The following is a 72,089-nucleotide window of genomic DNA, read 5'->3' as shown; positions in this document are numbered from 1 at the left end:
TCTAGGGTGAAATGGAATTGTTTTCTGTGCATCCTCTCAGTGCCTTCCCATTCCTTTCTCTCATTCATTCATTCATTTACTCCATGAACACTTTGCTTCAGTGAGACATCATTGAGATAGACATTGTTGCATGAGATGGAGAGATGAGTCTTGGTCTTCCCTCAAACACTTCACGTCTGGTAGAAACATATAGGCAACCAGTGCCCATGCATGTCTGTGTGTGTTAAGAAGTGCCATCCATCCTGAGGCACAGATCTGCAGGAGGAGTCAGGCGTGGCAAGTGAAGAGTAGAGTTGAATGCAGCCCCTTCTTACCTCTTTACCCAGGAGACTTGATGCAAGTCTCAACTCTATGCTGTGGCTCCCGATACACAAACATCATAGAATCACAGTTGGTGAGCAAAAGGAAAGAGGGTCCCTGGGAGGACTGAAACCTGAGGAGGTTTAATGGCAGAGGCTATAGGTCGAGCAGAGACATGAAGGAGACTGTCCCCTAAGGAGAGATGAGAAAGAAGGGCACAGGGAAGATACGCGAAACCCCACACAACGGGAAAACAGTACGGTGTGTTTGGGGCTTTCCAAGTCATTGCTGAGGGCCAGGATGCCACGTGTAGAGTGGATGGAGGATGGAATGGAGGTGGGAGAGACACGGCAGGAAGTGGGTCCTTGCTGATCTGTGGCCTTCCACATGCAGTGTCATTTTTACCAAGAAACTTGTTGGAATTGCTGACTCTTGAGGAGCTCGAGACGAGACGCACTGAATCACTATTTTAAGGTACTCAGCAGTTCATGTGCACAGTAAAAATTGAGTAGCGCTGGCTTTGGAGCGAGCTAATGAGAACTCGAGGTTTGCTTCTTAGAGTGCTCTTTGGGTACTGGCATCTCTGTATTCTTCTGCAGGTGCATTTGTCTTCAGGGTGCCTCAGGCACATTAACCAAAGTGGCCAGCTGGGGAAAACAGACACATGAATAATTTAACTTGCCTTTAGCAACCAGCTAATTAAGACAGAAAGAAGGGAGAAAACACAAACTTTCTTGAAAAATAAAATAATTCATATTACATCTCATTTGCTATCCCATCCTCCTATTCCTCCCTCCGTCCCGCTTTTACCCCATTCCCTTTCCCTATGACTGTGACTGAGGGGAACCTCCTCCCCCTGAACATGATGCTAGGGTATCAAGTCTCTTCTTGGTAGTCTGCTATCCTTCCTCCGAGTGCCATCGGGCCTCCCCATCAAGGGGACATGGCCAAATATGGGGCACCAGAGTTCATGTGAAAGTCAGTCCCCAGTCTCCACTTAATTGTGGAGGATGTTCTGTCCCTTGGCTAGATCTTGGTAGGGGTTTGATGATGACTGCACGTATTATCCTTGGCTGGTGCCTTAGATTGAGCAGAACCCCTGGGCCCAGATCTGCCATCATAGGGTTCTTCTTGTAGGTTTCTAGGACCCTCTGGATCCATCTATTTCCTTATCTCCTATATTTTTCTCACCTAGAGTCCCAATATGATGTCCTCACCTCTATTCCACTTTCCTGGTAAGTGAAGACTTTCATGAGACTTGCCCCTTGGGCTAGTGTCCAGTTATAAGTGAGTATATACATTTGAGTTCGTAGAAGAATGGATAAAGAAACTGTGGTACATTTACACTATGGAATACTACTCAGCTATTAAAAAAAAGGAATTTCCAAAATTTGTGGACAAATGGATTGAGCTAGAAATGACCGTAATGAGCGTCTTTGGTTTTTGTACTTGGGTTTGTTTAGCCTGGACCCCCCACCTGGGAGGCACTACACTCTTATTCTAGCAACTGCTAAGGTTGGAAGGAGGGGGATTAATAACCATTCTGCCTGAAGGTGGTGTCTGCGCATTACCCTGGGGCAGCAGGCTGAGGTGGGGTAGAGTGATGCAAAAAAAGCAGAAACAACCCTAAAGTAAATGCTAGGAAGAAAGGTGAATGTCCATTTCCCCTAGTCCGGCTTCCCTGGCATCATCAGCTACTCAACTGCTTCTTCACACTCAGTTCCCCCTCCCTTTCCCGCCTTCTCTGTCTCTGTCTGTCTGTCTGTCTCTGTCTCTATGTCTCTCTGCCTCTGTCTCTCTCTCTCTCTCTCTCTCTCTCTCTCTCTCTCTCTCTCTCTCTCTCTCTCTCTCGTGCATGCGACATTTATTTGTTTGTTTGTTTGTTTATTTGTTTTGTTTTTTTTTCGAGACAGGGTTTCTCTGTGTAGCCTTGGCCATCCTGGACTCACTTGGTAGACCAGGCTGGCCTCGAACTCACAGCGATCCACCTGCCTCTGCCTCCCAAGTGCTGGGATTAAAGGCGTGCGCCACCACGCCTGGCTGAGACATTTTATTTGTCAGGCTCAGACTTGCTTTTTTGAGTGACTGCAGCACCCTCTAGACTTTTTCAGTGACCCTAGCCTTCTTCAAAGCCCGAGCCTCCCCACCATTGAGGCTTGGCCTCTCTTTCTGGTCCCACGTAGCTCAGAACACTAAAAACAACTGAAGCTAGAAGGCTTTGCTTTCTCATGTAGACATCTCTCGTTATTTTTCTCCATGAGAGATACTCAAAGACAAAACATCTAGGATCTAATGAGGGCTTTAACAGTCATTTAATGCCTTTATTGGAGCTGACTATGGGGTTGGGTCTGATTTGCTGTGTCACTGAAGTCAAAGCTCAGTGGATCCCTACAAGGCAACATTTTATCACAGAAGCTTATAAACAGGGCCTAGTGGTGCATGCAGCAAATCCCAGGACTAATGGGAAGAGGCAGGAGGGTCAGGAGTTCAAGGTCACTCTCAGTCCCATCGCAAGTCCCAGGCTAAAAACATAAAATAAAAAAGTTCATGTTGGAGGACAAGTTTGAGGTGCACAAGGAAGGACCTCTGGGAAGGGAGGCTCAGAAGTGAAGCAACACTGCTCCCTCAAACGGTTTCTGGGAAATCAGCAAAGAACACCCAAAAGGCTACACATGTATCATCAACTGCTGACAGTCAAAAAGAGGGACGGCAACAAGGTACAGGGATATATGGTGGTGTCTGTTTAGGTTTTTAGAAATCAAATTCTACAAGAAAACAACCCAACGGCCCGTTTGGGTGCTTACCACACGCAGAGCTATCAGCTTGTATATGCTGTCTTTCCCCAACAGCTATCTTGTTCATCTAAGAATGTGGGTGCAGGTCCAGGGAGAGGGGAAATTAGAGAAGAAATATGCAAATATCTATTTTCGGCCCTGCCTTTTCCTCAGGCGAGCTTAGCTGTCTTTATGATGATAGAGCTAGCAGTTTTAGCTATACACCAATTACCAGAAATATAATGTAGGTTTAGAAAGTCCTCGGTGAGTAAAGGCTGATTTGAATAGGGCTGTATACTGCTTGAGTTATGTTTAAAAAGCAAAAACTGAAAATAAAAGAAAGACAAGAAATCACATGTAATTAATTGGTAGACAGAGATCCCAGGGCCAAGCGGCTTAAGTGCTTCTTAGAGGAAGCTGCTGTAAGGAAGGCTGAAAGGGAAAGAGACTTGGCATGTGTGCAGGTGTGATCTGCGTGCTTTCTCGTGGGCAGCACTTACTGCTCTGCAGAGGTCTGAGGTCAGAGTGCTCAGAAACTTCGAGAGAACTGTGATAGAGTAATTCCAGGTCTGTCAAACCTACTGCCATTTGAAACCTCTTGGCTTATTTTATTTCTTTTCTAATTTTTATCATGGTTTATAAAACTCTTGGTATGTGGCTGGGCCTGATTGTCTAGGCTTTACGTCTTGTCACATGAGAGGCAAGGCAGGAGCATCATGAATTCCACAGAGCTTAAACCAGCTAGTGAGACCCTGCCTCAAAACAGAACACAAGCTCTCTTCTACAACCTGTTAGTGGCATTAGCAGTAGCCTTCCGGATTTACCAAGGCATATCCTCCTGTCTCCAGTGGCCCTGGCTCAGTATCACGTCCATCATGTCCTATATTTGGGCTACAAATGCACCATTATCAGTAAATAGGATTAGAATGAGCAGAGGGTATTTTCAAGGATAAACTCTTGGACCCCAGATACATAAAACAACTTGTGTTTGAAACCTCACATTTTTTATTAACCCTCTAAGAAAGTAGCCCCCTCTGCTCCCAGGAGCTATCGTTTCTCTATGCCTGTCATCCAAGAAGGTTCATTTGGTTTTGCCATGACCTGGCTGAAAACTGCCTTTTCCCACTTCTCTTTAACTTTTGGCAGTGGAGAGGGAACATCGTCATAGCTGACGAAAGTCAGTGTCCGTGGACAGTCCGCCTTCTACTTCTGCTTAGACATAGTGAGCATGTCCCCAGATATACTTTTCTTCTTAATTATGTTTTGCTTAGGCGAATCCTAAAATCGTTTATGTGGTTGTGTGGCGAACTCTGATGTTTGCCAGCCCTGTGTTTGGACTTGACACTCTTTACTGCCTTTTGGTTGAGTTACATAGCACCCTGAGCTCCCATTTCTCATTAGCAAAATAAGGATAATTCCACCTGTTTTGCCTCCTTGGTACAAAGGATAAAATAAATTAAAAATAAATAAATAATTCATGCATAACAGTTAATCGGTGTTTGACAGAGCAAATTTTCATACAGCGTTAACTTCCTCACTGCTTACGTGATGGATACACAGAGCATGTAGGAGAGGAGCGAATGATGAAGGGAGCAGATCAGCTGGAGAGATGGCTCAGTGGCTACAAGTGTGAACTACACTTGCAGAGGGCACAAGTTTGGTTCCTAGCACCCATGTTGGGCAGCTCACAACTGCCTGTAACTCCAGCCCCAGGGGATCTGATATGCTCTTCTGTACTCTGCAGGTACCTGCACTCATATGCACATATATGAACACACACATACACACACACACACATGCACACACACACAGACATACACACATGAGGAATGAAAGGCTACCTTGGAGTTTCAAATCCACATGCCTGGTGACCTGGGTCGTGGGAATGTGTCCTGCTGCTTTGCGGTGATTGCTTGAGTCACCCACAGCGACCTGTGTGACACCTGTCAGAGTGTTCATATTTCTGATCAATGTCCAAATAACCTCAAGCCTCATCTTCCTGTCTAACTGTGATAAGGTTATTCTGATTTTTCCCCAAGGATTTCAGGTAATTCCCAAGGAATGCTTGCTTATTGCCAGCCACCACTAACCTCTGAAATCAATGTTGTGACAGCTCCAAACACAGACCGGACGCTACTGAAGGAGATGTAGGCATACTCCTTTGGATTGCTCGCTATTCCCCATCCCTCTGCCGTGTGTTAGGATCCGTCCTCTTACAAACATCCAGTCCAGTGTATGGAGTGTGCCTCCCTATCTCAAATGCCAGAGGAAGGAGAATCAAGGGCCAAAACTGCACTTACAGTAGAGACAGCCTTTCCATGAAATCATTGCCTTTCATGGATACAAAGGTGCTCAAAAAAAAAAAAAAAAAAAAAAAAAAATGGCTGTCCACTGAATGAATGATCTCTCAGCCTTCCTGTTCCAGATTAGGATCTTTGCTATACATTCATGTAAAGTGCCTATTTAAAAATCCCCATTACTCAATCTCCCATGTAAGTTTAAATTTTTTTCTTTCTGTTGCAGTTAAAAATATTGAGATAAAAGTTGTTAAGCCGGGCAGTGGTGGCACACGCCTTTAATCCCAGCACTTGGGAGGCAGAGGCAGGCAGATTACTGTGAGTTCAAGGCCAGCTTGGTCTACAAAGCGAGGCCAGGATAGTCAAGGCTGCATAAAGAAACCCTGTCTCGAAAAGCCAAAAAAAAAAAAAAAAAAAAAAAAAAGTTGTTTCCATTTTAGATAATTTCAACTTGGAATAATCAGCTTTTCCCCACTCTCATTCTCAACTTACTGAATTTTGAAAATTAAATATTCAGGAGCTATTTGGCCTCAGATTAAACTGGTGCTCCTCATCACACAGGGCATTTACTATTTATTGAGACCCTGTTTCTGAATATTCCAGGTTTTCACTTTTGGATCAAGGTTGGCTGAACAAGGTCTGCTATCCCATTTTTATTTTTTAAAAAGTCTTACATTAGTTTCTAGGTGCTACATTAAGAGTTGCTGCACACTAATTCCAGGCTCCGGGTAGGTGGTAAAGGGCTGTATAGAGTCAATTAGCAAGGTCCGTGAAACTGAGCTCCACACCTCACTTCCATGGCCTTCTGGTACAAACCTGCGAGTCTTTGTGAAAGTCAGCTGTTGTTGCTGATGGAGGAGGCCCCCTCCACTGCCCTGGGGTGATAGGTATTTGAGGACTGCTAACGTGTACCACTTCTCTCATCTCTCTTCCTCTGTCCAAGCCTCAAAAAAAAAAAAAAAAAAAAAAAGGTTCTGAGAAAATTTAGCTCATTGCCAGTATTGCACCAATGACCTCTCCTTAGTTCTGAAAATGACCTCCAGAAATACAGAACTCCAGAAAAATGCCTGCTGCTTGACCGGAAGGTTCAAGGCAATGTCCTTCTAGAGCCTATGCTATCATTTTCATCAGTGGGGTTCTGGTGCCCTTGGATGGGCTAGCTGTTCCTGGCCCGTCTCCTTGGTGACCATATCGCTTACCCAGGGGCAGGACACAGGAAAGGGTGTAGAATGGTCCCATCTCCTTGCTGACACAGCTGGACGCTAGGTGTTGAAATGAGCCTGCATTCTCCGGCCTGAAAATCAATTCGGGGCATCCGAGAACACTCACCCGTGACCTAAGCCCCGTGCGCACCACAGAGGTGCGGGCTACCCTTTCTGGATCCGTGCTGCTTAAGACTTTGTCAATACCCAATGGATGGTGCGATAAACAAAAAAGACAACAGGCTGAGTTTCCCATGCCTGCAGCCTCCTCCCAGAATAGCACTGATGACTATCTCGGTAAAAAAAGGGGCCCCGTCCCCAAGTCCTCATATATATAATACTGTCCTGGTTGAGTTGAGGAGTAGAGATAAAAAGACCTTCTCAGAACCCAAACAGTCTTGGAAGGAAATGGTCCCCACGGCGGACGATGAGGCAGAAAGACAGAGGAACAGGGAAGTGTACACAGAAGGGAAGGTCGGAACATCTGACTACACTTCCTGACATAGTCACACGCAGCCATGGTTTTTTTTTTCTTCTTCTCTCTCTGTGTTGTCTGAATCTGGCCAGGGGTGCTTATTTAAAGCGGTTACCCTCCCCCTTCCCAGCCCCCGGCTACTGCCTCAAAGCCAAGCTCATAATTTCATTTTGTCCTTTAGTAGCCATGACACTATCAAAAGCAGGGCACCTAGTTTCCTAGAGGGGCTGGGAGACCAAATGGAAGGAGTGAATTCCCCCCCAGCCCCCCGAGCCCAGTTCTCTCTTCTGCACCTTTATCTGATTTTTGTCCCACTATAGACAAATGAATGGGTTGTTACACTCCAGATGATAAGACAGGCAGGTCAAACGAAACGCCAGGTATAAGAGCAAGTTTGAAATGCCCTTGCTTCAGCGCAGGGTTGAGTTCCTGCGAGCACCCAGGGCTGTGGCTGCATCATCGTGACAGACAGAAGTGACGGTGAAATGCCCACTTCTCCAAGTGCCCTGGGTGGCTCTTGCTGCGCTGACTGCCCCCTTGGGACTTGTCTCTCTTCTAGGTCCCTCAGAAACCCTCACAACCTACAATCACAAGAGTAACTCCTGCCTCACTCAGCAAGGCCATTTCTGAGGTGCTTCTCTAAAATTTCTGCCAGTGGCCATCTCGTGTGGCCAGGGGTGTGGTTGGGCAGCTGGGTGGATTTTTGGAGTACCAACCCTGTTCTCAGCGCTCTTCTCTCCACACATTCTCACTGGAGACCATGCGGGCTCAGCACACTCGCCCATCCCATCCCTGCCTCTGTGCCACTGCCTCCCACCAGGAGCTCCCATCTGTTCAGAACTCTCTGGAATCTACTTCCATTCATTAGACAGGCAATCTTGACTTGGATACAACTTCCCCGATGGGTAAGGGACTTCTCTAGTTTTCTTTAACGCTCCCAGTGTGATGCCTATCTAATACACTGTTTTGTATTCCTCGTGACACAGAGCTGATGGATGATTCCGATCGCAAGATAGAGTTTAATAGGCCCTGGGGAATAGGTGGACCCCATACACCCTTGAAAAGGAAGAGTGCTGCTGAGATGGTCCAGTGGCTCACCTCGTCACCCTGATGCTCAAAAAATAAAAAATTAAATTAAAAAAGAAAGAAAGAAAAAAAGAAAAGAGCTCTGGTTGACCCGGCTTTGACCTGTCCCTCAGGGCCAGCCTGCCTCCCTAGCAGCCCTCAAACATTACTTCTACCACCTAGCAGTCATCTGTGAAGTTACCCTATCCTTCTCTTCATTCTGAGAACACTTAAAAAATTTTTTTTTGTTTGTTTTGTTTCTGGAAAGGCCCCTTGCACTCCCTACACATGAATTTTCTGTCATGGGGTAGTTCTTGAAGACAACTTCCCTAAGCACTATTTGGAAGGGGTACGTGCCTCGCTTCCTGTCACATGTCTCTCACAGTCAGCCACAGCTCCGTCATGCGTGTGTGCTGTGGTCCTTGTGACATCTCCTGAGGCTGTTAATCAGGATGTTGGCAAGCCCGATGCCTGCTCAAACTTTCACTTGATCAACTTATCTTTTAGTTTCTTTTTAGATTCTCATAAAAACACAGGTGAAAAAAATCCGTGCCTGACATAAGGGAAACACAAGTTGTACATATAAAATTTTGCCAAAACCCCAGCATAGCTATGACCTTTGTAAACACCAAAATTCTAAAATGTTAACATATTTTTAAAAAATGATGGCTTAATGTTTTTTATACTGAATGTATCCAAAGTGTGTTTACATCTCAAATATAGGAAGAATGTAGCAAAATAAGTATTTCTCATAGTCTCAGGACTATTCTTGTTACACAGCTGAGAAACCAAAGGGAAGGAAACAAGAGGAATGTAAGATTTTTAGCCCCCAGAACCAATGTTAACAAAAGAATTTTATGGAAGAATTTCCCCCAAATTTTGTAAAGAAATGAGAGAAACATCTTACTAATAACAACATTGTGGTAATAGTTTTTTTTTCTTCTGTCTGTGAATGTCACAGCATTTCAGAGACCAGTCTGCTTCAGAGAACATACTCTAGAGAAAATGCAAGTTTGCACAGAGGCCAGCAGCTGTGCTACAAGGAGTTTTCTACACCAGCTTTTCTACCAGGAATATACACAACTTTGTGTTTGAACAAAGCCCTCTTGGCAGCCTAGTGTACTCCCTCCCGGCCTGGGTTTGGCATTGCACCCCAAATGGTGCTGATGTATAGTTGTAAGATCACAGCACCATTGCCCCCCACTTCTCTCATACCTACCCCACCTCCACACACGGCACATTTGACTCTCATCTGGGCTTTTGGTGTCAGTGAACTTACATTTGAGTCCTGGTTCTACTAAGTGTGTGAACTTGGCAAAGTTACTCGGCCACCCTGTCTCCATTTTTCTAAATCTATATAAGTCTTGAGCCCTCTCCTCCCATAGAATCTGGTAAGGATGGGGAAATAATATATGTAAGTTGTGTGACGACTTCATAGTAAGTAATCAACATACAGAGACTTCAAATGGCATCCAACAATTATTTTGCATTTCTACGTAGTTTTGTACCTGACACTTCCGTGGCTAGATGGTAACCCGTAATATAAACATGACTCACCTGGCTAATCTATTTCCGTTTTCCTTGGAGAAACTTGAACTGTAGGACAAATGGTCTGGCCGCCATGCTGTAAATACTATAAATACCTCATTGTGACAATTTATTCTGCCATTAACCATTCATGAAGCTACCAGTTTAATATAGCCTGGTGTATTATTTAGTATATTAACATATTTAGAGCACACGTCTAGTGTTACAATTAAGAAAGGTCTTGGCCAGTGTAACAATGGAAAAAAAGCCTCTTCAAATTTGGTCTTGATTAAAAATTTTGTATATCTTTCTATTTAAATTTTAAATTACTTGGTAAGTTAATTGTTTCAGTCTTGGGATCTTGGAACAAGGGGATCTGAATACTGGAAAGCTGTCCGATTTGACAAGCAGTGTGACTGTTTTCCTGTTCTGTCTCTACAGATGAACATTCTGGGTGTGGTTGCTTCCTCTCTGCTGCGGCTGTTGTAACATGGAAATCCATTTTAATAGAACAAGCAGAACTGAGCAGGAAGCATGAACTGTCTTCTCGTAGGAGGCCCTGGCTGTGAGAATATACAGTGGTAGACAAGTTACGTTAGAGGGGCCTGCGAGAGCTGCCACAGCATCATTACAGGCTGGATACAGGTGCTTGCCAGCATCACAAGGTCCTGGTCCAAGGGTCAACAGAAGATATTCTGTTAACATATTGATTATCTTTCTCTTCTCTGTGACAAGATACCTGACAAAACCACTCAAGGAAGGAGAAATTTATTCTGCCTCACTGTTTCAGAGTGTCAATGATCATGGCAGAAAGAGTATGGTGTGGCTTGGTGGACCCACACCTCCAACAAGGAGGGAGGGAGACAGCACAGGGGCAGGATACATTTGAGAGTAAGCCCACTCCCCAGGGTTCTCCTCATCCCATTCCTCCTTTATCTGGGCCCCTCAGTCTACAGGACAGTGTGGTGCCATCCAGGTCCAGCTCAGGTCTTCCCCTCTTCTGGGGTTCTCCCTGGCTGTGACCTCACAGATACACCCACGGGTAAGCTTCTCTAGTCTCCTAGTCATGAGCTTTGCAGTATAATCAGGTTAACAGATGGAACCATCGGAGCCTGCTGGGATGGCTCAGTGGGTAAAGTGCTTGCGCCCACAAGCAAGTGCCAGAACTGAGATCCAGAACTAGTGTCAAAGGCAGGTGGGTGTGGTAGTCAACCCGTAATCCTAGCAAGCTGCGAGGGGGGGGGGCAGGCTGGGGCACGGGAGAGGTGGGGTAGGGTGTCCCTGGAGCATGCTGGCTAGCTAGACTAACCAATGTGAAGAGCTCAGGGGTCAGCAGGAGAGAGCCTGCCTCCATACACAAGTGAACAGTCAAGGAAGATACCCAACACCAACAACAGGCCTCCATCCACACACCCATACACACACACACACACACACACACACACACACACACACACACACATACTTAACAAAGATAAGAAGTTTAGTCCCTGTAAACTCAAAGTTAAGTTAACAATCTGGGTTATGGTAACAAGACTCCTCCATTGCTTTTCTGCAACCACAGAGAAGAAGGTTCAACGTTACCTCAGAATATGCTATTCCTATAGAAACGTATATATGAAGAACCAAATCATGCTTGCTTCTCTTCTCAGGCACCGGGGATGCGGGAGAGGGTGAGGTGCAGTGGAGGAGGGGGGTGGGGGGAGGGAGGGGGAGGGAGGGGCACGGGGCACTGTTATGATGGCAAAGGCTGTGTGAATCTGATACATTCCTAGGCCACTGGAGGGACAGCCCTGACAGCTGGTACAACTGTGTGGATCTAGTGGTCAGGCAGGAAAGTCACTAACCCATTCGTTCTTGCCTTCCTTCCTCTAGACTCCATGAGCAATGTGTTTTAAAGTATTTTATAAATGTCAATCTTTGTTTTCGGATCTGTGAGTATGAAAATTAAGTTTAAAAAATAATAGATTTTTGCTTCTAAACCTGGCAGGCTGTTATAGACAATCAGCCATAGATGTAATTACAAAATGACATGTTATGTGAGCCTGATTTTGTAACAGATCTAGGATGTCTTCTTGACATGACTGGCTGAAGAATCTTAAGATATAAATAGCTATGCTACTGACTAGCTGGGTGTCAGAAATAATTTGATTTCACTTCAGTGGATTCTAGTTTAGTGTGACTATGTAAAAAAAAAAAAGAAAGAAAGAAAGAAAGAAAGCTTAATTAATAGTCTCTGCTTTATTGAATTATGAGGTCAGATTCATCAAGCACCTGTGAGGATATTAGAACAATGGCTAGGTGTAGTGATACATACCAACCTTCCTGGCACATGGGAAGTAGAAGAGGAGGCATCAGGAGTTCAAGGGAGGGTCAGGAGTTCAAGGCCAGTCTGAGCTATGAGAACTACTTTCATAAAACCAACCAGCCCTCCCCACGCCCCACCCCCACGGCATACTGGAATGGCATGACAGCTATAATGAAAATTTTTTATCTCCCTTTGTGCTAGATATTGGGTGTGTTTCAAGGGCAATCTAATGTTTCAAGCCCAGCCAAGAAGGAGCGTAAAACCCATGTTAACACGTATGTATCCTGTGAACTTGAGACTGGGCATTATCAGGAACGACACAACCACTTCTGAGTCTATGTTAATTTGTCTGAAGCAGAAATATTTTCCCCCAGGGGTTTAGGATGATAGTGATTTTTTTTTTTCCTATGATGATTATTGACTGACATCTTGGTAGGATCTGGTCTCAGCAGAGCCAAGCCTCTGTACACAGCAGTGAGAGATTATCTAGATTAAGTTAACTACAGTGGGATAACCCTTCCTAAATGTGGACAGCAGTATTCCATAGGCTGGGTTTTCAGACTGCACACATAAAAAGGAGAAAGCTAATCCCTCCCTCCCTCCTTTCAGAGCTATCCTAAAGAAAAGGCATAAAGACTGTGCAAGCCAAGAGGGTTGGAAAACACCAAGGAAACAGTGTCTTCCAGATACCAGAGGACTGATGGACAGGTGACCCCACAGACACTGTGGCAGCATACACAAGTCCTGCACAGGTCCAAACCAGATGGAGTCCAGTGCTGAGAGGAAGTGGATATGATCTCCCATCCTAGTACAGACGCTATCTCTGATTCTCAGCCACTGGCAAAGGAAAAATTACTTTTCTCCAATGGAGGCTCACTGGATATGAGCCCACATTTCAGGGAGGCCCCATGTCCAGCTTTAGCTGGCCAACACAAAACAAACTCCATGGTGGTTTTTGAGAGTTTTGTCTTATAATGCTCTGTTTTTAAATCTTACTTGTCTTTTGTTTTTCTATTATGTTTTCAGATTTTGTGTTTTTATGGGTGTGTGTGTGTGTGTGTGTGTGTCTTTCTCATGCGTTTTTTCTTTTTTTCCACCTGTTTTTTTTTTTTTTTTAACTGTTCCGTTTTCTAAAGAGAGAGAAAAGAAGGCATGGAGTTGGGTGGGTGGGGAGGTGGGGAGGATCAGAGAGGAGATGAGGGAGGAGAAACCATGAGCAGAATACTGTATGAAAAAATTATTTTCAACAAAAAAGAGAAAGCTAGCTGAGCACAGCATTAATCTCTTTCTTCCATGACTGCAGACACAGTGTAGCCAGTTACTGCCGGCTCCTGTCACTATAACTCCCAGTCATAGCAGACGGTCCCCTTGAACTGAGATCTAGAATAGGTGATTCCTTCTTTAAGTGGCCTTTGCCACAGCAGTGAGGGAACTAACAGACTCCCAATATCTTTGCTTACATGTTTTGGTAAAAGTCCATAGATGCTCTTTGAACGTCTCTGTCTTCACATCCAGTGAACCTCTGGGCTGTATTTACCTGTGACTAACAGATGCATTGGTTACTTTTCTTTTGCCGTGATGAAAATAAACTGACAAAAAGCAACTTAGGGAAGATGGGGGTTATTCTGGCTTCTAGTTCCAAGGACTAGAGAGTCCAGTGGGTTTAAACCCGGCAGGTCTATTAACTACTGGCAACCATCTTGTGAGCATAAGAGGACACATGAGCCTGGAGTCAACAGGAAGGAAGCAGACTGATAGATAGCAGAGTGCCTGCTGAGCATAGTCATCAGGACCAATGGCATCTCGAGGGGATTCGGTTACACAAACGGATACATTCTTCTTCTGTCTATACGCCAGTCTGGGGATGGTTTCTGTTTGTTCATTTTTGTTTTGAGACTGGCTCTCAGTTTATAGCCCAGGGTGGCTTCCAGCTCAAGAGGTTCTTGTGCCTTGCCTTCCTTAGTACTGGGATTGCAGACACATGCCACCGTGCCAGATCGGGTCTAACCTTTTTTAAAAAAATTATTGAAAATGACTTTTTTTCATACAGTATATTTGACCAATTTCCCCTCTCCCTCAGCTTCTCCCAGATCCTCCCCACCTCTACCCATCCAATGCCACACCTTTCCCCCTCCCTCTTTAAAAGCCAAATAAGCCATCAAACAGTTGAACAATCTAGAAATAAAACAAAGCAAAGAAGCAAACAAAAAAGGGAAGAAACATGAGAAGCACATATACATGCTTGTATGTGTATGCACGAACACACACACACACACACACACACACACACACACACACACACACACACACCACAAACCCCAGAAAAACACAAAATCAGAAAACATAATTGAAAAGCAAAAGACAAGTAAAGCTAAAAAAGGAAAAGCCTAAACAGAGCATTATGAGACAAAACATCTCCCAAAACACCATGGCATTCATTTCATGTTGGCCATCTACAGCTGGGCATGGGGCTTTCCTGAAGTGTGGTGCATATACCCAGTGAGACAACATTGGAGAAAACTAATTTTTCTTTTGTGAGCAGTTGTCAGTTGGGGCCCCCTTTCAGCACTAGGACCTCATCTGGCCTGGACCTGTGTGTGTCAGTCCTGCTATGTCTAGAAGGTCTTGTTTCCTTGATGTCCTCTGTCCCCGCTGACTTATAATCCTTCTGCCTCCTCTTTAAGACCTGCAGGAGGGGTTTGGTGGGAGGGCAGCGTTTTGGAGACCGAGTAGCTGTTATATTTGAGCATTGTTCTCATGAAGATGGTGGTAAGGGATGTGAGGTGACGCGGCTGCTTCCGACTATGTAGGGTGTGTCTGCAGGAAGGCAGCAACAAGCTCGGATATTTTCCCTAAAACCATAGGTAGAGCACCAGTTGGGGATCCAAGTTGACTCTAAAAATACCTCCCACTCTTTCTTGTTACAGGAATAGCTAAAATGCCTGAAGACCCAGAAGCAGATCAAGCACTCAGGAGCTGACAAGTTTACGGAGAGCAGTAACTTGCAAGGAGTAGGACGCAAGCTTGAGCAGGCTTGTACTGAACCTGCCCCTGATGTCCCCCACCACTACCGTGATGAAGGAAGTCCTCTTTCCTGTCTGGTGACACTAACTATCTTTTGCTTGAAGCCCTCATATGAACAATGGCCTTGACAGAGGTGTCACCATTCCTTAGTGTTCCTCACCTCAGAGCAACAGGGTAGGAAAAGGCTCATATTCCAAGAGAATCACAAGATTTTCTTCAATCTAGATTGGAAACCTGACTAACAAGTAACAGGCCCTAACATTGGATGGAGTGGAAACCCAATTCACCCTGACTGTCACTTTCTCGATACTTTGGACTCGATGTTTTAGACTGTTCAGTATTTCTGTTCCTCAGGCTTCATGCCCCCTCTTTACACTTTCTTTGACCCATAAGACATTAGAAAATGCGGTGTGACTAGGGCTGGAGCGATGGCTCAGTGGTTAAAAGCACTGGCTGTTCACCCAGAGGACCTGGGTTCTACCCTCAGTACTACAGGATGCCTTACAACCACCTGTAACTGCACTTCCAGGGGAACCCAACATCCTCTTCAGGGGAAATGATGAGACGCCAGACGAGCACTCTGAGATTTTTAACCCACACGGCTCTTTGGTGGCTTTAAGAATCAGTGGCTGTGTCATTTGTAAAGTCCACCTTGGATTACAGACTAGAAACCAGACATGGCTTACCACAGTGAGACTCCACCTTCTTCCTCTATTACAACATTGGTATGAGTCAGAGAATATTTTGCTGAGACATATAATAACTAATAAAAAATAATTTTAAAATATAATTATTCAGAGATTTTACTCTAAGATAGTTAAGAATCTAAAGTCACATAATATAAGAACAAATCAGATAGTACTCAACTGTCTAGATCACCAAACTACTATTTTTAAAGAAGATTTATTTATTTGTTACATATACAGTGTTCTGCCTGCATGTACACCTGCAAGCCAGAAGAGGGCACCAGATCTCATTATAGGTGGTTGTGAACCACTGTGTGGTTGCCAGGAATTGAACTCAGGACCTTTGGAAGAGCAGCCAATGCTCTTAACCTCTGAGCCATCTCTCCAGCCCCTAAACTTCTATTTTATGAGGCAAGTCTTAACATGAACTTCAAAGAAAATTGATACAAATGTTTGTTCAAATTTACGTAGTTTATTTATTCTCAATTTATATTTGTTAAGGAAAGGAATACATGTTTCTTGGACAGTTTTTAAATCATGTATACATAATATTCATATGAAAGTCCATCATAGGTGAAGACATTGTAGCTTAAAAACTAAATAACATATCAAAATGATGAGATTATTGAGTACATAAAACACTTAACTAGAGGCTGAAGAGAAGAACAGATTCCAACGTAAGAAGGTCACAGGAACAGTGGTGGTTTAGGAGCAAAGCCGGGGTGATCAAAGCAGGAAAACTTAAAAAACAAAAAATGAAAACAAAACAAAAACACCATTGCTTTAGGCTGTCACACTGGCAAAGTTAAGCTTAAGCATCCCCAGAGCTGGAAGAACATTCAAGTAGCAATATGAATTTAAAGCACCTCTGAAAGGAAGTGGTCCTCCTGAAATCTGAGAAGTTCACCTTCCCCACAAATCCATGTTCCAGTCAGTAGCCACCTCACAGAAATAGAGCAAAACCTTACCACATCACATCACAAAACAAAAATATCCAAACCAATCAACCAGAAATTCAGTGTATAAGAATTGAACTTAGGGAACGTTCTAGAACTTCCAAGGAAATACTTGGCTAACATTCACTCTAAAAGTAATAAAAAACATTCAATGGGGTAGTGACTTTTATATGTAGTTTTCTTTTCTTTCTTTCTTTTTTGTTTGTTTGGTGTTCTGTTTTGTTTTTTGTTTTGGCTTGTTTTTTGAGACAGGGTTTCTCTGTGTAGCCTTGGCTGTCCTGGACTCATTTTGTAGACCAGGCTGGTTTCAAACTCACAGAGAGCTGCCTGCATCTGCCTCCCCGAGTACTCCCAGCTTCATATATAGTTTTCTTTGTGCTCTGTCATGCAGAAGTTTGTAAATGTTTTTGCATCAGCCTCATTCACGTCTGGTGTGCATGCATGTATGTGTATGTGTGCATATGTGCACACCATGGCACAGATGTGGAGATCAGAGAACAGTTTACAGGGGTGGGTTCTTTCTTCTCCTTCCACTGTGGGCTCTAAGGTCTGAACTCAGCCCATTAGGCTTGTGTGACAAGTACTTCTACCTGCTGAGCCATCTTACCAGGCCCAGACTCATTCTTTCAACACTCTCAAATGTCTTAAGAGGATGATGACATTCGATAGGTAGCAGTGAGGTAGTCATGTGAGTCTACAGAATGAAAAGAATTAGCTATCTGTTTGCACCTCACCTCTTGGATTGCTCTGTTTTAAGAAGAGGCCATTTAAAAAAAGCAGCTCATTCTCACCATATGCCGTGAGACAGTAAGCACATTTCAAAGAACTTAAAATCTTGTTGCACTCTGATGACTATGCACTATCTACACCCATGATAACAATATCCATCACAACAACATAAGCTACATATTTACAAATTCTTAGTAAGGTATAGTTTCCAGAACAACCTGAGCAGTGCACAACTAGAGTACCCAGCATTCAGCTAAGGGAAAGAGTTGTATTCTCTGAAATAGCCAAGGTCCTAAGCTAGATAATGTGAACATTTAACTAAAAGGAGTCTTTGCAAAAGTGTGGACTGGATATAGTACAGTACCACAGGGATAGCAGTGTGTATTTCTGTCTGTCTGTCTGTCTCTCTGTGTGTGTGTGTGTGTGTATGTGTATGTGTGTGTGTCTGTGTGTGTGTGTATGTGTGTGTCTGTGTGTCTGTGTGTATGGGGAGGGCAGGCAGGCAGGCAAACCTAGGCACTTGGTCTTGAAAAGGGGAAGGGAGAGAGCCGTTACTGGAACCCAGCAGCGCAGCAAGACATATGGAGAAGGTCATTTGACAGAGCTCTGGTGAGACAGCCAGTGTCCAGATCCGCTGGACAGTCCACTGAGACCTGTGGACCCCTAGGGAGAGAATGGGGGGACAAGAGACGCAAGGAACGGACAGCAAGTCAAAGAGTCTGAGCAAGCTGACAAAATTTTATTTTTCTCAGGCTGCTTATAAGCACAAGGCAGGATGTGGGGTGGGGGCAGAGGGGGAACTAGGGTGAGAGCGAGGCCAGCCCCCTGCTGCTGCATATCACACAATGTTCCCTCATGGTCAGGTAGCCCTGCGCTGGCAGTTTTTCCAAGAAGCGTGGGACAGTAGGACTGGAGCTAACCTAGGTGAAACAGATCTATATCTGGTTATTGAGGAAGCTAAAGACAGGAGGTCTCCTGGAGAGTTCTCCAAGAAGTCACTGAAAGGGAGGGAGCAGGAGAGGTTTTTGTCAAGTAAGGGAGCAAGAGAGGTTTTTGTCAAGTAGAACACAAGGGGTCCAAATGGCCATATTTGCTGAAAGCGCCCCCATCAAGCCAGCAGGGTCCCTGGGGAGTAAATACTCCGGCTCACCCTTCTCTAGTCCTCTGATCTGCCCCATGGGCTGACCCCCATGACCTGAACAGGGAACACACTGTCACAGTTCCATGCACACCAGCCCTGTGGGCTGCAAAGCAAGCTGGAGAAGAAGGCTCAGCGGCGACTGGGAGAGGCCAGGGTGAGATGTGACCCTCCAGTGCTTCAACTGAGGTGGCAGAAAGTCACTGGCCATTGTCTTCCAGAGGTCGAGGGACGTTTAAGTAAACGGCTGACACGGGCGCCCAGAAGAGAATCATGTAGCTACCAGAACTGATCATTAGGAGAATTAGCCAGCAGCATCTGTGCTAGCTTAAGGTTCATAAGAGAATTTTTAAAGGACAGAAAACCACGTGCAGCATAATAATATATTGCTCTTTCACAAATCTTTATACTCTATTTTACTTCATTTGTAAGTAATACCAAAAGGAAAGAATCAATTAATATACTTTTTTTTTAATTGCCATTTTAGGGGCTAGAGAGATTGTCTAGTGGTTGAGTTCTTCCTGCCCTTCCAGAGGGCAGGAAGTTCAGTTCCCAGCACCCACTTCTCACAGCGGCCCCAGGGGATCAAATACCCCTTTCTGCTTCTGTGGGCTCACACATACACAAACCTACCAACATGCGTATAAAAATTCAAACCTTAAAGAAAATTTAAACTTGCCTTTTATAATTTCTTTAAGGTGGTGGCACACTCTTTAATCCCAGCACTCGGGAGGGAGAGGCAGGCAGATCTCTGAGTTTGAGGCCAGCCTGGTCTACAGAGTGAGTTCCAGGACAGCCAGGGCTACACAGAGAAACCCTGCCTCGAACCCCATCTCCCCAACTGCCTTTTCTATTTTCAGAGATATACCAATCATGGGGTGCCCAGACCCAATGAATCCATATACAACAGAACTCCTGAGCCTAAAGCTGTAGGAACGTCACGGAAGAGGCAGTAAAGGACGTTAAGACCCAGAGGACCAAAAAGTCTGCTGTGAGTTCCTGTCTCCTAGACGCGACTGGGAAGCTACAGCTGTGACACCTCACCAACACAGCTGCCTAAATAAGGCCTCAACAAGGGCTAACACGGAAGGGGGAAATCTCATTGGTCACCAGTCCTAGACAAAGAACTGCAGGTAACCAATGAGAGGAAAGTTAGCTCCTCCCAGGGATGAGCCCTCTAATTAATTAGTCAATACAAAGTGGTCAACTTTGAAATCATATAAACACAAGCAACACTTCATAGATTCAGCAAGTTGTATTTATATATTTATGTATATACATAAGTAACAGTAATATTCAAAGAAAAAGAAAGCTATTGATTTGAGAGGGAGTGGGGACCATAGGAAGGGTTGGAGGGAGAAGACATGGAAAGGGGTAAAGGGAAAAAAGGGAAGAACAGATGTACTACTATATTTGAATTAAAAATTTAAGTGTCATTATTTAATTTTTCACCAATCACATTAAGGTCATAAAAAGCAAGATGAACAGTTGTCCATTTTATCCTTAATATATGAAGTTTCAGAGCCATTCACACACAAAACACCTATCTCATACATGGTACTGGGGAAGTGGGAACATCCTACTTTCTCTCTGCCTTCCAGGAGTCCAAGTGGGTGGGATGGAATGTGTGCTGTAGTCCTCATCCATCAAAAATGAAAACAGGAAAGCAATTTGTGAGTGGGGCAGAGAGAGAGGGGGATTGGGAGGGAGGGAGAGAGGGAGGGAGAGGGAAAGGGAGGGAGGATGAGGGGAGGGAGGGAGATGGAGAGAGAGAGAGAGAGAGAGAGAGAGAGAGAGAGCGCATTTCTGTGCTCAAAGGAAAGACAACACACATTCAGTTGGAGGAAAATGAAAAAGACTGGATCTCCTAGTACAGGTAATGGTTAAATCATGGACAAGTGTTTTTCCAGGAAGATTTGAGGTTCCAGGGTGGAGGGGCCCTATAAGAGACATGAGGCCCAGTGAGCACTTTGGCCATGCTGAAGTTAAGGCCTGAGTAGGAGGTCCTGGGACAGGAAGCACATGCAACATATTTAGGCTGGAAGTTTCTCTAGTGGGACTTGGAGAAATCTGCTGCCAGTAAACCAGCTGGTAATGCTTGAATGCTGTGCAGTCTTTCCAGTGGGGACAGTGGCTTGTGTGTTGGGGGATTCACGCTGACACATTTATCAAGTGTTCATTGCACACCACACATGATAGTGCCCGATAAAGGAAGGTGATAAGCACCATTCTTTGACTACTCATTCTTTAGATAGGTAAATTAATGCTCTGGGAAGTCAGCTGGTGGATCTAAAGACTTACACAGTTAAGCTAGAGTTTGAATCCTGCCGCCCTGCCCTGCCCCACAACCTGGACTTGTCTCTGAAACAGGAAGCATAAATTAATCTTTGAGCAGCCAAAATATGCAGCTGAAGAAACTCCACCTTGAAGTCCCATCCAGCAGGAAACCAGAGCACACTGAGGGCTGTAATAATATGGGTTTGGTGTCCTTGTTCACTTCCTTCTAAACGAAGCCTCACCCAGGCTGCCTAACCTCTCTGGGCTCCTTGCCTATGGGGTGAAGGCATTAATAGTGCCCTTTTCTGAGGATTTTGAGAGGATTCACTCCAATGCTTATAGTAAGTATTTGGTAATTGTTAGATATTAACGTGATAGATCAGAGTGTAGAACAATTTCACAGGGGGACACGCACTACCTCACAGTCCGCTCTCAGGATTTTAGCAGACTGGCTCTAAATGGCCCTTTCTCTGTTTGATATTCCAGAAAACAGCCCCAGCAAGGACCAAGGATGGCTACATTTTGTCAGAATCCATTATGCCACGGGATTCCTAATAAGGCAAACAAAGCACTGAGCAGTGATTGGTAGTCAGTGTCCAGCCTGCCAATCACACCTCTGAGAGGTGGGGTCCAGCATAGGTAGGTTTGTATACCAGGAAAGACTTTTCTCTCTGGTACTGGGAGGGTCTGATTCCCCAACAAGAATCTTAGGCTAAGGCATGGAGTCAGTGAGAGACTCACTTTGCTTCCAAAGGCATCTGGTTGCACCTCAGAGGTTTCCAAGAAATGGTTACATTTTGTGCCTCAAAGACATACTCAGTTTAGTGCAGGCAGAGGAAGATAAAGTACAATGCATAATTCAAATCTTAATTTTACATCCTTTCATTACACTAACTCCAAATTCTGCTCAGTTTACACCGAGCTTGCTTCATGCTAACCTGCAGCGGCCACAGTAGCTAAAGTGCACATTTGGATAGTTGGCAGGTCAGTTAATTTGCTGAGCTTTCTGGTGCCAGCTTACAGACCAAAGTTAGCACTTTTATGTAGTCTGAGCATTTTCCCTCCAAACACTAATGAGACCAGAGAGGACTTCCAGAATGCCCATCATCAAATTCCCCAAGTAAGGACACCACCACATTACAGTTGCAGCAACTAGAAGGTTCAGGGCAGAATCACGCAGATGGCTAAGGAAGAAGGCTTAGCTTGGGGGACTGGCCATTACAGTTACTCGTCTGAAATCTCTGAAGGCACAACACATTGGCATGATGACTTTTTTTCTTGTGGTGACACCACTGAAAAACATCACCATCACCACCACCATCCAAAAGAACAAATGACAAACCCTCTCAACTTTTGGTTTTAAGAAAAGATGTAGTTGAAAGAGAGAGCAACCAAGAAACATAGTGACATTACAGCTTGAAACAAATACTTAAACAAACAAACAAAAAAAAAGTTGAAAGAAACATAGTGACATTACAGCTTGAAACAAATACTTAAACAAAAAAAAAAAAAAAGTTGAAACAAATGCCACAGTTGTGTACTTAATGTGTGCTTAAATGCTTCCTGCTAATTAGAACTTGGAAGGCTGCCAGGATTCGAGGACGCTATGGAGCATCAATTATGTCTGGAGCTGCCAGCCCCCGGAGGAAATGATGGATATAAATAACTCTATTGACAGCCTATTTTACTAACTGGAAAGTTCCACATCTCCCCGTGGAAAGCCAGGGAGAAACAATCCCTTTTGCTTTCATGCTGGCATCCAGGAGGGGCCTCCTGCCCTCACTGGGGTCCAGGATCCCAGAGGCTACTTGAAAGTGCTGTTGTGCTTGCTCAGAGAGAGTCCTGGGACTGAGAAGTGCAGGCTCCTGATCAAAGTGCTGGGTCATCATCATCCAATGCAATCGAAAGTGCAAATGGCAGGTTGTGAAGGCCAAACGATTCTCATTCAGTGTCCAGAGGCTTCTTGAGGATGCGCCATCAGTTCACCCCCAACTCCCAAGACCACAGGTCCAGATCTGGGAAGAGGAGACCACAGAAAGGAAAAATAAATAAATTGTTGTCCTGATTAGAACACATATAAACTCAAAGTAGACTGGAGAGAGAAAAACGACCTTAAGAAAATACTACGTGTATCTGAACCAGCATGGTTCAAAGCCTTTCATGGCACACTCCACCATCGCCCCAGTCTAAGTTTCTTCCTAGCACTATCACAGGAGCCTGCCCCTTCATTCTGTGGACCCCAGACAGTTACACTATGATGAAATATTTCACAGGGTGTCACATGCTGTGGAGCTGGAGTTACAGGCAGTAGTGAGTAGCTCAACACCAATGATAGGAACTGAACATAGGTCCTCTGCAATAGCTGCAATCCCCCTTAACCACTGAGCCCTCTCCAGGCCCTTTTCTTCTGTTTTTAAAGGCTCTGGCAGTTCCTACAGGCTGGCATAATCCAAGTGTTGGCCAAGACTGCTTCCTCATTTCTTGGTTTCTATGTCATATACTTAGATAGGTTACGAGGCCCATTGTCTTATCAAGTGATTGTCTAGATGTTTCCATGAGCTTTTCAGAGGTAATTAATATGTAGTACCAGGCAAAATTTAAGCAAATTATATTCCAAAGTATAAGTTCCTTCTAATCAGATGAGGCCTTGAAAACAAACCCCGTTCCCAGAGACAAAGGAACTACCTGGAGACTGTAATGTGAAAACGCTGCCTCGGTTTCCAGCCTGCAGGCCCACTCCACCAAGTTCAGTCTCACTGTCCCCACAATCATGGAGGCTAGTCCTTTAAAATGAATCTATTGCCTCTTTCCCTCTGTTGCTCTCCCCTCCTCTGCCACTCCAGGCTCTGTTTCTCTGGAGAGATCCTGGTCCCCAACAACAGGAACCAGATTTCCTGGTCATCTCACGTCACTATTTGCTTTGTTATGAACGTCAGGTAAGGACTCAAAGTTCTCTGATTATATGGATGACTATTTATTACAAGATACTATTGATACTGTTGACTCAACAAAGATGTTCTAATGCTGCAGTACATGTGGCCATGCAAGAGGATAAGACATTCGGGAGATTGAACACATCTTTACGTGACCTTTGAGTCCTCAAATACATGTTTCTACCCTTGTAGAGGACTGTTCATTCAGAACATAGCCATTTTGGCAAGAGATCATATCCAAAGACCTTCTAGGTCTGTGCGATTCAGCTGGAATACAAACACGCCTTTGATCCAGGAGACAGAGGCAAACAGATCTGAGTTCAAGGCCAGCCTGGTATAGAGCAAGTATCAGGTAAAGAAAAGCTTAGGTCCAGGCATGATGGTACATGCCTTTAATCCCAAAGGAAGGTAAAGTTAGTTTGTACAAGGAAGCACCCATCTTTGAAAGTGATGTCTAATTGAGTGGCAGGAAAGGTAACAAATCAGAGAAGATTTGACAGAATAGGATTCACCCAGCCCAATTCTCATGAGAAGAGAGTGAAAAGGGAAGTTACTTAAGAGGCAGTTTTACAGAGGAGGCAGTTTTACCAGGACAGTAGTAGAGAGACAGGTTGCAGAGAGAGAACTCAGGTGAAAACAGAATGAGCCAGAAAATGAGAAGAATCCAGAAGATTAGAGCAGATTGCTGAGTTAGTTTGAGGCCAAGCAGAGCAATTCAAGGACGAGGGAGAAGCCAGATTAAGTAAGTCAGCTGGGGAAAGAGTTTGAGCCAGAACAGCTGAGTTGAACCAGCCAGCACAGAGCTCAGAAAGCACAAGGGTGAGCTTATTAAGCAGTGAGTCTCAGAGGCTGACAACATTCTAGGCCTAGGTTAGATTGTATAGAGGCTAGAAGCTTCTAGTACTAGGCCTAGATTAGCAGAAGGAGGCAGTAAGCCTCCCAGACAACAATTGAGCCAGGAGAATAAAGTTACTTTTACAGACCCTAAATGGTCTATGCCTTGATCATAGCGGTTAGTAATTTACTTCTAGCTCTGAAGCTACAGATGTGTCCCCTGTGTGCAATTTGGCTAACGTGGTAATCTTTTAATCTAGCATTTAATAACTAGCAGACATTGCATGAATATCTACATTTCTATCTTCTTGGCCTCGACAGAAGAGCTGAGCTGGCAGGTTCCTCATTCCTTCTCTGGTTACCTCAGACCTCCTTCGCTCATTTCATCACACGCTTGCTAGAGATCGGAGTTACTCACCTCTGCTCTCAGGCCCATCCCCTTTCTTTCCTGTCTGGAGCAGCTGAAGGAATTATGAAGCCTCTAAGGACTTACACAAGCAAGTGCCTCTGGGTCAGGGATATCATTTTATAGGAATTGGGATTTTCATTTCTGAAGAAATGGACATATTAATCAGGCTTGCCAGGGCTGATGGGAAACTTTGCTGAGTCAAGAAATTCTAATTACTGACTCAGAGCTCAGTGTGTTCAGATCTCCATGTGGCACTGCCCTATGCCGCCTTTGTTCCTTGACTCTGAACCCAGGGTGTGGGCCTACAGTAATTGCTCTCAGACCAGTTGTTGGTAGGCATGGGGAAAGGGCTGGGAGCCCATGTTAACTCTTTCATCACATTTTGCACTGATGGTTACCGTCACGTATGCATGGGGTGAGGGCTTCCTAGGGTTGTTTTCCCAACTGGTGATGCGATACACTGCAGAGTTCTAAAATGAGTAGCTTGAATATTACAAGTTTCGGACACAAAGGCATTTCAAAGTCTTCTGATTCTCCCACATCATTTCCGTCAAATCTGTGCCATACGATTGCTAGACCACAAAAGAAGTGGCTTTTCACAAAGTTAAACATCCCTATTGTCCCACAGAACCCAAGTGTGGCAGTTCTCCTCTAGGCATTACAGTAGGCAAGGAAAACCAATCAGGATGAGGTAAGAGTAAAAAACTGGGCTCAGCCTGGGCTCTGGACCAGGGATTCTGGAGTCTGGCCCAGACCATTTCACTTTAGCCACACTTAAGCACAGCACAATTTTGGAAAAAAGTATTCAGATAACAATGAACTCAGTCCTAAGTGTTCAACAATTTAAGACATGTTTACATTGAGATTCTTTACACATGGCTGCTTTCACAAGAATGGGTACTGTTGAGTCAGTGATGGTACCCAAGATTTAGGGTCTGGGGAGCGTGACTGAGGTAAACATAATGCCTGTGGTGTCGGGACTATCCTGGTCCTAAGATAAAATAGAAGTCACTTAGGCTGTTGTAAAGCAGTAGTGACATCACTCATAAGGACGGGCTTTATGGCCTAAAAGTAATGCTCAAGGTTTCAAGGGGGGAGAGGGGTTGTTTGGGATAAGTGAATTCTGCCAGATATGGGCAGAGGCTGCTGCATCAGACAGCAAAGGATCACCAGGTTGTAAAACTGCATCATTCCTCGCATTCAAGGGAGCAGAGGCACACCTATTTTCCATTGAAGAGGTGAGCTGTGTGTTTAGCTTTCCTAGCTTCTCCAGTGCTTATCTGTGTGCACAAGGCCTTCTTGCCCTCAACACCCAAACCTATTTGATGCCAGAAGCACTGATCTCAAGACCTCTACCCACAAAAACCAAGCTACACAACTACAATATATATACGGAGGACCTAAGTCAGAACCATTCAGGCTCCCTGACTGTCGCTTCGGTCTCTGTGAGCCTCTATGAGCCCAGGTTAGGTGATTCTGTGCTTTTCTTGTGGTGCCCTTGACCCCTCTGGCTCCTTCAATCCTTCCTCCCCATCTTCCACAGGATTCCCTAAGCTCCGCCTAATGATTGGCTGTGGGTCTCTGCATCTGTTTCCATCTGTTGTTTGATGAAGCCCCTCTGATGATGATGATTGGAATGGTATAATTTAAAGCATCCAACTTAACAAATGGGACATTTAGAAAGAGTATTTTGAGATCAGGAAAAAAAATTTTTTTTCTTCATAATGAATAGTTTTATTTTCAAACTTTTTATTGATTCTTTGTGAATTATGCACCCTGTTCCCATTCATCTCTCTGTCCCTAAATATCTGTCACCTGCCCTTGCAACCTCCCCCCAAAAATAATAAAATAAGATACAAAAAAGAAATCTCACCATGGAAGCTGTACACGCTTTTGACCGTACATCTTTACTTGCAAATGATCATTGCACTGAATCATTGGTCTGGTTTGAGGCCTCTGGCTTCTGCTATCAATACTCAGTCCTCACTGGGATTTCTCTCAGATATCCTGTTGTTGTCCTGTGTTATGGAGATCTTGTAGCTTTGGGTATATAGGCTGGCCCCTTCTCACACTCTATAAACTGTTGAGTTTATAGATTGGGTAGATGTTGGCATGGACCAACTCAAAGTCCTGGATCAGGGCCTGGGTGTTAGCTGAGTTGATCAGCCTGCCAGCTCTCCTACACCCACACTACCAGCACAAGCTCTCCAGCACTGCCCCAGCTAGCTCACCCAATGGTGCAGCTGAGAAGGGGCAGGGCCAGCTCACCTGCACTTTCACCACCAGGACCAGCTGGTGCCCAGGTGAGGTTCAGGGCATGCTCTCCAGGTGCTACAGCCAGTGAGGGGCAGGGACAGTACTCCTGCTCTCATGACTTCAGGGCCAGCCCTCTCATCTGAGACAGGTGTTGAGGGGTAGGTGGGCAGAGGGCATTTCCCCCTCATTCATATCACCCCATTGCAGACAAGAGGCAGAGCCAGCTCACCTGTTCCCCCACCACCAAGGTCAGCTCTACTGTGTTGCCCAGGTGAAGTCTTTCTCTTACAGGGCCTGCTCTCCTGAGTGCTACAGCTGGTGAGAGGCAGGGGCAAATCTCCTGCACTTATGCTACCCCCCTCAGGGATTGGGTGGTGTTGCTGGCAAGGAGTGGGGCCAGCTCAGCCCAGTGCTCAAACATCAATACAGCTTCAGGCACCAGGCCAGACCCAGGACATCTGCATGGTTTGGTAGTAACACAGGCCTCAGATATCAACACAGACCCTGGCTGCAATAGGACCACAGACCCAGACATGGGCCCCATGGCAGCATTAGCCTGGATGTCATCATGGCCTCAGATAGCAGCTCAGGCCACGTAGATCAGCGCATCCTCCCATGGCAACACAGCCCTCGGACATCCACATGGTCTCTGGTGACACAATGTATTTCTTAATCACCATTGGCTGCAGAACCATAAGTCAGTTGTACCAAGGTTGAGTTATCTGCTCATTAGTAAATTTTGACAGTATTTCTAACTTTGTGAGTACAGACTTCACGTGCAGTATCAGCTAGGAGAACTTAGGGACACAGATAGAGCAAAGAATGGTATGATTGCCCTTGGCCTTAAATAGATGCCATCTTTGCTCTCCAACAAAGACGCGGAGCAAAGCGCAATTTCAAGAACAAGCTTAGCATGAAGGTACCAAATAAGACGCTTCTCTGTACACGAAACCTATTATCTCTCATGAATTAATTAGCGTAACCATGGATACAGTTGCCTCTCTGTATCTACACATTCCTCACCCACTGGGTTCACCAGCTAAGGGTTGAAAATATTTGAGAAAAACAACACAAAACACATTGTGACCACACTAAATGTTTATCGATACTTTTCCTTTCTCTGTTTTTTTTTTTTTTTTTTTTAGTATTATAATACATTTTAATGTTTTACCAGTAAAGCATATGGCTTTATAATAATTATTATTTGAGCAAAAGCTATTCTTAAGATACAGGTGTGTGCTGGTTGAGCTTTTGTCAACTTCACACACACAGGACAATACTCTGGAAGGAGGGCGTGGTGGTGCACGCCATTAATCCCAGCACTTGGGAGGCAGAGGCAGGTGGATCGCTGTGAGATCGAGGCCAGCCTGGTCTACAAAGTGTGTCTAGGACAGCCAAGACTACACAGAGAAACCTTGACTCGGAAAAAAAAAAAAAAAAAAAAAAAAAAAAAAAAAAAAGAGAAGGAGGGAATCTTAGACAAAAAATGTGCTGAATAGTTTAGGTCAACTTGACACAAACTAAAGTTAGCTGAGAGGAGGGAACCATAATTAAGAAAATGTTTCCATAACATTGGGTTGTGTAAACAAGTCTATAAGGCATTCTCTTAATTAGTGATTGATGGGGGAGGGTCCAGCCCACTGTGGATGGTGCTGGGCTGGTGCTCCTAGGCTGAGGAAGCCATGGGGAGCAGGCCAGTGAACAGCACCCCTCCATAGTCTCTGCATTAGCTCCTAACTCCAGGTTCCTGCCTTGTTTGGGCTCTTGTCCTGACTTCCTTTGATGGTAAATAGTGATGTGAAAGTGTAAGACAAATAAACTCTTTCCTTCCCAACCTACTTTTTGGTCATGGTGTTTCATAGCAGTAGTAATCCTAACTAAGACAAAGTGTGAATTCAACAGTTGTTCCATCTCCAGCTACCCACAGAGGTGACAGGGAATGGCACAGCCTTTCATCTGGAAATAAGGCTCCTGGGGATGGCTGGGAGAACAGATGGTAGGTACCACTGAGTACCCCAGTGGTTAGTTTCACATGACAACCTACCCAAAGATCCAAACAGAACCAGAGATAGGGCTGCTGAGCAGTGCAAAGAGGGAGCATGCTTATACATCCATATATATAGTATGTATGTATGTATGTATGTATGTATGTATCTATGTATCTATGTATCTATGTATCTCCACGTAGTATGCTTCTCAAAATGGAAAACATCCACAGAGTATGGAGCTGGGACCTTTGCTGGGCTAGCCTATCTTGGTGATATGACATTGATAAAATGATGTTGGACAGAACACTTAACCTGAAAGCTTTAAAATATAAAATAACAAAAATACATATTTTATAATATGGGAAATAAGAATTGTCAGAAAAGTAAGACTGGGTTTCCCAAGCCTTCCATGTTTGACGGCTCATAAATAGATGCTTTACGCTCCCATAACATTTACAGGTCAGGGATGAAAATGATTGTATCTATCCAGGCCAGGTTGAGGGGTCCTGAGGAAATCCTTGAAGTCCCTAGGACCTGCTCCACTTCCTACCTAAAACCTGAGTCTCCTCCACTCATGGCTCATCCCAGAGCTAGGTGGAAAGACAGAGTACAAAAGAGGCTTTCAGAGGGCAGGAAAAGAAAACAAAACAGGGCCAACGTTCAGTGCAGCGCCAGGCCTGGAAGGTATGAAGTTGGAGCACTCAACTTCAGTCATAGTAATGAAATAACGAGGAAGGTAGCGCTAGAGCAGTGGCTCTCAACATGTGGGTCCCAACCCCTCTGGGATCAAATGACCTTTTCATAGAGGTCACATGTCAGATACCCTGCATATCAGATAGTTACATTACAACTCATAATGGTAGCGAAATTACAGTTATGAAGTAACAATGAAAATAATTCTGTGGTTGGGGGGCATTACCACAGTGCGAGGAACTGTATTAAAGGGTAGCGTTAGGAAGGTTGAGAACCAGTGAGCTAGAGTCACCTTCCTCGTGATTCTGTTACCATTACTTTCTCCATGAGTAGAAAAATAGGCTCAAGGCAGACTTAGCTGGCAATAAATAACCTAGGGAAGACATTTAAAAGGCACCGCAAAGACATTTTGTTACCATTTGAAGGAGAAAAGTCCCTCACAGGCTTCCATATTTGAACACCCAGTCCCAGCTGCTGCTGCTTGGAAGGTTCGGGTCTTGTGCAGGCAGCCATAGCTGCTGTGAACTCATGAGCGCGGAAGTCCCACTAATGTCCAGACACAGTTCTGTTCCTGTCCTTTCCAACCTTTGGCTCTTACAATCTGTTTCTTCCTCCTTGGTGGTTCCTGTACTGGCTGGTTTTATGTCAACTTGACTCAAACTAGAGTCATTAGAGAGGAAGGAGCCACACTTGAGAAAATGCCTCCTTAAGATCCAGCTGTAGGGCATTTTCTTAATTAGTGATTGATGGGGGAGGGCCCAGCCCACTGTGGGTGGTGCCACCCCTGGACAGGTGGTCGGCGTTCTATAAGAAAACATGCTGAGCAAGCCATGTGGAGCAAGCCAGTAAGTAGTACCCCTCTATGGCCTCTGCACCAGCTCCTGCCTCCAGGTTCCTGCCCTGCTTGAGTTCCTGTCCTGACTTCCTCTAATGATGAACAGAGATTTGGAAATGCAAACAGAATAAACCCTTTCCTCCCCAGCGTTGCATGTTGGTCATGGTGTATTATTGCAGCAATGAAACCCTAGCTAAGACAGTTTGTAAACCTAAAGGGGTAGGAAGGTGATACTGATGTCCTATTTGTGGCTGAGCTCTCCACAGACAATTACTGTTTGAGCTTTGAGCAACTGTGAGTTTCTGTGCTAACCGTAGTGCACTGCAAAAAGGAACTTCATGATGAGGTCTGGGAGTGACACTAATCTATGAATCTGGAGAGACAGATTTAGAGAGCAGATTGATACTATTGTCCTTTAAGCAAAACCACTGTAGAAGGCTCACCACTGAGGTCTGTGAGCTCTCCAACCATGGGTTCTTAGCCTCGGAGACAGTACCAGCCATGCAGTTCCTCCTATGGAGTGGGCCTTAAATTCAGTCAGAATAGGATTTATTACACCCATGATATTATTGCGACTAGTGCACCCATGGCTATATCTTGCCATGTCGGTCATTACTGTAGCACATAGAATGCTCAGCTGGGTAAGGTGTTGATGGCTCGCTCACCCCACGCCCTAGCAACTCAACATTGTGCCTGTGGTACTAGGAAAGCTGGCCAGCAGGGAAGAAGCTTCCTGGTTGATACTGACTCTATATTTCCTGTCTCTTCCATAATAAAGACTTTACCATCAAGTTCTGGCAGGCAACCAAGAGCAATGGCAACAGAGTGTATTGTTTTGGCGGTTTCCAGGATGCTTTTGACAAACAACTGGAGGGGAGCCACCCCACACCTTACACTGGGGCTTTTTGTTAGGCAAAATCATAATCCCTTATGTAGAGTAACTCTAATTAAATGCTTTAATATGAATATAGATTATATGAATACATAGATTATATCAAACAGACACACACACACACACACACACACACACACTTGTAAAATAATTGGTTCCCATAAGGCCTTTTTGAACATCCTTTTGACTGGCACTTTATATCTGCCTGACGTGGAGTAGAACAAAAGGCTTGGTTGCAAAAGACTGATGCTGCTCAGAGCACAAAAGCACATGTTTGCATGCTGAGTTGCAGCTACCATCAGGTTTTCCTGGTTTCATTTCTTCCTCCCCCTCTAGTTGCACTTGTCCCTTTCCATCAGATTTTCTTCCCGGACTTGACACTGAGCTGGCTGAGCTGTCCTGCGCTGTTCCTGCTGCTGCTTTGCCGATCAGGCTTTTTAAAGTAACTCCATCATGACCATCCTGACACTGGCCTGGGAATCAAGGATCAGGCCAACACCACAGCAGCTGTGGTCTTCTTCAGGAAGACTTGCATTTAAAAGGGCCCCAGTGCTCAAGTCAGAGAAACTGTTCTGGATGTTGCCGTTTTCAGGGAGTGGCAGCCTTTCTGAGGTCCCCGCTACTATTCTCCACAGGCCTTAGGCAACCAGAAACCAACATCTTTGGCTTTCGGTTTAGAGTCTTTAGTTCTGACTCAGTCATCTAGGACAGCACCAACCACAATCTGGTCCCCGGGCTGGTGTTAACTGGAAAACTGCTAGTAACCAGTTCAGGATCAGGTGAGGATTAATATCGGAGTCTGAAAACATAAGAAACTTTTATAAAAATTACTCTGTTATTTTGGGCCCCCCCCCCCCCCGTTATTGAAATTGTTGTATCTAATAACAATGGGGGTGAAGGCTGGGAAGTAACTTAATAAAAGAGCTGCTGTGTATGTAAGAGGACCTGAGTCTGAACCGTGCCCCCCCCCCCCAGCATCCATGTAAAAATCTGGGTGTGGTCTGCTTGGGAGATGAATGCATCCCCAGGGCTTGGAGGCCAGCCTCAGGTCCCAGCAGGAGATTTTGTGTGGAGAAAACAAGGCATATGGCTCCTGAGTAGTAGCACCTGAGGTTGATATCTGTATTCTACACATAGGCATACACATGTATCCAGTCATGTATGAACATGTATGTACACACACACACACCTGCACATACACGTAGAATAAGATAAAATACAAATAAAAGTTAGGATTACTATGTTTTTGTGGTTTTCTGTTACATATGGACTTCTAACTTACTATGTAGCCCCAACTAATCTCAAAGTAGAAATTCTCCTGCCTCAGCCTCCCGAGCCTGGGATCACAGGCACGAATCACTATGTTTGGCTTCCCACTGCAGTTTGTAAGAATTCATTTACAGTGTTTACTATGAAAGTATCAACACTGCTTTGAAAATTAAACACACAGCCAGGCATGCCTTTAATCCCAGCACTCCAGAGTCAGAGGCAGATGGCTCTCTATTGGCTCTGTTTCTTAACAATTAAACTCTATTATACAACCCAACTATCTTACACAAGAGAGAAAAAGGTTAAAGGGAAACATGAGTAAACCTTCCGGTATCCGTTCCACAGGATGGGTCCCTAGGGGTCTCTGGCCTGCGAGCTGGTCCGGCCTGTTCGCTGATCCTTTTCCCAACCAACGTGCGCTTGAGCTCGGTCTGAACCTGCTATCCCTCTCCTGCTGTCCCTCTCGTACTCTCTGTCTGTCTGTCTCTCACTTGCAAGGGTCAGTCTCCTCCTCCCATCGAGGGTGATTAGAAACACAATAATCCAGATGGAGTCCCACTTCCGCTTCCTGAATTCCAAACCCAGGATGGCTCCACCCAGTCTATCTCAAGGTTAATCTCAGGGAGTATCCATGGTGTGTCCAAGGGCAAAGCCCGCCAAGACCTGTGACAAAGCTTACAATCCTTCCCACAGACCTCTGTGAGTCCAGCTTTGTCTACAAAGCGAGTCCAGGTCAGCCAGGGCTACACAGAGAAACCTCGTATTGAAAAACAACAAAACCAACCAACCAACCAAACAAACAAAAACCCTTGTTCTAACTTGGTCTAACTTTTTCCGCTTTCAATTTCCCTTTTCTCCAAGAAATTTTTACATAGTTTTGGATACGTGTGTGTATGAGTGTGTGTGTGTGTGTGTGTGTGTGTGTGTGTGTGTGTGTGTGTGCATGTAACAGTGTGTGTGTGTGGATCTGTATGTGTGTGAGACTGTATGTTGGGAAGGGGGTGTGTGAAGGTGTGTGTGTGTGTGTGTGTGTGTGTGTGTGTGTGTGTGTGTATGTGTCTGTATGCGAGGGAGGGTGTGTGTGAGTGTAGTGTGTGACTGTATGTGTGTGAATGTATGTGTGTGAGTGTGTGATAGCTATAGAAATTAAGCATTTACTGGCAATAAATAATAAACTTATTTTATTCTTTGGGTGTATATACTTTTACTATTTCTTAAATATAAAATAGAATTTGTATACTAGTGAGTTAGTTGTATTTCTAATTATCAATGTGGAGAATACTAGTTCACATAAAATATACAGTGCAAATTAGAAGTATATTTAGGGTCATTTAAGAAATTGTTGGAAATTCTGTCCAAATAGCAAACCAAAATTCATTTGGTAACTTTTCAATGCAACTCAAGCTGGCAATTCAAACAATTTTATAAAATAACATTTCTAATGCAACTAAATATAAAGTTATATGAATTTGATACATTCTGGGGAATGATGGTAGAAAAATATTAAAAGCGTTTTTGTGCAGGGGTGTAGTGGCACACAGCTTTAATCCCAGCACTTTCGAGGCAGAGGCAGGCAGATCACTGTGAGATCCAGGGTGACTGAGTCTACATAATGATTTCCAGGACCCTAGAGCTACATAATGAGACTCCATCTTGATAAAAAAGAAAACAAAATAAAATTGCTTTTTGTAATTAAAGCATTATATTTCAGTGAGATAATGAAACTGTATGTACAGTAAAAGACTGTAAATCATAACACACAATCATCACGAATTAGACCCCAGGTGTTTCTGCAGCATCCCTTGCTGTTGAATTGTATGAGAGCACGCACAGCGCAAAGTGGTGGTGCTGTGAGTTCAGAACCATGCTTTAATGACGTCATGTGATATGACATGGGTAAGTTCTGACATAAACACCTAGGACGTGTTACGCATTTCTCTACCCGAGTCATGGCGGCTTTTCACGCTCACGGACCCTTCAAGCATATCCATTCCCAGGTGAAAGCCTGCCCTGCGCCTCTTCCCCTTGTGTGGGTGCCCTGGCCGTGTATTTATTTTTTAAATCTAGGATCTATACATGAAAGGAAATACAATATCTGTTTGCTCTGTCTGAGTTGGGCTTAAAATGATGGCCTCCAGCTTCATTCGTTGCCCTGAAAATCACATTTCCCCCCATTTTTTCTCTAAGGCTAAACAGTGCTCTGTTAGGAACACACATCATATCTTCTTCAACCATCCAGCCAGGCTGATTCCATAACTTGGCTATTGGAAGGGATTAAGGCGTCCTTGGGGCCCCAGGCCAGACACTCTGTTTGTAAGATCTGTGTGGAGGGAGGGCCAGGTATCAGACTTTAGTGAGCTTCATTTGCCACAGCAATCTGAGGTCACAGGTTTGCAGAACGGGCTTTATGTAGGAGCCAAAGTTTTGTTAACAAACTCAGTATTTCCTCTTTCTTTGCTCTTCTGCTCCTCTTCCTGTCTACTTAAAAAAAAAAAAAAAGAATCCCTGCCCGCCTCTGTCTCTTCCTCTCATTTCTCCTATCTCCTTCATTCTCGATCCTTTCTCCCTTCTTCCCTCACTTTCCTTCCACCTCACCCCTCCCACCCGCACCTATTTTCACTGAGTAGTCCAGGCAGCCTTTGACAGGACAATCCCCCTGTGTCCAGCTCCTCCTGAAAGCTGAGATCTCTCTTTCTTTTGACATCGCTTCCTTACATTCTGCAGTTAGAGGTTCAGTGGCCATCCCAGATAATGTTCACAAAAGGCAAGGTATAAATAACCCATGTTACTCCACCTGGTAAGGACACAGATGGCGTCACCATCAGTGTAGGATGACAACCACCAACCCCCCCCCCCCCCCGGGGCTGTCCACTCCGAATGACTTAGTCAAAGACACTCTTTTCTTTTTTGACAGATAAACCAATATAGGCCTGGAAAGAAGTTCACTGACTGCTCACCCAGTGGTCACTGAGGAAAGCACCAGTGGGGCCTACATATATTCTGGTGTTTTTGTTTTTGTTTTTAATTGTCTTGCTCCTTCCAGGAAGTAAGGAACAGACTACAGACAGACACAAGAGCATCTCTATTTAGGACTTGAAGCTGCAGGCATAGCCCAACAGAGTAGAAGCAGGCCTTCCCATCAGAAGCCCAGGCTTAGTAGATGACCACAAACATGCCCTGTAGACTGAGATGCCTCCCAACCTCTCTCTCTCTATTCCTCACCCAGACAGAAGGGGTGGATTTCTAGAAGACTAGGAAGGTTTAACTCAACTTATGCCCAGAAGGAGAAAAAGAACGAGAGAAATTAAGAGAATCCTCAGAGAAGCTCTTGTTAATGTCTCACCAGTAAACGCTGCCTGTATTACCCAAAGAGAGCACTCTAGTAGCTTGGAGGACAAGGCAAACTCTTTCAGGCCAGGAGCGAACATCTCCTTAAAACAAAAGCAAAAGCAAAAGCAAAAACAAAAACAAAACCAAAAAACCCTAAAATTTCAGTGTGGGTTCAGCTCGCTGAAGACTGAACTATTTTCTTAAGGAAAGAAGTCCTGAGGGTAGTCTCAAAGCCCTTCTAGCCTTGAGGCGCTTCACCGAAATCCAGCAGTCCACTGGCTCATACGGCTTACAAGTCACTCACCTTTTTCTAGAATACAGCTTTCCACAGAGCCTCTTCCGCAGGGCTATCACTGCAGCTATGAAGATTAAAGCAATGATGCAAGATGGGATGAAAATGTGAAGGGATGATGTTCTGGGGACGGTGGGTTCCATCCAACCTGGGTGAATGAGAGGAACAGAGTCTCACCACAGGGCAGCTCAGAGCCACACTGAGGTGGCTTCCAGAGCGGTTCCCACCACACTGCCATGGTTTAGGCCTTTACTCCACGCTCTCCCATGCAGAAGCGCATTTCCTCTCACAACCACCCAGCGAAGCAGTCTCTACTTTGATCCACATTTTGACTGGGAAAAAGAGTGAGGCCAAGAAAGTTCCCCAAAGTGAGATAGCAAGAGATTCATCTGAGGTAGAGTCCAGACTGTGTGGGCCCAGATCTTGTGCCTTTCACCACTTTGTCATCCGATCCATCCACCCACTCATCATTACTCTTATTTTTTTTCTTTTTTTTTCTCCCCCTGGCCCCATTTCTGTCTCTTATCTCTACCTCCATTTCTCCTTTCTCTTCATCACCCTGTCTTTCTCATGCAATTAGGAAAGTCCCTCAGTTCCAAAATTTATTTTTTTCCTCACTGATAAGAAATCAAAGTTTAAAACTTAAAACCAGAAAGATCCTTTGGAACAAGCAGAACATCCCAGGCAGGAGTGACATGTTAAGCCTAGCCATTCAGGTCTTGTAGCAATGTATGGGCATGCAAGTTAGCCTGAGCCTATTTCTGAGACTGGATCTTTGCCTTATGGAGCAATGGACACAGACTAAACCTAATGGTTATATCAGGAAAATTGTACACAACTATTCAAGATGGGGTCGGGGGGGGGGGGCGCTTGATGCTGACTGCTCTGCTCCTGCCCCTCCCTCTGCGATGTTGAAAACCATGGAATAGTCTATTTGAGAAAAGATTAGATTCTTCTTAGTCCCAAGTCACTTTGGAGCCTGGGAAGCCTCAGGGATGCTATGTAGTCTGTCTATTGTCATGGCTTCCAGGAAGTTACACAGGCAGCACTGCAGACCCTGATCTTCTTGACCCAAAGGTCAAGCTCCATAGAAATCATCTTCATCTAAGAGTGTGTGAACACTGAGCACAAAAAATATAAGGGCTTGCTTGTTTGCTTGAGCTGTCTTGCAAAACTTTAATTGATAACACTGTTTCTTTACTACTAAATGCATGCTGTATGCAACGCCTGTGAGTCAGGCCCCTGACAGGTACCTCTGGAAACCCTTGTTCTGTCCAGTTTTGCCCATGGATCCTTCCACTGTGGAACTTCTGCTCATCCCTGAACATGTCAGCTTCCTTAGACTGTATTTGGAGGACAGATGGTACCTAAGCCACCTCCTCACCCCCATCCCCGCCTGTATGAAGCCCAGCACCCCTGTGTGAGAGGCATAAGACAAAGTTCCTGGGCTGAACCGACTGGTCAGTAGTTACCTTGTGGCAACCTGCTGGCTATTAACCTTACCACTCACTCCCTCTCGCCCTCCCAGTGCTCCATTATTAGCTAGACACACGGTTCTCGGGGATTGCTTTTCTAGACCCCCGGGTCAGCACTTAGATGTAGCCTGTAATATAAACTGAGTTCAGAGCAAGAATGGGCCTTCCAGAACTTGGCTTTAAAACATCAAGGGTCTCTTCCACCACTCTTACTTCTCTGAAGGCAGCCATGGATTTGGCAATGACCCTGCCTTGACAATTCAACAGGGACAGTATCCTGGAGAATGTCAGAGCAACAAGATGGAAATAACCTGGGTCACTGACTGACTTATAAGATGCAGTCATTTAGCTGCTTAGAGTGCTTACACTGTTGCCTTGGGTCAGTGTGTGTTTGAGTGTCTTCATTATGGTAGCATAGCCTACATATGTGTCACTTTAGGATAACTGTGTTCTCCTTAACAATGGGGAAAATACCTGTCCTCTTCTTACCTCAGTCCTGTGTACTCAGAAAGAAGCCAGGGATCCTACTGGAGGCGACAGTTTTCCTTCATTTCATGCTTTAGTATCCCATTTCATTGAAGTACCACAGTAACTTTTTAACATGTGCACCACCCTTTACTCTCACTGTCCACCTGAGAGACTGAGTTCTAGGATAGCCCTGTAGGATGTTCAAGTTCTAAAGCCAAGAGATGGCAGAGATAGCATTTGTTTGTTTGTTTGTTTGTTTGTTTTTGAGACAGGGTTTCTCTGTGTAGCTTTGGCTGTCCTGGACTCGCATTGTAGACCAGGCCGACCTCGAACTCACAGCCATCCACCTGCCTCTGCCTCCTGAGTGCTGGGATTAAAGGCATGTGCCACCACTGCCCAGCTAGAGATAGCATTTGAAACTGAAGTCTGGTTTGAGCCCACATTCTCATCTGCTTCCTGGACTCACCTCCAGATGCCCCGGGAGAGCTTCACTTCTCTGCCTGCTCCACCACTTTGCAGTTATTCCCATGATCTAGCCCAGTTACATTTCCCAGTGAAAACACAGCTACTGTCTGAGGATAGCCCTGCCTCTGAAGGAAGATGACCTGATAACTAACTCCCTAACGTCTGACCAAAATTTAGTTCAGCCTTCTGTTCTAGAGTGGTCGGCGTCCTCCTGCCCCTGGACTCTCATTCCTGCATCTGTTTTGTTCACTGAATTGTGGAGAAAGCTTGAGGGGGTTCCCAGCAGTCAGCAGCTCAGTTTACGAGAATGAGCAGAAACAAGATAGTTATAAATCAGCCAGAAAAATGCCTTTAAGAAGCAGAAGCAAGGACCCCTTGGGAGGATGTGACTGTGTTTTTCCTACTGCTATTGTTGTGTGTTACAAATCAGGGTGTGTCATATCTGATCTGACCTTCTACACAGACTAGGAGCTGAGATGCAGGAGCTGGGTCCTTTAGGACTATGTCTCCAAAGCCATCAAGGCAGCGTTTACAAGCACTTGCCAAGGTCAAAACACTCGGCTTTCTGGACACAAAGAAGACTCGTGTGAGCTGTGAAAACACATGGATAATATAGATATATTATCCAAAAAATGAGAAAAGGCACATACAGTCATAAGAAAACAAGCAAATCATGTGAGTAATAGGCATCAGTGAGCAAGATGAAAGCCTGACTCCCTTGTATTCTGAAGTGGTGTAAGGCGCTTTGGGGAGAGGGTGGGATGGGGCTGCCAAGTGATATTGTTTTATGGGAAAGGAACTTATGGCACAAAGAAAGGGTAGAAGTGGGAAAGGTATTGTATCAAAGCCTTAGCACAACTGACTCCATAATGGAAGTGTCATTCAGGCTATAGAACTCAGCGTGTACACAGCACCACCTGCCAAAATAAAAACAAAGACTTGGTCCCTCGTTCTGGGAAAGTCTCTAAATGTATCAACCTTGCTTTTCTATTTCTATAGTTCTGCTTCTGGCTAACTGTTCTTGTTATCTGACATGTTTCAACCCAGAATATGATTTTTATCCTTAAAAACTCACCCTGAGAAAGGCTTGGGGACTACACTGGGATCCAGAACACCCAGGGTAGTTGCTGGCCAGTGAATAGAGACTGTCTATTGGCTAAACCCATGCCCAAGCAGTCTTCTTTGGTGAGTACTCCATAACATTTCTGGGGGTCCCATTGAGATCTCTCCGAGATTAGACCTCAAGACACTGAGACTCTCTGTGCCCCTTGGTGCAAGGAAGAGTGAAGTACTCAAGGGATTCTTTGGGGGTGCGAAACCTGAATTCTGGGTCCCCAGGACTCCATTTGGACAGTTACAGCCTAATGCTTTGGACAAGTCTGACACCTCCACCCCAAAAGGAACCAAATTAGAAAGTCGCCTAGTTTGTCACCTCAGAAGGCAAGTCTGGTTAAAGCCCTGTCTCGTTAAACATACAGGAGAGGTAGGACACAGCTGCTGATCCATATGATGGTCATATGTTTGGGAGCCATATGAGATGCCACTGGATTCCTCCTGTCTGCTCATGTGTATGAACATGGCCACCTTGGTTGTCTTTGCTGTGTGTGGATCTCTGTGTGTCTTTCTATGTGTTTCTGTCCATTTTGTTTCCCTGCGTTGACCAGTTGATTGCTCTGCTGTGAGGACCCCCTGGCTTAAGACTGGTGTCCCCTCCTGTTGGGATCCAAATCCTTTTTGCTCTGCCAGGTTGCTGAGAGAGCCGCCCCCTTCCAAAACCAAACCAAACCAACCAAACAACAACAAAGATACTAAAACAAAAACCCCTCCACCTGCCCCACTCCAGGAGCAGGAGCGCTTGCTGGTTTCCTTGTCTTACCCCTGTTTGTGGTCAGGGTTGGTCCCTGTGTACAGGTGGTGCAAGGATGGGCAGGCTTCTCCTCTAGGGCCCCCTGCTGCTCTTCCTCTGCCTGCTCTGAGGAAGCCTCAGAAGAGGAACTTTTTCTCCTTCTTTCATGGTTTATGTCTCCTTTCAACGAATGATCTGTATAATTGAAAAACTGAAAACCTAGCATTCTCTATTTAAAAAAAAAAAAAAAGAAAAACCATCCTAGGCCCAGGCAAAGGGATCACTGCTGGACAGTGCAGCCTACACAGAACAGATTTTTTCCTTCTGTCCAACATTGACCAAGGAGGCATTTTTCACTGGGTCCTTTTCAGGAGGATTAAAGACAGATCCTAAAGAGACTTCCTTTCTTACCAGGTCAGGGCCGGATATTAGGAAAAAGTTAAAAAGGTCAGAAAAATGTAAAGGTGTTAGACCCTAGTTGCTGGAGGTTGCTCAAAAAGGTGGTTAACACCAGAAAACCGATGGAAAGACAAGGCCTTTTGCATAACCTGAAAGCCACGGCCACGTTCTCTAATGCTGAGATGCAGTTAGACTTACAGATACCCAACAAAATGCTGGTGTTTTGCCCTCTATCAGAAAAATATCTCCTAGCTGCAAATCCTGTCTCCAATCAGAGCATAGCTACCCTACCTCTCAGACTGACAACAAAGGTTCCTGGAAGTATGGGCAGAAACCAAGCCCTCCTGGCACTTACAACACCAAGTAATATAATTGTTCAACTAATCAGTGCAGATACCATCATCCAGATTAAACAATACCCAATGACCTCAAAATAACAAGGGACCTTTTGCCCTCCCATCCGAGGTTTCCTGGGAAAACAGATTTAAAGGAGGTCAGTGGGGGACACTGCAAGAGTTACAGTCTGTGGGCTATAGAATGTCACTAAGAAAGCTGAGCTTTGTGAATCGGTAGTGTTGGCTGCCAGCTGAAGGGAGGCAAAAGGAGCCTGTCTCAGAGTAGATTGCAGCCGTCCCTCAGATCCCAACTTCGAAGACTAAGAGGCAGGTATGAGCGTCTGAGATCCGACAGACAGGAGTAGCAGGATACTGCTGCCTCTGGATGCCAGAGTCAAAGTCTGTGGCAAAGAGCAAGACCTCTATGCACCAGCATGGAGGGCACTAAGCCCCTAACCTGGATTCAGGCGAAACAAAAGGCCTTTGAGGCTTTAGAAACGGCTCTGACTTCCACTCCAGCCCTAGGTTTTCCAGGGCTTCTCTTCTGTTTGTCCATGAAACAGAAGACAAAAGGAGTTTTAGCCCAAACTTTGGGGCCATGGAAACACCCTGTGACATACCTGTCAAAATGGTTGGACCCAGTAGGCACAGGATGGCCCATCCATCTAAGAGCTGTGGCAGTTACTGCTAGTCTAATAAAAACCAGCAACAATAACAACAACAACAATAATAAAATTAACTCTGGGTCAGGATCTTATACTCCCAACACCCACACCTTTGAGACCCTCCTCTGAGGAGCACCCAAACTCTGGCTGTCTAATGCCTATGTGACCCAGTACCAGGCCAACCACTGGACTACTCCTGAGTTCAGTTTGAGAACTCCATTGCTGTCAATCCTGCTACCCTCTTGCCTGGTGACAACCCACAGGTGCTCATCCATGACTGTCAGGAGATGAAAAGTGAAAACAGGTATGTGAGAGCTGCAGTAGTTACTTTAACTAAAATGATTTGGGCCCAAACCAAGTACCTCAGCCCAGAGAGCAAAACTAAGCAATCTGACCTAAGCTTTCAAATGGGGAAAAAGGAAAGTCTGCCACCATGTACAAAGACAGTTCTATGCTTTTACTACTGCACATGTCCACATGTTATCTATAGAGAAAGAGGGCTTCTCACTCCTGTGAAAAAGGACACTAGAACATCTTGGCCCTCCTAACAGCTATTTGACTTTGCCTATGAACTGCCATCTTCCAGCCAGCTGCTGATCTGCCTGCCCAACAAATGGCCCTAAGACCAGTGGGATTTACTAATATTTTGATGACCTGACCTGGTGTTGCTTGAGATTCCATGGGTAAAGAAGAAATGGACATTTTAAGCTCACAGGTTGATGGGTTGATGGAGGAGAGTAGAGGGAAAGATCATTCTCTCAGTGGCAGGACTGTGGTAACTGACCTTCGCCAGGCTACTCATGTAGGGCCCACAAGACTTCTGAGTTGCTCAGACCAAGGTATGTTACACCTAGACTGGACAGCCTAGAGTGGGATGTCTCAGCCAAATGCCAGGTTTGTGCTCAAGTAAATCCAAATCAGAGAGCCCTTTCCCGGGAACGGTCCAGATGAGATGGTAACGCCCTCACAAACTGACAAAACTGACTTCACCGAGATCTAGCCTGCCAGGGATTTAAAAAAAACCAGCATTTGCTAGTTTTTCTAGGAGGCTAGATGCTATTCAAAAAGCAGCTTTAAAAACTCCTCCAGGAAGTGGTCCCTTAATCTGGCCTCCTACTAGCAATGGGATCTGACAATGGCTTGACTTTCATAACCAAAACATCTCAAGAAATAGCTAAAACTTCAGACATAGATTAAAAACATCAACGTGCATATAGACCTCAGCATTCTGGGCAGGTAAAATGGATGCAGGCAGAGTGGATGGCTGAACTCTGACAAGACAGATTAAGTCCTCAATAGTTCCTGCCTTGTGAATGAGTCTGGTAGAGACATTGAGCTAGAAGTCTGAAGATGATGCTCCTACCTTCTAGTGAGTGTTGGGTGACTGTTCCAGGCAGTAAACTGCCTCGGTCATTTTTTTTCATATTGGAAGCTGCTAACCTACACTGCCAGTTCACTCAGGCATTTAAGTTTTAGTCTTTCTCAAGTCTCTGAGAGGGATTGAAGACCAGATAGTTTAGTTTTACAATCAAGCTTAGTTGGTTAGGGGATAAGATCTTTTTAGATCAAGATAAAGGATTAAAGTCAATAGAGATGAGATATTATAGATATTGAATTTCATTCAGAAATTTAGACCCGACAAGATAGGAAAGATGTTTACTTCGATTCTGACAAATACAAATAGCGTAATCACTGGGAATGAAACTCATAACTCATGATTTTCACATGGTTCTCCCTGCTGTAGCTTGATATATATATATATATATATATATATATATATATATATATATATATATATATATATATATATATATGAAACTCTAACAAAACTCTGATGAAAGTCGAGTGAAGGGTGCATAGTCCTACTTCCTTTGCTTTGCTGTACCCCATAGAGGGAGGGATTTACCACCTATGAGATTATGTTTGGAAGACCTCCCCCACGGCTTCTCAGGCTTAGAGACCAGCAGTTGGCAGAACTCTATTCCTTTCTCAGGTCACTATGGGCCCTCCAGTCCTGGACTATCCAAGGGACTCAGGAGACCTCTGGTTTCTACTTGTTCAAGTCTGGGAATACTGTCTGGGCCAAGCCGTTAGCCAAAGGGACACTGCAAACAATTTGGAAAGGGGTCTACACTGGTGATTCTTTCTGCTCCTTTGGCTGTGAAGGTAGCTGGCATTACACCATGGATCCACCGCACCCAGGTCAAGAAAGCGGGAGCCACAGACACTGCTGCCAAATAGACTGTCTCCTGGACTATGATCCATTAAAATTTAGGTTTCTTTGGGCCCCAGAAAACAAGGAATTTTTTCATTGCAAAAAATAGGGTTGTGAAACTGAAGCTTCTTGAAAATTTTCTTTGAAAAGATTCTGGGAATCTTTGGGAAACGGGAAATGTGAGGGAATCAGGCTCTCTGTCACAGGAAGGGACCTTGAGGAAAGAGTGAATCATTTCCAGCCACAAATCAGCAGGATTGCTGGTTCTGCTTAGACACCTGGCTCCTACTACATAGCTTTACGAACCAACTAGACTGCCCACTGACTGACAGAACTCATTGTGAGTGCAAACAACACAAATTAAAGGACTTACAGGGGCCCTTATTCTGGTGCCTGCTGTTCTGCTTTATGGTTTAATTCATCTGTATAATGGCAATATTATCAAAGCCCTGAGCCTATTTGGTGGGCATATAGTAATGGTTTGACTAAATATGTCTTTTCTGATGTTTTCCAAACTAAGTAGACACGTTGATCAGGACCTGGAAGTACTCAAAGGTTTCATTTCTGAGTTGAAACAACAGTTTGATTCCCTTGCAGAAATGGGTTCTACAAAATCAGGAAGGCTTAAATTACTTCTCATGAGATAAAGGAAACTATGTCCAGCTTTGGAAAGAACTTGTTTCTACACTAATTGATCAGGAGTAATTAGAGAAAATCTTGCCACAGTTTGGAAAGCATTAAAAAGATAGAGAGAGAGACAAAGACATAAATAAGATAATTAATACCTGTTTCTGTTCTCTTGGTCCGCCTGGCCAACCACTCTTCTGTCAGCATGCACTGGACATCTAATTGTCATTCTGATTGGATTAACTATGGGGTCTTGTATCTTAAACTAAATCAAGATGAGTCCACGATTTGACTCATTCTCTAAGATAGTGGGGAATGTAACAGGCCTCCAGACCTTAGCATGACTGATGCCATGATGGGAGTACCTTTCAGGCCATACAACCCAGCACATAGCACTTTGAAAACCAAGATCCAATCCATCAAACTCCATAGTTCATGGAAAGTCTCTACATATACCAACTTTGCTTCTTGGCTTCTGTAGTTCTTCTTCTGGCTAACTGTTCTTGTTAACTGAAGTACGTCAGCCCAGAATATGGTTTTTGTGCTTGAAGGCTCACCCTGAAAAGGCTCAGAGCTACACCGGGATCCCAAACAGCCAGTGTAGTCACTGACCCTAAATAACAAAGACAGATGTTTTTTTTTTTTTTTGGCTTAAACCCATGTCCCAGTAGTCTTCTCTGGTGGATCCCCACAACATTTTGAGCAAGTTTGGGGAACACATGGTGAGGAAGAGGAATGGGGACACACACACACAAACACACATGCGAACAGCACGCGCGCGCGCGTGCGCGCGCGCGCACACACACACACACACACACACATACACACACATTCCCAAAAGATCCCCTCTTGGGAATAGTAGGATGAGAACAAAAAGCTGGGAAGGATGGGTAACATCTCCAACTAACTAACAAACATTATCTCCCTGCTGCTGGCTGCACCCATCAACGGTACTTTAGGAGATCCTGAGCTCTGCTGAGGACCTCGTGGACTCCTGAATAGACCTTGCAAACTATTCAAGTCAACAATGTTGACCATTTCCCTCCATTCTTAACTTTCCAAGCATAAAAGCTTCCAAGGATTCTTACTTTGTCTTTACCATGCAGGGTAAAAGAGATACTGGTGTAATCAGGCATAAAGGTTGGATTCTAGTTATTTCTGGATTCGTGCACAGGGCCATAAGTAAGCAGGACATGCACTGTTTTGTTGTTGTGGCATCAGCTAGCTGGTTCCAGCAACATTTCCATAAAAACTGGAAATAAATAAATTAGTCAGAGCTTGACTGGCCATGCTAGCTAGTTCTGAGAGTGGACCTCAGCCTTTGAAATTCTGCACCACAGCCTGTGTAGACATGTTCTTCTACAAGTGGAAGCATCTAATGAAGTCCAAGGTTCAAGAGAAAGACACTGATAAAAGGGGTGAAGGGCTGGGTGATGTGACTATTGGCTCTGAAGATGCAGGGAGAAGTCACAAGCTAAGAGGTATAGATGCCCGGATGAGGCTGGAAAAAGCAAGGAAATGGAAAATTTCCTAGAACTTCTGTAACCCTCAGTGAAACCTATTTTAGAGTTCAAACCTTCAGAAGTATAAGATAATAACGTTGTGTTGCTTTGATCCATTGCATCTGAGGCAATTAAATACAGGAGAAATATGAAATGCATACATGGTGGGAAAAAACCTCTTCCCGTCTCTTATGAAATGATTGTTTTTCTAACTAATGGTTTTTAGTTATCAAACAAATGTTGTTACCTGGCACAAAAAGTGGCTAGTTTGTCCGAATAGTTTAAAAATTTGCTGGTGCAGAAATTCAAAAGGATGAGGCCAGTCAAACTGAATGACTTTTATGAGAGATCAGCTTCTTAGGAATGCCATATAACCAATTAATCAGCAGCTCTGCCAGCCAAACATTTGTCCTCATTGATTCCTCCAGACATGAGTCACTCGGGGCATTCCTACTGCTTCTCCAGACCCATTTTGTACCCTGTAATACTGGATGTGTTTCTGGAAGAAGCCAGTACATAGACATCTTTACTCTCCGACTTCCTGCTGGGTTCAGCCAATGAGAGACACCAGCAGGAGACTACAGTTCCTGAGGTGCGGTTGGGCTATCTGTCCCTCACTTCCCTTCCAGAAGCTGCACTCCAAAAGGCACTGTTCCACAGCTGCCTTCTCCTGGTAGCCTAGAGTGGCGACTCTTCCTCAAAGGTAGAGATCATGGCCTGTTCTTAGTTCTTCTAGATTGCATGTCTACTTCAGGACGAGTCCGTTTGTAACCTTCCTGAATGGCTCATGTGAGCACACCATCTGTTTCCTGCCTGAACTCTAATTGACAGCACTAGGAAGTGAGGGCCACACTTACTCATAAGGTCAATGATGGCTGAAGTAAGCTCCTTCGTGTGAGCATTCCAGAACACGCAACTTAAGTTTCTACCAGGCTGAGGCTTTAGGCGCACAACACTGGTGACCTGGTAGAGGCCTTCAGGGGTCCTGATGTAGCTGGTGTTGGCAGGAACACTGATGTTTTGCCAGGATACTTCTGCCAGAGGGTAACCGCTAGCCTGGCAGGTGAGCTGTACCTCCTCTGTTCCTGGGACCGATACGATCTTAGTGTCTACCTTCATGTAAGAAGCTGGGCAACAGAAGAGAAAGAAATGTTATTCTGACTGCTGTAGAATTCTCCTCAATGCAAGAGGAGATCACTATTGATCTTAGGTAATACATTTTTTTTTTTTTAACTTTAAAAATATTTCTATGTACCAGGCACACTAGTTTGCAAATCTTAAATAGTTTTTATGTATACAATATAACAAAGATGCTTTGTTGATATTCCCAATTTTTGTTCGGGTGAATTGAAGACAGGTAGGTTGAGAGTTGTTTCCAAAGTCAGAAAAATAAAGAGTGGAAGAGTCAATGTTTAGAAATAGGAAGGCTGCAAACTCAACATTTTATCACTATGCTAGGATACCATATTCTGTGGCCTCTTTTATTCTAAATTGTCTCATAATTTCGGGGGTGGAGAGAGGTGAGAGAATGGATGGCACTAGGTAACACCTCTAGATCACTATGCAGCATCAGTAGACAGCTTACTCAAACATTTTCCCTTTCCTTCTATTATCTTTGGCATTTGCAGGAGGAAAATAAGGAGCTATGTATGAGTTTAAATATATGAGTTGGGTGTGTTTATTATTACTTCTCAGTACAGACATGTCCTGTGCAGTATGTGCTGAATGAACTATTTTCATGCGGTTCCCTACTTTCTAGAACATGGAGATCTAAAATTAAAAGGAGATATCTGGAGGGTCAGTAAGGCTCAAGACTGTCCAGTGATCTTAGGCCACACCTAAAAAATAACAAATACCAACACCACATGTATAGAGCCAGAAGTGTTGACAGTAAACTGTGGGTTTTTTGTTGATAGAAGGGGAAGCAAGTACTGGCTTTTATTAAGTAGGAAATATTTTCTTTCTTTCTTTCTTTCTTTCTTTCTTTCTTTTTCTTTTCTTTTCTTTTTTCATTTTTTGAGACAGGCTTTCTCTGTGTAGCCTTGGTTGGTCTGGACTCTCTTTGTAGACCAGGCTGGCCTCAAGCTCACAGAGATCTGCCCACCTCTGCCTCTCAACTGCTGGGATTAAAAGCGTGTGTATTACCATGCCCTGGGAAATATTTTCTTAAATAAATACTTAGCACAATCACTGAAGTAAAGGCAATCAAAGTAAAAACAGGTTTTGAGATGGTCAGTCTTTGTCACTTTGGTTGGATGAGAAGCTCCTAGAATATTAGCAAAATGTACCTATGGGTACATCTGTGAGGGCTTTCCCACAAAGAATTAACTAGTGTGGGAAGTCTACCTTGAACATTGACGGCACCATGGCACAGGCTGGAGACCCAAGCAAATTAGAGGAAAGAAGGCATGATGGGAGTTGTATTTTGCTGTACCCTCCTGGCCACAAGGAGTGAAGCCTCGGAATGCATGAGCTGAAATAAATCCCTCTCCAAGTTTGAGCTGTTCATATCAGGTGTTGTGTACTGAGATAAAACATGACTGCTAACAGGGTGTGGTAAAACTGTTTCTTGAACCACTAGAATATATGTGAGTATAAAATTCCTTTGGGAGACAACTTCATATTAAAGTAATAACAGCCAGATTTTTTTAGATTTTGATTTTGAGACAGGCTCTTTCAATGTAGCCTAGGTTGGCCTTGATCTCACTATGTATCCCAGGATGAGCATGAATTTGCTGCCCTCTGATCTCTGCATGTTAAATGCTTGGCATATATGTTGAAGGATTAATGATATTTAAAATTGAGTTATTGTTTTAGTGAAATTAGTGGTTAGCCCTTTACCAGCTTTATACCCAAATGCCCACACAGAGAGACCAGGATCTACTTAATTAGCCTATAGCATGATACTGTACAATCATTACTCCAATCTAAATCTCCATGATAATATAGTTTCCTCCCATTCTGTTTTCTCACTTTATGCTTACTTTTAAATAATCTCTTAGGCCCAGTTTATTTCTCTTGAGGTTTCCTGGTCTCTTCTCGTGGCTCCATCCTTCTCTTCCTCCTTTTCCTCCTCTCCTCACTGGATCAGGATGTCTCACCCTATTCTCTGTTATTGCTCAGCATTGGCTAGTTTGTTTTTTATTGACATTACAGAGAACAAATGGTGACATGCTTACACAAACTTGACACTGGAGATACTTAGAATAAACATCACAATGCAATGTCCAGATTGATCCAAAGTCAGGTGGAGAAGTCAGCATTTGAATGAACAAGGGTAAACTGTACACACAAGAACATTATGCCAACAATTATAGGCCTGCATCACCATGCCCAGGTTGCTAACAGTGATATGAAAACCCTTAAATATGAATGATGTAATTAAACTGTAAGCTCTGTGGCACATGCTTTTTACCTAATGTAGAACAGGAAGGAGGAGAGAATGCTCAGGCCCTTTCCCATGTGTTTCACCTCTCTGTCTTCCTCTACGCTGTCTCCTTGTGACAACTTACTAATTTGACTAGTCAGAATCTGGGTGTTCCCAGGGATTATTTCCACTGCCAGAGATTAATTCGATGGTTCTGTACATTAGGCAGGTACTCCACCACTGTGCTCTATCCCCAGATAGGAGGAAGATGTTCATATCTTTTCTGAGTAGGCTTAGGGCTTGTGGTGGTTGTCTTTATTTGTCAACTTGATACAATCTAGAATCATCTAGGGGAAGCATCTTAATGAGGGGTTGTCCACATTAGGCACCTCTATGGAATATTGTCTTACTTAAGTTGGTGTGGGAAGACCCAGCCCACTATGGGTGGCACAGTCTCCTAGGCAGGTGGCCCTGAACTACATAAAAGTAGAGAAATCAAGCTGAACACAAGCAAGCAAGTGTGCACGCATTCATTTCTCTCCCTTCTTGCCTTTGGATGGGATTTGATTAGCTACCTTGAGCTCCTGGCTTGACTTCCCCTCAGAAGGAACATAACGTGGAACTGTAAGCCAAATCACACTTCCGACTCTGAGTTGTGTTTCCTCAAGGCATTTTTATCACAGACACAGAAATAAAACTAGACCAGGGTCTGAACTGAAAATCCGTGTTTCTAGACTAAGATGAGGGAGGGAGACAAGAGGCTCTTTGTTCTTGTTCATGCTCTGCAATGTAACTTACCCAGAGACACCCAAACAGGGAAAGGAGGGGAGAGCATGTGGTTATACAGTTCTTCACTTAACATATGATGCTCACTTCCCATATGGATGGGCAGTCTTGTGTGTTGCCCACTTTTTCAAAGACTTAGGGAGCAGCAGGGGTTAAATGGCCCTAGCCCAGTAACCTGTAACCAGACATTATCTTATTTAAAGTATACAAGGACTGTATGAGGTTGGTAAAATTAGGGCTCTTAGCTTGAAAACAGGAAAACAGTAGAGATGATGGGGAGATGTGAACTCCTGTATTTTATCATGGAACTTTGTATTGGAAACTCCACAATGAGCCAAGAAGCAACATAAGCAGGGAGAATGTGTTCATGTTGTGGCTCTGGTGAAGCCCAGAACTCCTAGAAAATGAAGAGACCTGGGCTGTGGCACAGTCTACTGAATGATTTGGTCTAGTCTTCCCAAAACCAAGTTTTAGGCTGTCTCTGGCAATCAGACACTATCTGAAGCAAGCTTCTCAAGTCCCCAGTTTGCCTCTAAGTTAGTCACACTTATTTTCTCTTGGTTCAGCATCCTCTTAGAAATATTTCATTATATCACGTTGCATCTTATTTCTATCTTTTGTGGTTTGGTGGTGGTGGTGGGTAAATCTGAAAAACAAGAAAACAACCCATAGACTTATTGGAGTAGCATGTTGTAGGTGAGGTCCAGTTAACTCCTGCGGGGGCTCGAAACAAGAAATTGATCTTGGCTGAGCAAAGAGGTGACTCAGGAGGGGAGTGACCAGGAATCAGGAGCGTTCTGAGACGTTGCGAGGTGTAGATGAAAAAAACGCATGGGAAAGGGACAGACACTGAGCTAAAAGAACCACCACCATGTTTGGGGAAGAGGTGGGAACGCACACTCTACATAGTTAAAGTGTCAAAAATGCTTTCATGGCCTCCTTTTCATTTGGGAAGTGGCTGGAGAAGCATTGTCCCCAGCGATGCATAATGAGGAAGCTGGATGGGGTGATATTCTTAAGAAAAGATGAGCAAATTTTAGAGTTTCGGAGGTGGAAGTAGTTTTAAAAGTCCAAGATTTCCAACTTCCTGCTCAGTGAGAAATGTCTCCTCTTGCAACTTCGCTAGATAACTGCATTGGTGAGTGTGATTAGACACCAACCTAGAAACAACAGGTCTTCCTCAGTTGGTGTTCTGTCTACACATATCACCTAGGTCAGGATGGCTCTGTGTATTGTTTGGGTCTTTCACTGTTTATTTTGTCCCATCTATTATAGCAGAAATGAACCAAAAGCTCACATATACACAGATTCTTTTTCTTCTTCTTCTTCTTCTTCTTCTTCTTCTTCTTCTTCTTCTTCTTCTTTTTCTTCTTCTTCTTCTTCTTCTTCTTCTTCTTCTTCTTCTTCTTCTTCTTCTTTTTATTCTTCTTTTCTTCAATTATTTTTGAACAAAGAGAACTGAGATTTATTAGGAAAAAGTAAGAAAATCCCAGGAGGCCTCAACCCTAAACAAAAGACTACAGGCAACTAAGGAATGCTGAGAGTAGAGAAGCAGTCTTCCCAGGGAAGAGCACACCAATTGCTTATCCAATACCAAGTAGTTAACCCTGAAAACATGTGGTGTGTGTGTGTGTGTGTGTGTGTGTGTGTGTGTGTGTGTGTGAAAGAGAGAGAGAGAGAGAGACTGTACAGACTGTATTTATGTGCATAAAAATATATACATGTATCTATGTGTGTATATACATGTACATGTGTAGATAGCAATAGTTAATGAAAAAAGGTGATAGCTTTGAAAAAAGATGGATATGGGAAGGTTTGGAGTGATAAAAATGAAGTTTGAAATGGTATAATTGTAATCTTAAAATATAAAAATAATTTAGAAGAAAAAGTAAAAAAAAAAAACAAACAAACAAACAAAAACAAAACAAACAAACAAAAAAAACTCCTGAGAGAGGGTAGTGCTCCCAGGGAGGAATATCTAACCTTCCAATTTATGTTTAATATATTAGAGCTATGTTATCAGATGCATAAACGTTTAGAATTGTCATTTCTTCCTATAGAACTGATTCTTATTACTCTGAAATGTAGCTTTTTAAAAATCCTGCCATTCTTTCTATGGCATATAATACTTGTAAAAATATAGATCATACTGATATTTTCATAGTGCACTGACCCCTCCATTGCCCCAGTTATAGTCCCTCCCGCTCATCCCTTCCTCTCCCTTGCTAGTTCCTTTTTACTTTGATGGCATCTATCTGTCCTTAGAGTCCACAGATGAGACCAAACATATTATACATTTCTTCATTATGTCTCTTACACAAGGATTTCCAGCTCTCTCCACTTCCCAGTAAATGGCCTGATTTTGTTCTTCATTATGGCTGAATACTCCATTAAACACTTACACTGCATTCTCTTTATGCATTTGTCTGTTGGGGGCAACTAGGCTGTGACTCAGCTGTTCAGGATAGAGCTACAATAAGCACAGTGTGTGTTTTTATGGTGTGCTGACTTAGAGGCCTTTGAATATACACTCAGGAGTACTCTAGCTGGATTAAACGATAGTACTACTTTTAGCTCTTGGGGGACCTCTACTTTGATTCCCATTGTGGCTAGACCAAAGGAAAACAGTGCCTTTTATCTTCAGCAACATCTGTTTTTCCCATACTAGCAATCAGCTAGTTTCCTAACTTGTAGTTAAATATATCTATAAATGGAAGCCTGTACTTTCCCTAGAAGCCATCTTTGCCATAAGCATAATAAGTAATTAAACCTCCATTGGGAAGCTCATTCTTGTTTTTGATTGTTTGGTTGGGTTGTTTTGTTTTTTTGAGACAAGGTTTCTCTGTGTAGTCATGGCTGTCCTGGACTCCCTTTGTAGACCAGGCTGACCTTGAACTCACAGCGATCCGCCTGCCTCTGCCTCCCGAGTGCTGGGATTTAAAGGCCTGCACCACCATGCCCGGCTTGGGAAGCTCATTCTTATGACATCAGCGTCACCTCCAAAACACTTGTTTGGCTTAGTAAAATAACATGTAATAAGTGCAGTGGCTAAGAACCCAGTCTTGAGAATCCGAAAGGTGGTGACACAATCTTTCAAACGCTCGGCCTTCTAATGAATTAAGGGACATTTACCTCCCTCCCTGCTCTGATGGTATCTTTATCAGAGAATTGTTTTGTTCCTGGCACCAGCTCTCACTAACAGTCTGCCAAGTGACAGTTCCAGGGCTTCCACAGGCGTCACTGGCCCGTCGACCTCGCCCCTAGGACTGTTACTAATGTGACTTATTCCTTTGTCTTACAAGATCCAGGTGAATTTCAAATAGTCACTGAAAGAAATCTTCGAGGATTGCTTTCAAACTGTCATTAAATAGCTCGTGGAATAATATAGGGTTAAACTATAATTCCAGAGGCTTGTTCCCCCTTGGAAAGCCAGGACAGTGTGTCTGGATAGCCTTCTTCCCTTGTTCCCTGCGGAGGAAGGAGCTGAAGGCAGAGGCGTGCCTCCATTAGTAAGTTACTTCAGCCAATGCTCTCCCTGCCCCCCCCACCCTGCCCACCCCCACCCCTCCAACCCCCTGCACCCCCATCTTTCAGGCTGGCCACCTCTTCACCTGTGTCTTCTCTTCCAGCTTCCTTTTCAAGGCCCTTTGTCCTCCTCATCTGGGGTGGAGTCCCTGCAATGGGAGCCATGCTACCTCTACCCTCAGGCCACTAATGTGGCTCTCTTAATTTCTTGGGCTTTTGCGTTGGGTTAAAGTACTTCTGTAAGCATCAGTTTCCCCACGCTGGCTCGTCTGTTCCTACCCTTGGCTCCAGCTCGTCTGTGGTCCAGTGCTCTGTTGCTCTGTGCCTGCCTAGAGTCCTCTTTGCATGCTCTTCTTCAACCTCAGCAGCTCTGTGAGGCCCTGGTCTCTCTCCATGCCTCTGTACTCTGTTCAGCCATTCTCCTGCCATCTGATGGCTTAGTCACGTGCCTACAGCCTAGTTTTCCAGAAGCTATGGTCTCTTCTGGATCCTTTTCTCATTATGCCTCATTATTTTCCTGTTTTGTTTTGTTTTTTTTTTTTTTTAATCGACTCTTTTCCCTATATTTACTATGAATTGCTGTGCAGAAAGAGGCCTTACATACCTATTTATGTATCCATATTTATTTCCCGGATTTAAGGGCAACACTGGTCCTCTACTCACTCTTAATTTGTCGGATCCCTCACAGGGCCCCAGGTCTGAGGTTCTGCATCACAGTAAGTTCTCTTACGTGTTTGTCTTCAACACTGCTCTTTGCTAATGCCCTCCTGATAATAATTAGGACATAGTGTCCCCTTTTGTGTATCAATTTGATTCTTTGAACTTTTCATGAGCTTCTATATTAGAAAATACATATTTAGTATTTTATAAATATTTGTACTTTGAATAAATATTTTATCTTACAAACATACACACACACAAATACATATATGTCTGGCAGTTCTCTGGTTTATCATCTTCAACTTACATGTAACAACAAAATTTGTGCAGCTACTGAAATTAAATTTTTCATTATTACTATGGGACTTCATGTTTTCTTTTATAATATGATTTCATTACCATTATTAATACATGTTAATATCATGGATATTGGTAATTATTAATCATGAAAAATAAAAAGTGTACTGGAAACATATATCATCCGAGTCATTTACAAATCTGAAAAAGCACATGGATTATGTTTAGAAATTTTATTTGTACTTTAATTTTTTTGTAGCTAAAAAGGCTAAAGAGTCTTAGTCATTCCCCTGTCCAAAAATAAAATAAAATAAAATAAAAATAAAAACCTTATTCACATGGATCAGCTAATAGGAATTGGAAGTGATTTCAAAGACATAATTTATCAGGCAAAAAAGTGCTAATTTTAAATTATTGCCTGCCATCTCTAGGGGAAGTTCCTCATCATCTTACAATTGTGTTGGAAACAAAGCATCTTATAGCTGCTTTGTAAATCTATCAGTCATGCTGGCCTGTGGGGCATCGGGGTTTCTTTTCACTCTTCTCTCTGACACTATGGAGGTTTTAAACCTTGGGGCAATGGATTATATCTGTAAAGGAGAGGTTAGCCTTTCACGAAGAGAGAAAAACCAACAGTAAAAAAGAGAGTGTTCCAGGGGAACCCCAAAAGCTTTGCCTGGAAGGTTCGTTCTCAGACTCATCAATTTGGGAACTAGATTGAGGACAGCAGAGGTCTAGAAACCCATTCTATTCGGCCCTTAGAGTACTGGTTCTCAACCTGTGGGCCATGACCCCTTTGGGGATGGTCAGACATCAGATATCCTGCATATCAGATAGTTACGTTATAATTTATAACCGTAGCAAAATTACAGTTATGAAGTAGCAATGCAAATAATTTTACAATTGGGGGGTCGCCACAACATGAGGAGCTGTATTAAAGGGTCGCAGCATTGGGAAGGCTGAGTGAGGACCACTGGTCTATAGACTCTGTGGGAACCTAACGTTTGGGTCCACAAAGGAAGAGGCCTGCTGTTTCCTCATTTTCCTGTCTTCCTCTAGCCCCACTGTATCTACTGTTTTGTTTTTTTTTTAACCCCCTTTTCCCTTTACTTACTCTAGATGTCAAAAAAACATTTCATGCAGGTGCCTTTTTTAAAAATTTAAACCCGGTTTCAAGCCTCTGCTTGAGCTACTGGGAGTGGCGCGCTGTTGTGTGCAGCTGTCACAGCCCTCCAGCAGACGTGACTTGCAAACACTCACCTTTGACTTTCACCGTCAGGTACTTGTAATCCCAGGCGGCCCTGCAGATGACCAGGCAGCGGTATTGGCCCGCGTCTCTCACTTGGACACTGGGGATGTGAAATAAGGCCTTCCCCAGGGGCAGCTGCTCCTCCAGCAGGGTGGCTCGCTCACTTTGCGAAGAAGAGGTATGATTTTCCACTTTCTGCAAACTGGCTCTTAGGTCTTCAAGTGCGCTGCATTCCCTGAGGTCAAAATCACACTCCAGGCTCACATTGCTGCCGACGTCTACTGTGTACACTTCCTTAGGGGCTGTCACCGTGAACAAAGCTGAAAGGGACACACAGCTTGCTGTTGTCTGCTTTTATGCCACATTTCAGTTCTAGAATGAGCGCTCCACCCCTCCCCCATCTTCCAGGAGACCCCTGTGATGCCCTGGACATTCCACTGGTCTCCTCTCTTCCCTCCCCACCCCCATGTCATATAGAAAGAGTGGAGTTCTTGCCTCTGCACGAGGCAAAATTCCCACTCGCACAGCAGATCTCCACTCCTGTTTCTCCTGAACACCCAGCAGGACCTTTTGCAGGACAGGCCTGCTTGCCCCCCGCAAACAACATCACCCACTAGCTCCCCAGGGCCCTGCAGTTCATCCAGAGCATCCCTCTTATGAAACCATGGCCTTCCCTAGGCTGTCCTACCACTGAGGTCTGCTTCCAGTTTTATTTATTGTCACTATGTCCTATCATCTGGACATGTCCTGCTTTCCTTTAGTCTGTGTAAAGTAAGTTTTTACCTCTCTTTGCCAAGTGTCACCACCTCCAATCCGTGATAGTGGCGACACCTCCTACCTCTTGCAGAGTTCTTAAATACACCAGCATCTAATTAAGTCCCCCCTGGAAGCCAGTGAGACAGTCAGCATTGCTACTTCCCTTTAGAAAATGAAACGAGGCACAGTCTAGTTAAGCTACTTGCCTAAGAGCACGCAGCTAAGACCATCTAATATTTCTCTAACTTTCACTTGCTGCTCACCATCAAGTCATACAAACCTACTGTAGATGTTCACTATTTTGGGTCAACAAAGTCAAAGGAAAAAATAAAACTACAAGCCAAGTTTCACACAGGGTACTTTGTATTTACATTATGTTATTGAATACTGTATACATGTCCTGAAACATGAATTGCTGTTAGGATTTTATAACTTGTTCAAAGACTCTGGCTCTAAGAGCGCAGTTAACATGGTTACACTTTGGGGCCCATTGGTGTTTGACTTGAAAAGCTGTAGTTTCTTTCCAAAGCATGTTTCAAAATGTGAGACACATCTCACCAGAGATATGCAAGATGATTTATTTCATGTGAGGCAAAACTGGAGGAGGCTAAAAGGAGCTGAATTATTTGGAGAGAAATTTATCCCTCCCGCAATTTGATTTCAATCCTTCAAGTACCCATTTTCTAACTGGACTCTTAGTCTTTTTGGAGTGGATTTGTCGTCTTTCTCCAAGGCAGGGAGCTCCCAGGAAGACAAAGCACCAGCAGGGAACTGAGTAAGGCTACTCTGCTTTCACGCTTTGTTTTGGTTCCTGGCTTCTGTTTTAGTAGTGCCATGCTGAGTTTCTGCCTATCCGTAGTAACTTGCTTGAGAGTCCTTTAAAAGCTGAGTTGGTATAAATAACTCTAACAGGGCAGCAGCAGTGAACGTGGTATTTGCATGTACAGAGTGTGAGAAACTATAGGCTGTGTCCATCGGTTATAAATTGGTACCCCTGTGATGGAAGCAGGCAAGACCTTGGAATTGTTTCTGAATCATCACAGAAGAATGGATCCAATTATACTCAATAGATCTCTTTCATTCATACAAGATAATAATCTGATCATGAAATATTTGTGGGATTTTTCTAAATATTTTCATTTAGTGACAGGTAAGCCTGGGTTCAAATCCCAACAATACCAGGATTGGTTAGGAACCTTTGGGAGGGGGCCTGTCCTTTAACTTCTATGACTCTCTGTTTTGTTTTAACGGAGTCAGTATCTATCTTTTGGTTCTGTGGGAAAATCTGGGCAAGGTGAAACACGCGTATCGCCCACATCTGGCAGCTAGTAGGCACTGAGAAAGTGTTCTTTCAGGTCATGGTTTAATCTGCACGTGGAGGGTGCAACCATTTTGTATCAGCCAGGATAGTCTGTGTCTCTCCCTCTTGCTTCTCTCCTCCCATCCCCTCCCTTCTGTCTCTCTTCCTCCCTCCTTGCCCTCTTTCCTCTCTTTCACTGACATGATCCACTATGTAGCCCAGGCTGGCTGTTCGTTCACACTCCTCCTGCCTCAACCTTCTGAGTCCTCAGATCCTAGGTGGTCACCACCACTGTGGCAAGCTAGGATATTTCAGTTTACCAGGATGCGTGCCCATTCCCTGACCCGACTCCATAGTATGAATAACTTTTGGTTTTCCTGATGGTTGATGATTCACATGGCAATTCTCTTTGAGATTGTCTTTGTTTGTGAGACAGGGCCTTTCTGCATAGCCCAGTAAAACCTTGGACTCAAGCCCTTTTCTGCCTTAGCCTCCTGGGTGCTGGGGTGACCAGGGTGTGGTTCCACACTTAGCTTGCACGTCTCTCCTGATCCAAGTTTCCCCTTCGGCCAGCCTTCAGACCTTTGAAGTTAGTAATAAGATGAAATTTGGGTTGGTATTGCACTAGTATTGTTATTGGTCTAGTATCTAGCATCTTAATCTTAGCTATGGAGAATCAGGGGAGGGGAAGGGGAGGGTAGTGAAGAGAAGGAATATGAGCCCGGCTGTAGTTACTTGTCACCGAGGTGTATTTCACAAGAGATCATATGAATCAGCCGCTCTTGGTTACCACCCAGCATACTGAATAGTGCTATGCACAAATAAGCTTTGCCAAAAAAAAAAAAAAAATGGCTGGTCAGTTTATGGCCTCTATTCTCTGTCTTGACTACAACTAGAACATCAGTGTGCATTTCTACAGAGATCTGTGGTACGGAGAAGATGAACATATGTCCAGGAGAAAGGCTCCAAGATGTGTGCTTCTATGCAAAACATTGCTGATCGTTCCTGCCCTTGCTGGGCCAGGCTAAGAAGACCTTAGTACAAAGGGATGCTGTAGCTCAGGAGCGCATGTATGATTCCATTCTGTAGACTCCACTGCACGCCGAAACAACAAGTTCTTATGTACCTTACCCATAGTTTCCATAAGAGGACCCTCTCAGTGTTAAGCTCCATTGTTAAGGGAACTGTGACAATTAGTCTTCTCAATTTGATGGGACTTAGAAACAAATCCTGGACATGTCTGTGAGAGGATTCATCTGTGAGGGGGTTTACAGAAAGGCCTAATTGAGCAGGGAGCATCCACCTGGATTGTGAGTGGCACCATCCCATGGACTGGTGTTCCCAGCTAAATAAAAATGAGAAAGTAAGCTAGGTACCAGCATTCATTTCTCTGCTTCCTGTGAATGTGGTGTGACAGCCACCACACATGCCTTCCCCACCATGATGGGCTGCACCTTCAGACTGTGAGCCAATGCCATGTGACCCACTGCTTCCCAATTCTGCCACCATGCCTTCCCCACCAAGACAGGTTGTATCCTCTCATTTGTTGTGAAACAAATTAAATCCTTTCTCCCTAAAGTTGCTTTGTTGGATACTTTGTCACAGCCAGGGAGAAGAGGAAAGTGACTAAAACAGAGACCATCTCAAACCCTTCACACGCCCTTATAATTAAAAGATACTTTGTATCAAATCCACTCTGCCCTGGGGAAAATCATAATTATTGGTCATCCATCAAAAATATACTAGCCATCTCCTGAGCACTTAGCTTAGGAATTTACTACTAGTAAAACAAGTTTCCACTTTTAAATTGCAGCTGTCCAAACAGAAAACAGTGAGAGAGGTGGGGAGTGAAGGACAGGGTTATCAAGAAAAGTTGGAGCTGGGCATAGTGGCCCACGCCTTTAATTCCAGCACTTGGGAGGCAGAGGCAGGCAGATCACTGTGAGTTCGAGGCCAGCCTGGTCTACAAAGTGAGTCCAGGACAGCCAAGGCTACACAGAGAGACCCTGTCTCAAAAAAAAAAAAAAAAGTTGGTTGTGTCCCTGTGTAACAAGGGCTGCATAGACTTGTTGACTGCTAATCTGTTTACCGCTCTACACTTTCTTCTCATGAGATCAAGCCTGAAACTTCCTTTGGAACTCCCCATGTCATTACAGCAGAACTTCCCCCATCACTGCCCTGACTTTTTATAAACATATGGCTTCTCTTTTCTTTTCAGTCTCCTCAGAACACACTCTTCCCCCACCTGCTGCCTTGCAAAGTACATGCCTCAACCTTTAGAAATAAAATGTTTTACCTTTCAGACTTCTTTTTTTTGGGGGGGGGCGGAGGGAGCGCTAACATTCACAAGAGGAAAGACCAATCAACTAACATAAGTCATGCATCAGAATGCCTCAAAACGAGGATTGTTATTTAGGCTGATTTTGCCTCAATTATAGCTTCCAACACACGCAAAGCTTTGGGCTTGATTGCTCATTATCAAATGGCTAGTTTAGGAGATGCATCCCAGCCTTGCAACACTGTAACTTTCGACTCTTTGTGAGCCACAGAGGAAATGAAAACACTTGTAATCAATTCTGTAAAGAGTTCTTCCTCAAAGCTGTCTGCGTGTTAGAGTAACCAAGCAGAAGGCCTCAGCCGGCCTGACAGGGGAGCCTCCTGTCAGGGGACATTGCCTCAAGCCCTTTCAGTGTTGTTTTAACAAAATACCTAAGGCTGTGTGCTTTATAATGTGGGTCAAGATGCTGGGGGCAGGAGGGGGGTTGGTTCGAGAAGCTTGGTGCCACTGTACAGCTCTGCCTCTGTCACAAGCTGGTGGTGAAGCAGAAAGGGATGGCCCTACTCTGGAGGTAGCTTCCCATGATCACTTCTCACTCTTCAAAGACAGATGTCACTCATATATTCATGTGAACACTTGGGATTTAATTACCTTCTGCTAGACCCCACCACTTACAGCTTCCACCAAGTTAACTGCACTGGAGGTCCCCAGTACAGGGACCTTTGAGGAACACATATCTAAACCATAGCAAAGACTTTTTAAAAAAATTACTAACTCTCAAACCATAATTTTTCTTCTTTAGATGAAGTTCTTATAGGGGTAGAGCAGACATCCATTTTGCTACTTTCCTGGAAGCTTCTAACATGCAGGCAGTATTGAACAACTCCAGTTAGGCAAACCAATCATCTGCAATTGCAAACATCTTGCCATGCAAATATTGCTTTCAGCTTTACCTGAGCATGAAGAGACACGGACTCTCAGGCTGGCCTCAAAGATAGAGACTCTGTGAAGCCGACTTAGGACATTGATGGGATTGGGAAAAAGAGGGATAATTAACCTTTCTTAGACACAATGATCCTGACACTAGAGGGACTCTATATCCCCATCTTATTAGCTTCTTCCATCAACCCTCCAAAGTGGGAGATTTAACAGGTGAGGAAACTGGGGCTTTAAGGATACAGTTTGCTTAAGGCCAGTGAGTGGTGGCTGAGAAACTGGAATTCAAATTCATCTCTATCTACAATTTGCATCCATCTCTCTGCTCAGTTGACTCAGTTGTGATTCTACCAGCTGCCACCAGCTACTGAAAGTTACCATCAGCTACTACCGGCTACTGCCAACTACAACCAGCAAAAGGAGACAACGCCTATGATTGAGGTAGGTAGACTTTTGGTTTTGTGGTAAGGCAAACGCATTTTGCTTTATATTTCATTTGCCATGCAGTAACTAAACTAAGCTTCAATCTAGAATTGAAATTTTGAAATGATTAGACAAAGAACACCCAACTCAGATAATGCTGGAGTCCTTTTTGAATATTCTGTGGTCAACTTAGCATTTTTTTTTTTTTTTGCAAACAGGCCTTGATGACAGCTGGCACCTGACACATCTCCAGGAAACAAAAAAACAAATCATTTGCATTCTTGCCCAAGATAGTTTCCTCCTTAGGCTAAGTTTGAACTCATTTCCATTAAACAACAGAAGTTTACTTTATCCCCCTCCTATGTAGTCTACTTAAAATGTGAGAAGGGGCTACAAAGCTTTTCAAATAACCTCTATTCTTCAGAAAACTGTTCTGTGCACTAGGCTCATCCCCTGTTCTATGTGTGAGCATTGCATGGGACACCCTTCATTTCAGAAATCCTACCCTAGCCAGACTCCATTCCTTTGTTGTATTCTTTACAGATTGCTGTGACGGAATAGCTGACAAGAAGCAATGTGAGGAAGAAAAGGCTTGCCTTGGCTCATAGTTTGAGGGCAGACAGTCCATCATGCCAGGAAAGGCATGGTAGCAAGTCACCTTGTATGTACAGTCAACAAGCAGAGAGAAATGAATGCTGGGACTCAACTCACTTTCTCCTTTTTATTCAGCCCAAGACTTCAGGCCATGGTACCCACATTCAGGAAGCATCCTCACAGACATGCTTACAGATGTGTTTCCTTGGTAGTTCTAAATCTCAGGTTGATAATCAATATCAGCCATCATCCTTGTATATATCAACAGTCATTGGGAATTGAAAATAAAAATGACTGGGGTGTGCACTTCACCAGAGCACCTCAAACAACATCGCAGTGAAATCACCCCTCACCACCCCTACCTCCTTCCATCCACATCTGGAAGGTAGAGGCTGATGAAAGCAGGAAACATCAATGACAGAAAAAGTATTGTTTTGTTTCTGTCTAAGACATAAGTATAAAAATAAGTGCTATCTCTTAAGTGCATCTGGATTACAAGATAGTTTTAGATTCTGCAATAGAAGAAAAAATAAATTAACTGTAAAGTCACAACAATCAAGAGTAGATGATACTAACAAAAGGCTAGGCAAGTGCCATGAGCTTTTTTAAAAAGTACATTTCTACTGTTCAATGGAAAAAAGTTCAAAATTAGCCTAAGAAGGAATCAGTGGACCCACACAAATGTGAACTACTGGTTTGTGATAGAGTCAAATGTGCTTCCTTCCATATGAAGAAAGCAAAGACCTAAAACAATGGGACTGGAGTCAGTGAGCACTGATATACAAAAGTTTAAGGAGCATCAACTTGTACCCCCACACTCTGTATAAACACTAGCTCAAAACTGATTACAAAGCTAAATGTAAAATGAACAGATATGAAATGTTCAGGAAAAAAAGTCACTTTGATTTGAGCAGCTGGGAGATACTAGATAAAGAGTCAAAAGTGTGATACATGAAATGTAACACTCTTAAGTTAGACCACAGTAAGTATCTTTGTGAAGACCTGCTAAAAGTATGAAAAACAAGCTGAGCGATAATATTTACAAACCATATGCCCGATAATGGACTTACAGCACTCAACACTTTGCCAGGAAACAAAGAACCCAACTGAAAATTGGCACATGATTTGCACACACAGTTTATCAAAGAAGATAAATGGCTAGCCAGTAAGCACATTGAAATGTGCTCAACATCATTGGTCCCTGGAAAACTGTAAACTAAAACCACAACAAGGCATTTATTTCTACGTGTCTGCTGGGGTAACATAGAATAACAAAACAATGCCAAGACTAGGCATAACTGAAACCCTCAGACATTGCTTTTGGCAATGTAAAGTTGGTACGACTGTCAAGGGAAGGTCTTACAAACCCTATACATTTATTTACAATGGTCTAGAAATTCAATGTAGCTAGCAAGTAAAATTAAGATGTATGCCCACACAGAAACCTAGTTGCAAACACTTATAGCAACTTTATTTAAAACCATCAGAAACGAGAAACAGCCCCAATGCCCTTCGACTGGGTAATGAATCAACAAAACGCAGCATATATTTATATTAGGACACCACTCAAAAAGAAACAAACTACCAATATGGACAGCAACATGGATGAACTTCAAATGCATTACACTAAGAAAAAGAAGCCAGATAAGAAAGAATATCTACAGTGTATGTTATACATGTGTGTAGACCTAAGCAATATAATAATATATATTAATAATGAAAAGAAGAATTAATTACATAAAGACTATCTAATCCCATTTTTATTGTGGAGGTCATTATATGACCATGTGTTTGTCAAAATTCACAGACTCTTTAGTGAAAAAGTGAATTTTTCTGAATGTAAACCTAAATACTTTTTAATATAAATATGGATCCTTAATTATTCCATTAGCCCTTTATAGCTAGTATATATATATATAGAATATACATAAAGAAAGAGTTAGTAGGTAATGGATTATGAACCCAGAAAAATTCAGGTATCTCTACAGTCTTATAGGGGTGCACTTAACCTAGAAACTGAAGTAACTGCACTGCTCATGAACAGTGGGCTAGGTAAATATATTACAGAATATTCAGTGGAATACATAGTTGCTTAAAATTTGGGGTTACTTCCATTTGCTGGCTTAGAATCTACAAAGAATAAATACTGGCTGAATGCTTAGAAGTATTTCTTTTACTAGTCTATAGCCATTCATGTGTATGAAGACCTGGGATGAAAGAAGAAAGCCATGAATAGTGTGTTGAGGAGGCATCTAGTTAAGCTATATTGGGTAAGTTCCTGGGGAGCTAGGGAGCAATCTAGGGGCGTTTCAAAAGTGCTTAGTCAAGTTTTCATTAGTGTCACGTGGTTTTCAGTGTCTATGGTATATTTTAGAGCATAATGCTCTAAAGAAGAGTTAGTTAAGCAACTCATGGTAGTAAAATGAGCATCTGGGAACCCACCCGTTACCCAAGAGCTTGAGCATGACTAATGACACATCTGCTGCCCCCAGAAGTGATTGACACAGAGTCTTGTGCGTCTCAATTTCTTGCTTATTTCAGCTTTACTCAATATATGTAAGGATGCTCGTGCAGCAGGCTTATGAGAACGGCATCATGATGCGTATCATCTTTCTGGGCTTGGCTTTTTATGCAGCATGACACTGCTAAATTCACAGCTACAGTAGCATGTTTGTGGATAACTTACTGTCCTGCTTATAATTATTTATATTAAATTTCTCTAACTGTTTTAGACCATTAGGGATGTCCCTAGTCATTTGTAATGACTAAATGTTGCAGAACTAAATGTTGTTGTTAGTTTAAAACTATGGCCTAATAAATATTTATTATTAGGCTTGTAATTATTATGGTGCTAATATCTAACCTGCTATCATAATCAATAAGACACAGACACCTGTTGTACTTTAGAATAAGTCTTATTTCACCTGGGGCTGGGCAGATATTAACCCCCTGAACTACCTCCCAATATCCATCATCCTGTATCCCATGGCATCTGCTCTAACCATTTCTATCTGAGTTACCTCCCATCCACAATCCCAAAATATTTGCTAAGGTTGTTCATCTGAGCCACTTTTTTTTTCATGTGGAACTTCGGCATCCCTCCTCTGGGCCCACCTGGCTCTTTTCCATCCCATGGCGAGTCTCCTCTTCCCTCCTCCGGTACCTGCCTGCTTCTTCTTTCCCAGACCCTCCCTGTGCCACAAGCCCATGAACTTTTTTGCTCTACCCCTTCCTTCTGCCCTGTCCAGGTACTGGCTTTTTTTTTTTTTTTTTTTTTTTTTTTTTTTTTTTTTTTTTTTTAATCAGCCATTCAGGAATAAGTTCCAGGCAAGGTTAAATAGCAATATTTGGAGAACATGGTAGTTTGTTCATAAACAGTAAGAATGGGGGAGGGGCAAGCAATTAATAAATACAAAACAGCGACCATACTCCAACAACTAAGCACTGGTGTTTGGATTTGAGAATATAATTGTGATGCCGGGCGTGGTGGCACATGCATTTAATCCTAGCACTCAGGAGGCAGAGGCAGGTAGATCGCTGTGAGTTCAAGGCCAGCCTGGTCTACAAAGGGAGTCTAGGACAGCCAAGGCTATCACAGAGAAATTCTGTCTCAAAAAACCAAACCAAACCAAACAAACAAACAAACAAAAAAGAATACAATTGTGCACATAGATGGTAATGAGGAATCGTATTGAGGTAACTTGCATAAAGGAATTCTTTCTCTCAGAGATGAATGCAGGCCTAGGACTGCACACAGTGCCATTAAGGAAGTGGGGTCTCATGCTGGAGACCGTGATAACCAGGGTATTCTCTCGGACAATGAGTGTTGCAGCTCAACTGCTCTCAGGATTGTCTTAAATCTTTCATATATTCTTAAATTTGTATTTTTTTAACTATACAGATAATACTCAAAATGCACAATTCTTACCTAGAAAGTCTAAACAAATAAACAAACAAGGATACTGTAGTTTTCCTTTTTCTCCCTATGCCTTTCCCCAAATCAACAACCACCATTCCTCAGCTTTGTTTTCTGGGTACCTCCAATAGCTTTATTAGAAATCAAAATACTTCAATTAGACATGTAATGATCACACACACACACACACACACACACACACACACACACACACACAAAGGCAGGGCTCTAATTCAACGCTCATTAGGATTAAAATTATCTGCAAAGAAAGGGCAGAAAAGAACCTCAAGTTTATGAAAAGAGCAAGATATGCTGTTTGGGGCTTTCACTTTATTAACTCATCAACATAACTCATTGCATGTATCTTTTGGTTTGTGAAATGCTCAGAATAAGCATTAAATATGTCTCCATTTTCAAACTTACATAAAAATCCCATCCCCAGTTAGAGGACTTACAGATTATCATTACTCTGTACAATTATCGTCATAGCTAGGGGGTGGGGGCAGAAAGGAAGGACATCAGCATGTGCAGACCATTCATACTCCACCTAGTAACTACGTCATCTTGGCACACTAGAAACCTTTCCCGAGTCTCGGTTTCTCTGCTTGCCAAGTGAGCGTTGTGGAGATTGAATGAGACTCATAAATTGCCTTGTTTGGCGTATATGCGCCATCTTTCGAATGTAAGCTCACCTGTTTCCCTCCATCCTTCCTGCTCCCTTGGTATACCTAAGTCAGAGCTCATGTGACTGCAATTGCCTTGTGCTTCCTTCTTTAAAGGAAACAGTCCTTCCTCTATGGAAAGATCCAGTGTGTGTGTGTGGGGGGGAAGGGGTTAACAAAACAAAACCCTGCCATCCCTGTTTCCTTGGCCCCTTCCTCTCCCAAGAGAAAACACAGAAGATAAAAAGCAAGTACCCACCCTGGTGGTTTTATAGCTACTGATCTATAGAGGTTGTGCATCCCCCCCACCCCAGGTCTCTCCCAAAGCCCTCATCCTGTCAGGGGATGAGCTCTAGCCTCCGACCTTCTTTTACCTATTGGCTCCTTTATAGCTTTACGGAAACAAAAGCTCTGGCTCATGTAGGACCAGGCAGAAACCATTGAGTGTTCTTCCTGCTAGCACCACTGGGGTGGGAGGAGGGCAGTAAGGAGGTAAAATACTAGAGTCTTTTCAGAGAAGAATGTGCCAAATATGTGTCCTTAGTTCCAGATTAGGCTGAGCAGCTCACGGGGAAGGAAGGCACATGGGTGGAAGAGAACTGTGGGACTGGCCTCCTGGACAGGATGAGATGGGAGGAAAACACTTATCAAAAGGTTATCCAGAGCCAACGGATCAGTTTCCCCAAGATTCCTCTTCGGCATCTACTTTAGAGCATTCAGTCCCTTGGACACCCTTCCCTTCCCCTGCCCCCATCCTAGTGTTCTCTTGAAAGTGTCCTGCAGCCCAGAGGCCACACACCAGTCATCTGAAAATACCTTCCCCAGGGAAACAATCAATTCTGAAACTGCTTTCTCCCCTCTAAACCACATCCTCCACTAGCTGTCCCGTTTTCAAGTTCAAAGTCATAGCACCCAGATTCAGCTTTTATCGGGGCTTTATAGACTTTTCAACTCAGTCCACATTAAGGCATTAAACGACCAGTGGCTGGCGCCATTGCTTGTTAAAAGAACTCACATGACTGTTTGCCCCCAGTCACTGTCCCATCACTGTCCCCGACAAAGAGGAAGCAGGTAGCTGCTTGGCCCTTCCATTAAAGGGAACTGAACCACGGCCCCCTTATGTGCCTGTTCAGATGCACATGGTCTGACTAGTCCTCTTTTGTTGCAAGCCTTGGATGATGGGGAGAGATGGATCAAAATTGCCAATCTCTGCTTCTGTAAGACAGGGACCGCTGAGCCTGGGAAGCATTCTTTTCTCTTACTTGAACTATGTGGTTAACCATACTCCATCTCAAAGAAAGCCCACAGACACTGGTTTCCAGCTTTGACTAGGACCACCACTTGCTTGTCATTCCCAGGGCCCTCCCACTGTCCTTTCTTACCTGCAATATGATGAAGCTGCAAGCCCAGGCTCAGTAACAGCAGCTGGCGGAACATGGTCCGTATCAATCTGAAATAGGCAGTTGAGAGTCTCAGGGCTTAGTGAGCCTTCTCAGTCTTTGTTGGTTTAACTCATCCCAGGAGCACAGCAATGACTCAGATACAAATCTTGTGGGAGACACGGCTGACCGAGGAGGAGCTAAGGCAAGAAGAGGAGCCGTAGGCGCCTTTTCTGGAGAAGAGGGTATGCTCTACAAGGAGGAAGAAGGCACTCCGAATTCAAATGAGATGCTCTTCTTCCTTCTTGCACGGCCTTTTCTGGAGATGAAAGTGGACCAAATGGTGGTCACCCGTATCCTTCTGGGCCTCCCATGTCACTTTCTAAAGCTTTGTGTCAAAACCTTGAACACCAGCCTTATTTACCAAATAATCAGCCATGTGTGTTGCAGGATATTTGGTCTCAATGTGATCTCTGAGACTGTGAACTCTAAAAATCTGTCGTTGGTCCCATTGTGATGCCTCAGATTGAACTGTAGATTCCCTGCTTCTTGTGGTTGAGCCCTAACACACCTTTAATCCAACAACTTTCTGTTTATTGTAGACAGGTGATTAAGGTGTGGTTCAGCCAGCCTTACACACAACTTTATTCCAAGAGCTATCTGTACCCAGGGTTTAATGAAGTTAACCCTAGGTCAAGAGGTAGAACAAGAAGCCAGCTGACAGGGTACTCTTTATTAAGAGTAGGAGGGACTTTGAATTAAGGGGTATTTAAGATAGCCTGTAGAAGTAGAGGGGTCTTTGGTGCTTTAGCTCTTTAGCCTGGGATCTTAGCTTGAGTCTTTGGCTCTTTGGCTCTTAGCTTGCTAGCTCTTGAACTCCTCAGCTCCTTGACCTTTGACTTTTAGGGCCTTGAGCTAGCAATCCTTTGGCCTTGGGTGTTTTGGCCTTTTCTTCCTGGGCTGCCAGCTGAGCTAGTGAGCCTCTGGGCTTTCTCCATGGAATGTGAGCTGAGTAGAAAGGTCAGCTGGGTCCTTTCTCTGCCTCTCTGAGCTAGCAGGGTTTTCACCCCCAGCATCTGGCTCCTGAGACTTTCCTGGTAAAAAAAGAGTGATCAGGGATTTTCAATTATGACAACACATCTGCTCTAGGTGGACTGGAAGTTGGGGAGGGGTGTCCTGGAGAGCAAGGCTCAGGTGGTCAGAGCTGCGCCCCAACACTTACTAGTCGACTGAGCAGGAAAGCATCAAGTTCTTGAGTATCCCAACCGAAGGTGCCTCCTGTGTGATGTGCCTCTTAAAGAGTTCTCTAGTTGTTATTTTTAAAGTGTTTGGGGGTTATTGAAACAGGGTCTCACATTGTCTAGGCTGGCCTCTGGCTATGCAGCATGGACGACTTTGACTTCCTGATGCTGCTACTTCCACTTTCTTTTTAAAGATGAATTTATTCATGTATAGAAGCATGCTACTTAAATGTATGCCTGCATGACAGAAGAGAGCATCAGACAAAAGAAGGCAATAGCTCCTGTTACAGATAGTTGTGAGCCACCATGTAGGTGCTGGGAATTGAACTCAGGACTATTGGACAAGCAGCCAGTGCTCTTAACCACTGAGCCATCTCCCCAGCCCCATGCTGCTTCCACTTTCTAAGGCAAGAGCCACCACACATTTTTATTTTATTTTATTTCTTGAACACATTAAATGGAGATAATTCATTAGTTATTCTAAGACATACTTCAAAGAAGTTTATTTAAAAATCTGTGCTGAAATGTTTACGTTCACTCGTGTTATAAAAACTTTATTAGCTAACTATTCTTACTTTTATAAAACAATGGATTTCACGGTGACCCTTCATACATGTTGATAACGTACTTCGGCTGTGTTTACTGCTATTTGCCCTATCTGTCTCTCCCCCTTATCTCCTCACTGCCTCCTTCCTCACTAGCAGTTCTCCTGTTTTCACGTATTTTTTTTTCTACAAATGACTTTGAATTCTTCTTTATGGCTGAACAATGTTCTAGTACACAACACACATACACACACATACACACACATACACACACACACACACACACACACACACACACACACACACTTTTTAAAAATTCGTTTATCACCCATCAATGAGCACCTGGGTCAATGTCCTACCTTGGTTACCACTGGTCCTAGCAGTGGCTTACATAGATACACAAGTATCTTAATAGCTGACTTAGGTTCCACTGTGTGTATTCTGAGGAGGGGAACAACTGGATCACATAGTGGTACCAGGTATATCCATGCTGATCTCCACAGTGGCTGTACGAATTTACATTTCCACCAGCAGGATGCCAGGGTTTATTTCGCCTGCATCTTTGCCAGCATCTGCTGTGTTTCGGTGATGTCTGATGATAGCCATTTTGAGTGGGTGCGGGGGGGCGGGGGTGGGGACGGTCTCAGTGGTTTCTGAGTGGGGTCTGCCAGGGATGGGGGGTGTGATGGGCCCTGCTCCAGCTCTGTCTTGTTCCACGCCTTGTATCACTTCTGGCCTCAGGATTTCTGCATTCACAGAGTACTCCTCATGCTTGAAGGCAAATGAGGAGGCATACTGGTGTCAGCTCTTCTCTGGGTCCATTTCTCCGGGGAGAGTTGGACATCTAAGTCTCGGGAAAGCAGCTGTTCAGAGAATGCAGTGGGCTGGTGGAGAGATTCTCTATGGAGCCCCGGTGATGTCACTTGCATTTTAGACAAGGGTGGCTGCTTTGGATGGAGAACGGACCTGCGATCGGAAGAAAGAGTGAGTTGGCAGCGCAGGCTTTGCAGTACACTCATAGCTTGTGTTAGGGCGCTGGGGCTAGTGGAGGGAAGTGATCTGTTGAGGGTTGTATTTTTTAAATGTTCAGTAGCTTTAATAAAAATTGCTACACACAAAAGAAGGCTGTATCAACTTAGTACCGACTCTTAGAAGTACAGTATTAAATCAGTAGGGTGTTTTGTATGTACATAGAGTTGTGGGACCAACACCAATATTTTGGTTTGGTTTTGGTTTGATTTTTGTATTTTTAAGACAGGGCTTCTCTGAGTAACCTTGGCTGTCTTGGATTCGCTTTGTAGACCAGGCTGGCCTCAAACTCACAGTGATCCACCTGCCTCTGCTCCCTGAGTGCTGGCATGAACGGTGTGGACCACCACATCCAGTTCCAACACTACTATTTAATTTGCCAAAATTTAATTACCACTAAAAGGAGAAAACATACCTACTAGAGAAATTCCCATTTCCCCCACCTTTTCCCAGAATCCCTAGCAGTTACCGATCTGCTTTCTGTCTTGGTCAACTACTGTGCTGGACATTTCATATGAATGACATCAAGGAGCCCTTGACCTTTTGTGGCTGGCTCCTTGCAGTGAGCATGATGTCAAGATTTATCTGTTGTTCCGCACATAGCAATGCTTTATTCCTTTCATAACAGGAAGTTATTCCATTATGTAATCAGACAAATTT

At 43.9% G+C, this 72,089-nt stretch overlaps 1 protein-coding gene across 1 annotated transcript; it reads right to left on the bottom strand.

Annotated features, from left to right (window-relative positions):
- Positions 1–33,221: 33,221 nt before the first annotated feature.
- Positions 33,222–68,914, bottom strand: Pdcd1lg2 (programmed cell death 1 ligand 2). Its single transcript, XM_051146941.1, has 5 exons — positions 68,618–68,914; positions 56,382–56,690; positions 47,344–47,613; positions 36,502–36,637; positions 33,222–33,435 (listed from the first exon to the last, which is right to left on the bottom strand). Exons 1-5 carry the CDS (start codon positions 68,670–68,672, stop codon positions 33,222–33,224), a joined length of 984 nt encoding a protein of 327 aa, XP_051002898.1. The 5' UTR covers positions 68,673–68,914.
- Between the last annotated feature and the right edge of the window lie 3,175 nt (positions 68,915–72,089).

Source organism: Acomys russatus, chromosome 5 (assembly GCF_903995435.1).
Source record: "Acomys russatus chromosome 5, mAcoRus1.1, whole genome shotgun sequence".
In the NCBI taxonomy this organism is placed as follows: Eukaryota; Metazoa; Chordata; class Mammalia; order Rodentia; family Muridae; genus Acomys; species Acomys russatus.
The sequence above is the reverse complement of the archived record's forward strand: the minus strand, read 5'-3'. Positions and strand labels throughout refer to the sequence as shown.

Coding starts and splice junctions, on each gene's coding strand:
- Pdcd1lg2 (XM_051146941.1), bottom strand. CDS start 68,672: ATGTTCCGCCAGCTGCTGTTACTGAGCCTGGGCTTGCAGCTTCATCAT. Junction 47,614..56,381: donor CCTGACGGTGAAAGTCAAAG/GTGAGTGTTTGC, acceptor TCTGTTGCCCAG/CTTCTTACATGAAGGTAGAC. Junction 36,638..47,343: donor AGCCATCATTGACCTTATGA/GTAAGTGTGGCC, acceptor TCATTCACCCAG/GTTGGATGGAACCCACCGTC.